The sequence below is a fragment of the Theropithecus gelada genome, chromosome 4 (assembly GCF_003255815.1).
Source record: "Theropithecus gelada isolate Dixy chromosome 4, Tgel_1.0, whole genome shotgun sequence".
In the NCBI taxonomy this organism is placed as follows: Eukaryota; Metazoa; Chordata; class Mammalia; order Primates; family Cercopithecidae; genus Theropithecus; species Theropithecus gelada.
The window spans coordinates 44419600-44488092 of NC_037671.1; the positions used below are offsets into that span (position 1 = coordinate 44419600).

Genomic DNA, 68493 nt, shown 5'->3' on the forward strand with positions numbered 1-68493 from the left:
TGGTGGGTCCTCCTGTAGGTTTCTCTGGACGGTCTTTCCCATCGTGGTCATCTGGGGTTCAGGGTTGGAAAGGGCCCCGCGCCAGCTGCTTTACCCAGTGAGTTCTTGATGTTCTTCAGAGGCTCTTACATGGATGGTCAGGGCATAGCCATAAAAAATATTAGAATCATGTGCTTTACAGCAACATGGATGGAACTAGAGGCCATAATCCTAAGCGAATTAACACAGGAACCCAGAAAACCAAATACTGCATGTTCTGTCACTTGTAAGTGGGAGCTAAACACTGAGCACCCATGGACATAAACATGGAAACAGTAGACGCTGCAGACCACGAGAGGGGGGAGGGAGGGAGGGTCCTCGGTCGAAAACCTACCTACTGGGTACTATGCTCACTACCTGGGTGCAATATGCCCATGTAGCCAACCTGTACATGTATCCCCCATATCTAAAATAAAAGTTGAAAAAAGCAAGATTTATATACAAAGATGTGCATCATAGCTTTATTTATAATAGCAAAAGACTGGAAATTAGCTAAATGTCCCGCAGTGGAGAATTCTTTTGTTTGTTTTTTGAGACAGAGCCTCGCTCTGTTACCCAGGCTGGAATGCAGTGCGACAATCTCAGCTCACTGCAACCTCCATCTCCTGGATTCAAGCAATTCTCCTGCATTAGCCTCCCGAGTAGCTGGGATTACAGGCGCCCGCCACACACCCGGTAAATTTTTGTAGTTTTAGAAGAGCCTTGTTAGCCAGGCTGGTTTCGAACTCCTGACCTCAAGTGATCTGCTGGCCTTGGCCTCCCAAAGTGCTGGGATTACAGGCGTGAGCCACCGCGCCCAGCCCCCAACAATGGAGAATTATTAATAAATGATTACATATCCGTAAGTTTCAATAATGTGGAAACATTAAACATTATGTTTTGGAAGAGTACTTAATGAAATGGAAAAATGTCAATTATATATTAAATGAAAATATCAAGATGTAAAAATAATGTGTATACTATGATTAAAATTATATATTGTACATAAATTCATATACTAAATCAATAATAAATAGATGGACAGGGGCTTCAGAGGCTCTTACAAACAGCTTTGTGGGTACAAGAAGAACCCCCTGAGCCTTGTCAGTTTTTGCCATAATGAAAGAGTCCTGGGGCCACACATTCTATTTCTTTTGAACTTTGTTGTGCATTCATTTATGAGTTTTCCTCAGCTGTTGATAGTGGGTTTCTCATTCTTCTGTTTTACTTAGGCGCATACTGAAAAAAGTTCTTAATTCTGCGAACATCAACTTCCCATGCCCAGGTGCAAGTGTGGGGGCAGCTGGCCCAGGGTAGAGCTTTGCCATGGACTCTGGCGCTTCTGGAAAAAACATTAAGGTATTTTTCCTCCTCTTGGAGCTTGTGGCCTACCTCATCTCCATTTGATTAGTAGTTTTTCTTTTTCTTCTTTGTTAAAAAGTTGTTTAATTTTGAATAGATAATATATGTATGCAGTATAAAATTTAAAAGACAGAAAAAGATATAAGTGATAACAAAATATCTTCCTCCTCCCCTGTTTCCCAGAGGCTCAGACCTCATCCCTGGCAGCTGCTATTATGTTACTGTTAATATGACCTTATGTATTCTTCCAGAAATATTCTGTGCATCAAATGCAAATACTTATATTTTCTACTTCTCAGTATTTTTTGGTGACGTTCCGTGTCAGTAATAAAGAGCTTCTCTGGTTCGTGGCTGCATGGCCTTTGTATAATTCTACCGTAACTTATTTTCCAGTCCCCAACTGATGGGCGTTTAGGTGGTTTCCAGCCCTCTGTTCTTTCAAGCATTGATGCAACGAGCAGCTTTCTGCCTGTGCCATTTTGTTATGGGTGTCCACTGAGTGTGGACAGATGTCGCCCAGGTCTCAGAATGTGTACCAGTTGACTCTCCTGCACGAGTCCCTGCCTCTTTGTCACTTCAGTGTAGAACTCCCTGAACTTTGCTACTCTGATAGATAGAAAGTTGTGTCTTATTGCAGTTTTATTTGAGTTGGAGTTGAAATTTTTTTCCCCCAATTCCTTCTATTATAACAAACAAGTGTGTGTGTATCAGCTGGAACCGGGAACATAATCACCATTCTGTGTGATGATGCCCCACAGAGGGGCACCCAGGGACTCTGCCATCACAGAGGAGAGAACACAAACTCTCGGCTGGGACTTCCGGAAGAGCGTCCCAGGGCTGGTGACATTTAAGCTGGACTTTGACCAAGACAAGCAAAGGAAGGAAGGACATTCTAGGCAGAGTGAACAGAGTACACAGGGTACAAGGGAGTGGCAAGGGTTGAGTGTTGCAGTGAAGGTTGAAGACAGACCCTGAGGGCCTCATTGGCCTCGCTGAGAAGTTTCCATGTTGATCCCATAGGGGTCAAAAGTGCAAAGGAGAAAACACGATGTATTTGGAACAAATTCATTTGCTGAGCACTTCTTATATGCCAGGCACTGTGCTAAGCACTTCACATAAATTAACTGTTCATCCTCATGCTATCCTAATGAGGTTGGGAAAATTATTATCCCCATTTACACATGTATCAACTTATTTATTTATTTATTTATTTATTTATTTTATTATTATTTTTTTTTTGAGATGGAATCTCCCCTGTCACCCAGGCTGGAGTGCAGTGGTGTGATCTCTGCTCACTGCAACCTCCGCCTCCTGGGTTCAAGTGATTCTCCTGCCTCAGCCTCCCGAGTAGCTAGGATTTACAGGCACATGCCACCACAGCTGGCTGATTTTTGTATTTTTAGTAGAGATAGGGTTTCACCATGTTGGCCAGGCTGGTCTCGAACTCCTGACCTCAGGTGATCCATCTGCCTCAGCCTCCCAAAGTGCTGGGATTACAGGCATGAGCTACTGCGCTTGGCCTCATTTATTAATAGTAGTATTATTTTTGCTGTTTAACAGAAGAGGAAACAGAGGCTTAGAGGTTAAGTACCTTGTGTTAGATCATCAAGCCACTACATGGCATGACTCTACCCTGCTGTCTCCTAACCACATGTCTACCCATGGCATCCAGAGAGCAGCAGAGTGGGCTCCTGTCTTGGATGAGTCAGGGGGTATTGCCTCTCTCCAGACTAAAGGAGATGGAGACTTCCATAAAGAGCAAAAGCTGTTCTGAGATTCCACGTCCCCTTGAAACATGCAACCGTTGATAGCATCCTCTAGAGGTATTCTGTGCATATCCAGCAAATACAGACACAGTTCCCCCTTTTTTTTTTACACATATGGTAGCATACTGCATAAGCTCTTCTGCACTTGCTTCTTTCCCCACTTACTATCTCTTGGAGGTCACTCCTGATAGGTAAAGAACTTCCTTATTTGTTTTTGTGGCTGCAGGGTGTTCCATTGTATGTCTTATCCTAATTTATGACCAGTTTTCTATTTAGAGAAATTGAGACTATTTCCAGCAAACAATGCTGCCCTGACATAATACTTGTTTGTTGGGATATCTGCAGGCCAATTTCCTAGAAGCAGAATTCCCAGCTTGTATTGGTAGCTACTATGGTCTAAATGTTTGTGTCCCCCCCACCACATTTACGTTAAAATCCCCCAGGTGATAATGTTAGGAGATGGGGCCTTTGAGGAGGTAATTAAGTCATGACAGTAGAGCCTTTGTGAATGGGATTAGTGCCTCTAGGCCAGGCACGGTGGCTGATGCCTGCAATCCCAGTGCTTTGGGAGGCTGAGGCAGGAGGATCACTTGAGCTTAGGAGTTTGAGACCAGCCTGGGCAACATGACGAGACCCCTATCTCCACAAAAATTAAAAAACAAAACAATTAATTAGTTTAAAAACCCCCAGAGAGGCCAGGCACAGTGGCTCAAGCCTGTAATCCCAGCACTTTGGGAAGCTGAGGTGGGTGGATCACTTGAGGTCAGGAGTTTGAGATCAGCCTGGCCAACATGGTGAAACCCCATCTCTACTAAAAATACAAAAATTAGCTGGGCATTGTGGTGGATGCCTGTAATCCCAGCTACTTGGGAGGCTGAGGCAGGAGAATTGCTCAAACCTGAGGCAGAGGTTGCAGTGAGCCAAGATCGCGCCACTGCCCTCCAGCCTGGTGACAGAGCGAGACTCCATCACAAAAAGAAAAAAGAGAGAGCTGCCTCGCCCCTTCCACCATGTGAGGACACAGTGAGAAGGCACCGTCTGTGAGCCAGAAAACAGGCCCTCTCCAGATGCCCAATCAGCCTTGATCTTGGGCTTCCTAGCGTCCAGCACTGTGAGAAATACATTTCTGTTGTTCATAAGCCACCTGGTTTCTAGTACTTTGTTGGAACAGCCTGAGCAGACTAGGACAGCAGCTATTGCCAAATGCTCTCCATAGAGGCCATGCCAATATCACCTTCCTCCAGAAAAACAGCCCATTTCCCTACATCCTAGCCAACGCCATGTGTTTTACACTTTTGCCAATCTGATAAGTGAAAAATGCTATTTCAGAATAGCCTTCGCTTGATTTTCTGTTACTATGATTGAGGTGCGCTTTTCCATATTGTGATTTTGAAATACAGTGTCCTCATCGCTAAGCGTGGCTGAGGAGAGAGCCAAGAAGTTCTGAACAGAACGTGGCTTTCTCTCCTGTGCCGGGAGCACCGTGGCCACCATGTGCTTTCACTTCAGGGATTGTTCTCCAGGGGTGCACATGTGTGAGGTGAGCAACTCCTTCAGGAACTCTGAGTTCTCCCGGGGAGAAACAAACCGTTTAAATCATCACAAGCCACTCCCCTGATCTGAGGCACCCCCTCTCCAGTGCCAGAAGCTGCCCCCTCTTCCACCAACCTCTCCTGACAATCCAAATAGAACGAGCAAAGTGGTTTTTTTCACCCTACATTCCTCAGGCCGGATACATTCTAGAGAATTGTGAGACTTTGTCCTAAGCTACCAAGTGCTCCCCAAGGACATTGGTCACCAGGGGAGCAGCCACAAAGGTCGAGAAAGACACACATGGAAGGAAACCCAAGCTCTGTGCTCCTTCCAGCCCTTGCTGGTGCAGGTGCTACCCCACAAGCTTGTCAGATCGCCCAGGTGACGGGCCAGGTGCAGCCATTGGGAAGGTCATTCAGCCAATCCGGAGGATGTAAATCCTGTCCTCAAGGAGCCCAGGGCGGGTTCTGCCATGCCCTCTGAAATAGTCTCTCTCCTCTCAGAGCCCTCCCTCGAGAGCCCGAGTGCGCCATGTCTCGTGGCCTCGCCTGAAGCCTTCCTCTGGCTTCCCAGAATGCTCTGGAACTCTGGGGTCTGGTCAGGGAGTGTGTCCTCAGCTTGTCTGAAGGAGGCCTGCATCCCTCCTGAGCTCTTGGAGGTGCCCAGGAACCCTGCCTCTCCTCACAGGGCCTGGCCACATAGCCAGTTCCAACTCAAAGCCCAGAACAGTGCCTCACCCACTCCCCTCTCCCTGTCTCTCCTCAAAAGAATTTTACATGATTTAAAAATAATAATAGCTTGTATCTACATAGTGCTTACATTTATATAGCACTTACTATGTGCCAGGTACTAATTTAAGTACTTTATATTAACTCATATAATAAATAGACACAGCACAAAACTCAAAAGCTACAAAAGAATAAATCAGTTACAAACTACACCTTCTTCCTTCTCATTCCATTTCTTCAGTCACCCCATGCCCCACTCCAGAAACAGCTACTATCACTGGTCTTATGTGCTCCTTCAAAGCTATTCTAGGAATACAGGTATCTATTCTTTTGTTATTACACAGGGGGTGGCTTATGAAATGCATGTTCTGTATCCTTGTTTAAGTTTTCCTGGTTTTCTTTTTCACTTCCCTGAGATTCTTACCCCCTTTCCCACCCTTAAACGCGGAGCACAGTGACAGGGAGGAAAGATGCCTGGCAGGTCTGTGGCCAGCCCCTACCTGACAGCTCAGTCAGCTGCAAGTGACCAAATTGCTCTGAGTCTCACCTTCCTCATCGATAGAGCAGGCTCATAATGCCTCGGAGGTATCATGGAGAGATGTGGTATTACAGATGACAAGTGTGGGCCGGGCACAGTGGCTCACGCCTGTAATCCCAGCACTTTGGGAGGCTGAGGCAGGCAGATCACAAGATCAAGAGATCGAGACCATCCTGGCCAACATGGTGAAACCCCTTCTCTAATAAAAATACAAAAATTAGCTGGGTGTGGTGGCTTGTACCTGTAGTCCCAGTTACAGTTACTCAAGAGGCCAAGGCAGGAGAATCGCTTGAACTCAGGAAGCAGAAGTTGCAGTGAACCAAGATCGCGCCACTGCACTCCAGTCTGGCGACAGAGCAAGGCTCCATCTCAGGAAAAAAAAAAAAAAAAAAATGACAAGCGTGATCCTTGTGGAAGAATTGACATTCTTCCCAGGTGAGCTGCCTCTCTCCTCAGAGATGTGGTCACCTGATGGGTGGGCAGGGGCTAGGCTATGGACCAAGCATACCTCTGGAGAGTGCTAGTGACACGCAGGAATGGGAAGTGTTGCACTGTGGTTCATAGGTGCCTCAGTGGCGAGGGAGAGGAGAGGGTGATGTAGGAGAGCTGCGTTCTTGGCCTGTGATTCAGATGTTGGCACTGATGAGTTGGTAGCTCTGCCCTCTTTTGGAAGATTGGATGGGCACCCTCCTCACCTCCAGGAAAGCCCAGCTCCAGAAATAGCCTGGGCCCTCCAGCCCCCTTCACTGCAGAGCTTTCTATGGCACAGAAGACAGCCAAGCCCGAGCAGGCCCCAGCTCAGGGTCCTCCCAGGAGCACCAACCCCCTGAAGCCTCCCTGCCTCAGCCCATGCCCTGCCAGGGCATCCGCCAGCCACCCAATGCAATCGCCAGCTGTCCAGCCCCAGTCCCGCTCTCACCACCATCCTCTTTCTTTTTCTTTTTTGTTTTTTTTTTTGAGACTGAGTTGTGCTCTTGTTGTTGCCCAGGCTGGAGTACAGCAGCGAGATCTTGGCTCACTGCAACCTCCGCCTCCCGGGTTCAAGCGATTCTCCTGCCTCAGCCGCCTGAGTAGCTGGGATTACAGGCGTGTGCCACCACGAACAGTTATTTTGTATTTTTAGTAGAGATGGGGTTTCTCCATGTTGGTCAGGCTGGTCTCGAACTCCCAACCTCAGGTGATCCGCCCACCTCGGCCTCCCAAAGTGCTGGGATTACAGACGTGAGCCACCGCGCCCGGACACCATCTTCTTTCTTCTTCCATCTGATCATGTTCAGAAGTGTAAGGCCTATGGTTACATTCAGCCTGGTGGAAACTAAGCTTAAAAACCCAAACCCAGCCAGGGACGGTGGCTCATGCCTGTAATCCCAGCATTTTGGGAGGCTGAGGTGCACGGATTACCTGAGGTCAGGCGTTTGAGACCAGCCTGGCCAACATAGTAAAACTCCATCTCTACTAAAAATACAAAAGTTAGCCGGGGGTGGTGGCGGGTGCCTGTAATCCCATCTGCTCGGGAGGTTCAGGCAGGAGAATCGCCTGAACCCAGGAGGCAGAAGTTGCAGTGAGCCGAGATGGCACCACTGCACTCCAGCCTGGGAGACAGAGTGAGACTCTGTCTCGACAAACAAACAAACAAAACCTCAAATCTTTTAGGAAACTCAGGCCAAATTACAATGGAGGGACCTGCCCAAGGTTACTGAGCTACTGTAGTAGGTGTCAGAGCTGGAACTAGAACTCAAGACTCTGGCGAGGCCCTATCTAGCTCCAGCCAATTCACTTCCCCAATGGAAGGGATATTTCCAGTCCCTCCTCGCCAACTCCCAACCATGGGTGAAGGTCCCTGGGGCGAGGGTGGACAGGGACCCCCAGGACCCCACATCAGTAGCGTTTTACATGGAGCAGTTATTGGTGGGGTTATTTTTACTGGAAAACTTTGAGGAGAAGTTTTATAATTGAATACATGTAAATACATTAGGAAATATAGTGTAGAACGCCCATGAAAAGTAAAGTCTCAAGGACATTTTGCTTTTTTAGTGGCAGCTTCAGGCTTCTCTCCTAAAGCTCGAGGGGGTGGGCGGGCATGTCTATTTGCTCCTTTTGTTTGTTTGTTTGGCAATCTGGGAGGAAAAATATTAGAAGCACTGGTCTAATTAATGGTTCTGTCTTAAGCTGGGTGATAATGATCTGGTTCCTTTGTTATGTATCTTTTTATTCCATAATGGATTAGAAGCAGCTTATAACAAAAATAATAAATAACAACAATCTATGAAATTAAAAAGCAGGTGGGGCGCGGTGGCTCACGCCTGTAATCCTAGCACTTTAGGAGGCCAAGGGGGGTGGATCACGAGGTCAGGAGTTTGAGACCAGCCTGGCCAATATAGCGATACCCCGTCTCTACTAAGAAATACAAAAAAATTAGCCAAGCATGGTGATGCGTGTCTGTAGTCTCAGCTACTCAGGAGGCTGAGGCAGGAGAATCGCATGAACCCGGGAGGTGGAGGTTGCAGTGAGCTGAGATTGTGCCTCTGCACTCCAGCTTGGGCAACAGAGTGAGACTTCATCTGTGGAAAAAAAGAAAGAAATTAAAAAGCAGAACCAGTGGCAAATGGACTTTAAATGAGTCAGTTTGGGCATGAGGAGGAAGAGGGCCAGGAATAAACAAATAAACATATATAAGATGGCAATGAATGCTGAGGAAAAAAATTAAGCAGGGTAATGAGAATAGAGGGTGTAGAAGAGGAAGGGCATTGCCCTTTATTTATTTATTTAGAGACAGGGTCTCTCTGTGTCACCCAGGCTGGAGTGCAGTGGTGTGATCTCAGCTCACTCAATTGGCCCAGCTCAATCAATCTTCCCACCTCAGCCTCCCAAGTGGCTGGGACTATAGGTGCACGCCACCATGCCCTGCTATTTTTTTTTATTTTTAGTACAGACAGGGTTTCACCATGTTGCCCAGGTTGGTCTCAAACTCCTGGTCTCAAGCCATTCACCCACCTCAGCCTCCCAAAGTGCTGGGATTACAGGCATGAGCCACCATGCCCAGCCTGGGATATGGTCCTTTAATGGAGTGATTATGGAAGGCCTGTCCTCTCCAAGAGGGTGACATTTGAATTGAGACCAATGGAAAAGAGCATTGGGTGGCACAGGATAGCCACTGCAAAAGCCCTGAGGCAAGAGTGGGCTTAGCGTATTTAAGAAGTTCAGTGTGGCCAGCATGGAGTGGTAAGGGGCAGGAGTGAGAGAGGGTGGGAGCACGTGGGGTCTTGTGGGCATCCTAATGATAATAGTGTTTACTATGAAGGGGTGGGCCAAACAGAGGAGTAAGATTACCTGATTTAGGTTTAACAGGCTCATCCTGGACGCTGTGTTAAGAATTGACTTCCTGTAATCCCAGCACTTTGGGAGGCTGAGGTGGGTGGATCACGAGGTCAGGAGTTCGAGACCATCCTGACTAACATGGTGAAACCCCATCTTTACTAAAAAATACAAAACAAAAAAATTAGCCAGGCGCGGTGGCGGGCGCCTGTAGTCCCAGCCACTCGGGAGGCTGAGGCAGGAGAATGGCGTGAACCCGGGAGGTGGAGCTTGCAGTGAGCCGAGATCGCGCCACTGCACTCTGGGCCACAGAGCCACACCCCGTCTCCAAAAAAATAAATAAATAAAAGAAAGAAAGAAATGGTAGGTTTATCTTAAAGTTAAACTGACAAGATTTGCCAAGGGATTGGAAGTGGTGTGTGAAGAGTTGTCAGGGAAGAATGCGGCTCCACACCCTGAGGTGGAGAAGGCTCTGGGTGTGGGAGGCCAGGCGGGACTCAGGTGTTCAGCTGTGCACCTGTTAAGTGTGAGATGCCATTAGGCAGCCAAGTGGAAACACTGAGTTGGTAGCTGGCTCCATGAGTGGTATTCGGGGGAGGGCTGGAGGTCATCAGGGTGGGTGAGAGTTGAGGATGTCATGTCTATTATCCCAGGCTTACCTCTCGATAGATCCAAGGAAAAAACCCATCTAGAATAATTGAAAGGATTGTTGGACTGCAGTTCCCTGCCTTCCTGAACAGCTTCATCCCATCTGGTGGTTGTGTTCTTTTTGGTTTTGTCAATATTGTTTCCTTTTTTTTTTTGAGACGGAGTCTTGCCCTAGGACCCAGGCTGGAGTGCAATGGCACTGATCTCGGCTCACTGCAACCTCCACCTCCTGGATTCAGACGATTCTCCTGCCTCAGGCTCCTGAGTAGCTGGGATTACAGGTGCCCACCACCACGCCCAGCCAATTTTTGTATTTTTAGTAGAGAGGGGTTTCACCATGTTGGCCAGGCTAGTCTTGAACTCCTGACCTCAAATGATCTACCCGCCTCAACTTCCCAAAGTGCTGGGATAACAGGCGTGAGCCACCATACCTGGCCGAGATTCTTTTCCCCCTCAAATCAATCAGAATACATCTTCACTGTTTGTTTTGTCGAATTTCCTCAAGCTAGACTATAGGAATGTTCTGGAAGACAGCGTTGTAACATTTCAGAGCCCCAGAGCCCAACTCCCTGCATAACAACCCTGGCTCTCTGGCTTGCTAGCTCAGTGACCTTGGACAAGTTACAGAGCCTTTGGTAACAAAAGTGCCTGCCTCTTGGGGTTGTTGGGAGGATCGTATGAAATCATATGCGTAAAGTGCTTAGAATCGTGCCTGGTACCTAATAAGTTGTTGCAGGACAGGCTCCCCAGGAGACTGAGGTTTGCGTGCAGCAAGATTGCTGGGAGTGCCCTCAGGACGCACACCCGTGTGGGAGAGGGAGAAGTGGGCACAGAGCAAAGCTGGGCTGCCTGCACTTGCAATGGAGGGGCGCCCTGGTCTGCAAGGACCTTCAGAGTTGTTCTGCATTGAGGGGAGGGACTTAGTGAATGTGAGCTGCCTCTAGGAAATGGGCATGACCTTGGGTGAGGTGACTCTCCCCTGGAAGGACAATTCCTGGGGAGGGACTGCCAGCTGCTGGCTGGGGTGTGAAAGCTTTAGTCCTAGAAAGGGAGAGGGTCAGGGAGACAGTGTAGCATCCATTGTGAGTGCTTGCTGACCACTATCATGAGGCTTGATTGAAACAGAAGCAAGCCTGGGCAACACAGCAACACCTCATCTTTTTTTTTTTTTTTTTTTGAGACAGATTCTCACTCTGTCGCCAGGCTGGAGTGCAGTGGTGCAATCTCGGCTTACTGCAACCTCCGCCTCCTGGGTTCAAGTGATTCTCCTGCCTCAGCCTCCCGAGTAGCTGAGACTACAGGTGCGCGCAACCACGCCCAGCTAATTTTTGTTTTTTGTTTGTTTTTTTTTTGAGATAGAGTCTCGCTCTGTCGCCCAGGCTGGAGTGCAGTGGCGCAATCTCCACTCACTGCAAGCTCCGCCTCCCGGGTTCACGCCATTCTCCTGCCTCAGCCTTCCGTGTAGCTGGGACTACAGGTGCCCACCACCGCGCTCAGCTAATTTTTTGTATCTTTAGTAGAGAGGGGTTTCACCATGTTGGCCAGGATGGTCTCGATCTCTTGACCTCATGATCCGCCCACCTCAACCTCTCAAAGTGCAGGGATTACAGGTGTGAGCCACCATGCCCGGTCGACACCCCATCTTTTAAAAAAAAAAAAAAAACATGTTTTTAATTAGTCAGGCATGGTGGCGCGCACCTGTAGTCCCAGCTACTCAGGAGGCTGAGGTGGGAGGATCACTTGAGCCCAGGAGTTCAAGGGTTCAGTGAGCCATGATCATGCCACTGCACACCAGCCTGGGCAACAGAGTAAGACCCTGTCTCTGAGAGAGAGAGAGAGAGATAGAGAGAGAGAGAGAGAGATGCAAAAGTATCTTATTTTTATTTTTAAATATTTTTTGAGATGAGGTCTCACTATGTTGCCTAGGCCAGTCTCAAACTCCTGGGCTCAAGCGAGCCTCTCAAGTAGCTAGGGCTATAGGCATACACCACTGCACCTTGCTGAAAGTGTCTTTAAAACATTATGGCCACCCAAGGAATGACTGTCAGCCTAACAGTGACTCTATGACCACCTCCCAGTACTGCTTACCCCAAGCCTGCCCTCTCTACTTACTGCCCTCTCTGGAACAAAAATTTGGAGAGTGCTGTCACAACCACCCCAACCCCATTGCCCTGGGGGCAAAAGGCAGTGCAGCAGGTGCTGTCTGACTCCCTAGCACCCTCCAGCTGTGTGGCCTTGGCAAGGTCAGTTGGCCTGCAGAGGCTGTGGTTTCTTCTTTGGTAAGCTGGGCATGGCACTATCTGCCCCAAGGGAGATGAGGTGATGACACATGACACTGCACAGCAGGGGTTCTCGAAGTGCCGCTGCACAGCAGGGGTTCTCGAAGTGCCGTCCCTGTACCATCAAGACTTGCAGCCTCACCTGGTAACTTGTTAGAAATGTGAATTCCCGGCCAGGCATGGTGACTCACGCCTGTAATCCCAGCACTGTGGGAGGCCAAGGCAGGTGAATCACCTGAGGTCAGGAGTTCGAGACCAGCCTGGCCAAGATTGTGAAACCCCATTTCTATTAAAAATACAAAAATTAGCTGGGCATGGTGGTGGGTGCCTGTAATCCCAGCTACTTGGGAAGCTGAGGCAGGAGAATTGCTGTTGCACTGAGCCGAGATTGCGCCACTGCACTCCAGCCTGGTAGACAGAGGCTCCATCTCAGAAAACAAAAACCAAAAAAAAAAGAAAGACATATGAATTCCCCAGCCGCACCCCAAACCCACTGAATCAGGAGCTTTGGAACAAGTCCCAGAAACCTGTGTTTTGACAAGTGCTTCTGATGCACTTCTGAGTTTGAGAATGACTGGTGTGCCGGATAGCACTTAGCTTTGTGCCTGGATCCTAGCAGGAGCCATGTCAACCTCAGATGGATCTCAATCTGAACCTGAACCCCACCAGCCACACGAACTTCAGGCACTTGTGAGCAAAGTGCCACCAGTTGGCTAATGCCCACTCCACATGCACACACGGGGATGCCAGACTAAGACCGTGGTGCTGGACACCAGGGTAAATTACACAGGTGCCTTCTGCTCACTCCCCTCCCCTCTCCCTGGAGAATCCAGTTAAAGTGAATGTCAAGAGCAGCTTTAAATGGCCAAGAGAGGTCACCGAAAGACAGCTCGCTCTGTAGGAAAAATAAGCACACAAAGGGCATCGCTCATTCCTCTGCCCAGTTCATGCACGTGCTCCCACAAGGGTCACAGGCCAGCAAGAGAGAGCAACCACAAGGACAGCCCACCAGTGCCCCATGTGGTCCCATGCTCTCTTGGGCCACCAGTCTCTCCTGGGTGGGAGAGCTTGGCATTCTCCTGCTCCATAGTCCAGTTATTTGTGTGTATGTCTGTCTTCCACACTCAATTGTGAGCCTCTTGCGAGGTTCCTTGGCTTGTAGTGAGTAGCGCCCCCTCACAGTGTTGAATTGCATTGGTGGAATTCCATGCTGCCCTTAGCTATTAGAACACATGCTGGAAAGTTGTGAACCAAAAGGCAGGAAGATGACAGATGGGGTAGCCCAGAGAGAGAGAGAGAAAGCAGGAGCCTACCAAACTCTCTTGAATGACTCAGAAAATAAACTAAGGCAACAATGAAAAGTGGCAGGAGATGCTCCTTTGCAGTGAGGAAGGTTGAAAGGAGTCAGAAGGCTCAGTCTGCAGTAGACAAGATTGAAGACATTCCACTTTCAAGAATGAGAAGGGAGTATGAGTGCGGTGGCTCTTGCCCGTAATCCCAGCACTTTGGGAGGCTGAGGCAGAAGGATTGTTTGAGCCCAAGAGTTCAAGACCAGCCTGGACAACATAATGAGACTGTGTCTCTATAAAAAAATAAAAACAGGCCGGGCGCGGTGGCTCAAGCCTGTAATCCCAGCACTTTGGGAGGCCAAGACGGGCGGATCACGAGGTCAGGAGATCGAGACCATCCTGGCTAACACGGTGAAACCCCGTCTCTACTAAAAATACAAAAAAACTAGCCGGGCGAGGTGGCGGGCGCCTGTAGTCCCAGCTACTTGGGAGGCTGAGGCAGGAGAATGGCGGGAACCCGGGAGGCGGAGCTTGCAGTGAGCCGAGATCGGGCCACTGCACTCCAGCCTGGGCGGCAGAGCGAGACTCCGTCTCAAAAAAAATAAATAAATAAATAAATAAATAATAAATAAAAAAAAAATAAATAAAAACAAAAATTAGGCAGAGGCCGGGCACGGTGGCTCAAGCCTGTAATCCCAGCACTTTGGGAGGCCGAGACAGGCGGATCACGAGGTCGGGAGATTGAGACCATCCTGGCTAACACGGTGAAACCCCGTCTCTACTAAAAAAATACAAAAAACTAGCTGGGTGAGGTGGCGGGCGCCTGTAGTCCCAGCTACTCGGGAGGCTGAGGCAGGAGAATGGCGTAAACCCGGGAGGCGGAGCTTGCAGTGAGCTGAGATCCGGCCACTGCACTCCAGCCTGGGTGACAGAGCAAGACTCCGTCTCAAAAAAAAAAAAAAAATTAGGCAGAGCACAGTGGCTCACACCTGTAATCCCAGCACTTTGGGAGGCCGAGGCGGGTGGATCACGAGGTCGGGAGTTCAAGACCAGCCTGGTGAAACCCTGTCTCTATTAAAAATACAAAAAGTAGCCGGGCGTGGTGGCAGGTGCCTGTAATCCCAGCTACTCAGGAGGCTGAGGCAGGAGAATCGCTTGAACCCAGAGGGCAGAGGTTGCAGTGAGCCGAGATCACACCACTGCACTCCAGCCTGGCGACAAAGCAAGACTCCATCTCAAAAAAGAAAAAAAAAAAAAAAAAAAAATGAGCCAGGCCTGGTGGTGCATGCCTGTAGTCCCAGCTACTTGGAAGGCTGAGGTGGATCACTTGGGCTCCGGAGGCTGTGACCTATGAGGGCACTACTGCACTCCAGCCTGGGCGACAGAGCAAGACCCTGCCTCAGGAAAAAAAAAAAAAAAGAGAAGCAAGTATCCCATTTCTGGGAGTAGCATTAGGGCTAATGATCCTATACTGAGGTGGAAGAGATTCAAAACAGCAAGTCTATTGGGTCCCCACTCTGTGCTTAGACCCCTGCTAGGCCCTGAGAACCTCGTGCAGGGAGCCCGTTCCTTAATAAAAACCAAACCTAGAACCATACGGCTTTCCTCTTGAAGGTGGGCTCTGCAGGTGGGGAGGGCTGGTGAACAGGTCGGGTCTGGCTGGCTTCTGCCGCCCTGGCCCCTTCTCAGTTCTCTGGCCCACATGTGACAGAAAGTTTACCCTTGGTCCACAGCTGAGATGGGCTGTGGCACCAAGTAAGTTTGCTGAAGACCAAAGGAGCTCAAAAGGGAAAAAGGAACAGAGTGCAAATCACTTGGATTACTGGAGCTAGCCGCCCTGTGGCTGGCTCACTGGTGGGGTGCAGAGGGCTGCCTGAGATCCCCACGCCTTAGCCCTTTCTGAGGACCAGAACTCCCTCACCTGGTGCCATCACATCCCAGCTCATGTCTCTACTTAGAGGATGCAGTATCTCAGCCCACCAGGCAGGAGCCACTCCAAGGCATCTGGACACCTTTATGATGAGACCTTAGAAACTCATCCCTAAAACTAAACCTTCTCGCAGCCTGATAACCTCAGCATTAGATGAAGTTCCACAACTTAGAAAGGATAAGTTTAGGTATTCATGAGTCCACTGGAGACATGGCCTTTGCCCTTGAGGAACGTTTTTTTTTTTTTGTTTTTTTGTTTTTTTTTTTGAGATGGAGTCTCGCTCTGTCACCCAGGCTGGAGTGCAGTGGTGTGATCTTGGCTCACTGCAAGCTCCGCCTCCCAGGTTCAAGCGATTCTCCTGTCTCAGCCTCCTAAGTAGCTGGGATTACAGGCGCGTACCACCACGCCCAGCTAATTTTTTGTATTTTTAGTAGAGATGGGGTTTAACCATGTTGGTAAGGCTGGTCTTGAACTCCTGACCTGGTGATCCACCCCTCTCGGCCTCCCAAAGTGCTGGGTTTACAGGCGTGAGCCACTGCGCCCAGCCAAGGAACTTACACAGTGCTTGATGATATCTGATTCAGTACTAACTTGTATTCATCAATAAACTCAATATACTGAGTACCTGCTAGTGCCAGGAGCAGCACTGGATGCTGGGGATACCGTGATGAGTGAGGCAGTCCTTACATTGTGGAGCTTATACGTTACTGGGAGAGAGATGTAGACCAAGTAACACTAGTTGGGGGAAGGAAACCAGCAGGGGCTGTGGGAAGCTTCGGCAGGAGCTGCTGTGGCCTCGTAGGTGAGGGATGTCTGAGCTGAAGCCTGAGGATAAAGAAGAGGCTGCCACAGAAGTGGGAGAGGTAGGTATGGAGGAGGAAGAGGTCTCCGAGCAGAGCAGGGCTGGGGAAGGCTTCCTGTAGGAGCTCTAATCCAAGCTGGGCCTTGAGTGTAAGCTGGCCTAGGGGAAGCCAAGGGAGCCCAAGCAGTGAGGCGGGGATGAGTATTTGGGGGTAGTTTGGAGCCATTGGTCTGGCTGCTGTGGCCACACAATTGTGTGAGAAGTAGGGGAGAATCACTTTTTAGAGAGGTTGGATTTGAGTGGATGGCCAGGCACCCACGTGGACATATCCAGGAGGCACTTCCAAAGTTAGAAATATGGACCCCTGGTTACAGGTGAGCGTGAGGGGTGACACTGTCTCCTAAGGAAGAAACTAGAGAAGGAGTGGAGAGCCGAGGACAGGGTGGACAGGGAGACACCTGGAGGGAGGAAAGAAGGCAGCGTGCAAGACAGAGAATCGGAGCACCTTGTTCCGCACAGGCTCAGAGAACGGTTCTCAAGAAGGGGAAGGAGGGAGGAGTGGCTCATCTGTGCTAAATGTGAGTGAAGTTTCCAGAGGTGTGGGAACTGGGCAGAGGAGCACAGGATTATCCATGCAATGAGGGAGTATTCATAATAAATTGCCTTGGTCTCTTCCCCTCTGCCAGAAGAGCACCTTTTCTCACATCGCTGGCAAAAAGCATCCCAGAGGCCCCAACAGCAGGGCTCAGAATCTGGCCATCCCTGGGGCTTCGGAGGGAGGAGGCCCGGGCTCTCTGACGGGTGCCAGTGCCCATCCCGCCCGTACAGCTGACTGATGATGGCCTTTGAGCTGCAGAAATGGAAGCGGCCACAGGCTGCCGGGGTAGGCAGGTGGGTGAGCAGGTGGGGGCAGGCCTGCCTGACAGCTCAGCAGTGAGGTGGCCTCTCCCTCACCCCTCCAGGTTCTGGAGCCACCTCTGTCCTACAGCTTTGCACAGAAGGGCTCACCTGGAGTGAGAGGAAGCCTCTCTCCTTCAACAAGCCTGGCCGTGACAAAAGCTGAGCTTGACCTTTTCCAGGACAGGCCCCTTTACATATTGCTGACGCCAGGCCCCAGGCTTCCAGCTCAGCTTTTCCAGGGACCTGTCCTAGCTGTTGCTTTGGGCCAGGCTGGGCTTCACAAGAGAGGTGGGGTGGGGTTCTGGCCCAGGGAATAGTGAAAAGGCTTCAGAAACCAAGGTGTGGCCAATCTGATCCAGGAACATCTGCCCCACCCATGCCCATTCATCTTGTTTTGGCACCAGGGTAGCTCTAGCCCACTCAGCCTCTCCTCCACCGCCACTCTAAAAGAGGTAAAGTTTGGGGGGTACGACTGGGAGAGGATAAGTGGGTGGGGAGAGTGGTTACAGCTATAAGGGAGGCAGCTGTGATGAGTCACGTAGAAAGAACAGGGTTTCCAGTCAGACGGGTCATTCTGAGCAACTCACATGTCTTCCCGGGGGCCTTCGTTTCCTCATCAGCAAAATGGAATTAGGAGTATTACATGGCCGGCACATTTTAGAGGATAGTCACAGGTAAATGAGAGAGAGAAGGAACTTTGCAAACTGTCAAGGTTAAATAAGTGTTGGCGGGTACCTTGACCACTGTCACTTAAGGAGTTTTCTTTTTTTTTTTTTTTTTTTTGAGACGGAGTCTCGCGCTGTGTCACCCAGGCTGGAGTGCAGTGGCGCGATCTCGGCTCACTGCAAGCTCCGCCTCCCAGGTTCACGCCATTCTCCTGCCTCAGCCTCCGAGTAGCTGGGACTACAGGCGCCCGCCACCACGCCCGGCTAGTTTTTTGTATTTTTAGTAGAGACGGGGTTTCACCATGTTAGCCAGGATGGTCTCGATCTCCTGACCTCGTGATCCACCCGCCTCGGCCTCCCAAAGTGCTGGGATTACAGGCTTGAGCCACCGCGCCCGGCCACTTAAGGAGTTTTCAACGTGAAGCCTGTGGAGCCTGAATCTGGGGGAATCTGTGGAGTGCCTGAAATAGTGTATAAAATGCACTTGTGGCCTCTTGAGAAGCGTGCATCAGTTTCTCAAAGAGGTCAGGGACCAAACAAAGTTTAATATCCAGACAAGGCCCAAGTCCACCCTCCCCATTTCTCCGATGAGTCAGCTGACACCCCGGTCACACAGCTTGTCAGAGGCAGAGCCAGGATGTGAGGCCCTTGTTCTCTGCCCTCCCTCCTAGGTTAACCATTGCCCCTCCCATGTCAGATGAGGGAGAAAATGTTAGAAGGGAGCAAGGCGGGGAGAAAAGCCAGATGAAGGGCCCGAGCCACTATCCCGACTCGGGGTTTCCAGAATGAGGACATCATGGTATATGTTGGGGGACAGTGAGAGACAGGAGAACGAGGAGGCACCAAGGATGGGAGAGGCCCTTCCTGGAAGCCCAAATTTCAGAGTAAGTGAGTCATCTTCCTTTTCCCATAAAGTCCCCACAAAACACTCGGAGGAGGAAACACAACGCTTTCTCTAACACTGTCTCAAGATGACTTTTCTGGTTTTCTTTTCTGGAAAAAAAATAAATTGGGGGCCGGGTGCTGTGGCTCACGCCTGCAATCCCAGCACTTTGGGAGGCCGAAGCAAGTGGATCACAAGGTCAGGAGTTCAAGAACAGCCTGGCCAACATAGTGAAACCTCGTTGCCACTAAAAAATACAAAAATTAGCTGGACGTGGTGGCACATGCCTGTAGTCCCAGCTACTCGGGAGGCTGAAGCAGGAGAATCGCTTGAACCTGGAAGGTGGAGGTTGCAGTGAGCCAGGATGGTGCCACTGCACTCCAGCCTAGGTGACAGAGCAAGACTCCGTCTACAATAATAATAATAAAATAAAATATTCTAAAAGTATGACGTCAAGATGGCCTTAAAATAAAAAAAGCTTTATGGAAAATTGTGATGGGCCACATACGAATGTGAGGTAGCCATCACCCAAAGATGCCATTTGTTGATCTACTAAGCGCTAGGCACGTGCTGGATGCTTTGCCTAAATCAGTATGTCACCACCACAAGAGGCCTTCCCTGACCACCCTGTTAAAGTAAATCCATTCTTCTCCCCACATCTAGCTATTCTCTCATGTTCCCTGTTCCTTTCCTTCTTACTACTTGTAATTTTTGATGTTTTTGTGTGCTCTTTTTCAGTCCTCTCCTCCACTAGACAGACTATTAGCTTGCCATGAACAGGAGTCATGTGGGTGAGCTGATGGCAGTCTATCCATGCTAAGCATAGTGGCTTGTATCCAATAGTTACCCAAATCCTTGTTAGACAAACACAGCCACGGAGCTGGAGGCCAGTCCAAACTGGCCGTTTATTTTCCAAGTCAAGTGAGACTCAGTCTTCTCTGCCCACCCCAGAGCAATATACAGTTGAGAGTCTAGACATCACTCCTCAGGCCTTAGCACAGCAGATAAATTAGTGATCTCTTTTATAAAACATTGTACAGGGAAAATACATACATATAGAGAGAGCTAGTGCTGGCGCTGGGGTGGGATTCGCTTCTTGAACACAGATAACCAGGCCCTACCCCATCATGGTGGCTGGCCTTGGTCATCTGGGCACCCACCCACCCCTGCACTTTCATCCCTAAAGTGGCTCACCTGCTGTCCTGACAACACAGTGCCTAGGCTGGTTACCACAAGTAATAAATGTCCAACATCTTCCCCAAAAGGGAACTACTTTCTGGCTGGCCCCCACCAGCCTGCTCCTCTGAAATGGGCCACTCTTCAGTCCTTCCTTCTTACTGAGGCAGGCCACCTTGGTCTGGTCCCAAGAATTTGGCCCACCAAGACCTGAAGATAGGGAAGCAAGACCCAGGAATATTGCTTCCTGGTATGTTTGGTGATTATAGCATCTAAACCAGGACTTTTTTGCGAAGTGGAAGGGGGTCTAATTCACTGGAAAACAAGCATAAACCTAGACTGCCTAGGCAAAGGACACGTGGTCACCATACTAATAGGTCTCCCCTGCTCTTTGTTTTTTTTTTTTTTTTTGACACGGAGTCTTGCTGTGTCACCAGGCTGGAGTGCAGTGGCGCGATCTCGGCTCACTGCAACCTCTGCCTCCCGGGTTCGAGCGATTCTCCTGCCTCAGCCTCCCAAGTAGCTGGGACTACAGGCACACACCACCATGCCCAGTTCATTTTTGTATTTTTAGTAGAGACGGGGTTTCACCATGTAGGCCAAGATGGTCTCAATCTCTTGACCTTGTGATCCACCCACTTCAGCCTCCCAAAGGGCTAAGATTACAGGCGTAAGCCACCGTGCCCGGCCAGGTCTCCCCTGCTCTTAACTGGCCCAATCCTAGCACCCTTTTTTCCCCCCATATTTTTAGTAGAGATAGGGTTTCACCATTTTGGCAAGGTGGTCTCGAACTTCTGACCTCAAGTGATCCACCAGCCTCAGCCTCCCAAAGTACTGGGATTACAGGTGTGAGTCACTGCACCCGGCCAACCAATCCTACCACTCTTGACTTTCCCAAACACACTCCCCTTCAGCGGCAAGCTTCTTCAGACCTCCATTCCCATCTCTGCTGCCTCCACTCTCCAAGGCTTTCTAGCATCTTAAGGCATCAGTAGTATTGGTGACTTGTAGTATCAGTGTTAGGAAAAATGCCCTCTCCAAATCCCATATGAGACCTGGCCATGTAAAGCCCCTAGTGTCAAGCCAAAGACTCACGGCTCCTTGGGCCCAATCCCCAAAATCAGGGCTGCACAGGTCTGAATAGCACAGCCAGGCTTAACCCTGCTTCCCATCCTAAACTTGCCAAGTGTCCTCTCTCTAGGCTTCCCCGTAGCTAAGGGCCAGAGCCAAGGAGAAATGAACCGTCAATCTCCCACCTCTGCCCTTGGCCAATGCAAAGGGCTTCCATTCCACATGTGGGAGCTTCTCTCCCCACCCTACACATGGTCCTTCTCCATGTGTTATACATACACATTCCTGGTCCCACCTCAACGCGCCTAGGAACCCCAGGTGTCCACTCTTGCTTGGGATGGCAGGTGATGGAGGCTAAAGCTCTCCCTTCGGTGCCCTGCACACCCACCAGGATAGAGCTGGGAACCAGCCCTTTGCAAGGGCCTGAGAGACAATCACAGCTATCTCGATGGGTTCCAGTTCAGAGTCAGTGACCCACCCCTTGTTTTCAGAACCTGCTCAGTAGGCCGTGCTTGTAAAACTGTTTTAAATAACTCTTGCTAAAGCAGATAGTACCAGAGAGCAGAAACTCAGCGCCCAGGTCCTTAATGGTTCCTCCTCTCTAACCTCCTTCCCCTCCCACCCCTGATATGTACAGTCCACAGCCACACCAGGCTTTGGGAAACAGAAGCCCACTCTTGATCTTCCTGGGCCGCTGCTTCTCATCGTTGGTCTTTGGGGATCAAAGACTCCTCTGTGTCTGAGTCAGGTCGCCTAACAGCTGCTGTGTACCTCCCACCCCCCACAAGAAACAAGTGCCCAGATCCTTAAGGACACAGTTTGTTGGAATAGAGCTAAGAGAACCCCTGGCTCAGGAGGTGGCTTTCCAATGGGCCCCTGAGCAGGCATAGGAGATGGGATGGCGGGTCCCAGGCCTCACGGTGAACGTGTTGATGGGGCTTCCATAGCGGGTGGTGGTGTGGGGAGACCTGGGGGAGAGCAAGAGATGTGAGGTTAATATCTGCAGCTGGTTAGCCAACACGCCTCCCATCTCCCCCAGGGACCGAGAGGAAAAGATGCTGCTCATACTTCTGTATTTGCCCCCACAAGCCCTGGGCTTATCGACCCCAGGGAGGGACTGCAGACCATCACAGACAGGGCTCCCATTCCGGTCTGGGCCCTGCTGGCCAGAGAACATGCCTAATATCCTCTCTCTCAGAAATCTTTCACTCCTAGCCTGTGTCTGGATCCAACTCTGTGTTGGGAAATCCCTCCACCGAAGGACCACTCAGATCTCTGCCCGCCCCACACTTAGCCTGACCGCTGGGATCTAGCGGGTGGGAGAGAGACAAGAGGAGATGATGGGGAAAGACAACAAGGGAAGTCAGGAAGCAGGTCAGGAAGGCGCCAACAGCGCCCTCTCCCGGTAAGTGGGCCTCCCTCCCCGTTCTACCTGCAAGGCCGAGGGGAGAAAACCAAATGTTTTCTCTTGACTGATGGCCGGGCCTCCTTGGCCCTCGCCTGGCTTTTCACCCCTCCCGGCTTCCCGCACCAGGCGGGTCCGCAGCTCACCTGCCAGCAGCTGGGGCGCTGCCAGGCGCTTTGTGCTTGGTCTCCGCGGCGCCCCGGGCGGCGCCCTCCAGGGACAGCCTCCTTGCATGCAGGCCTCCGGGGGGCGCGCGACCCGCCGAGTTCACGCGCCGCATCTCGGGGCCTCCGGGTTGCGGCCGGAAGCAGTTGGGAGGGCTCAGGCTGCGGCCTGTGCCACCGCGGGGCATCCCTGGGCCGCGGTGCGGCTCCCCGACGTACAGGCGCTTCTTTATGAGCGAGCGGCCCCCTCCTGAGAAGCGCTCCAGGCCCCCAGCCCCGGCGTAGCGCGCGCCCACGGGAAAGCGCGAGAAGCCGAGAGCCGGGGGCGCCCCGGGGCCAGCATTCGGGGGCTGCCCCAAGTCTGAGTAGTTGTTCCGGGGAGGGGAGCTCCGGCGGCCCAGATACTGGAGGGCCGGGGCCGGGGGCTCAGGGTCATTGCTGAACTCTGGCGGCGGTGGGATGACCTCGAAGTTGAACTCCTCCTCCTCCTCCTCTCTCTTGTACGAAGGAGAAGGTGGAGAGGAGAAGGACTTGGGCAGCGGGTGGCCCTGGGGAAGGTTGGAGGTAGCAGCTCTTTCCCAGGCCACAGGGGCCTGGGGCTCCGGCTTTGTCCAGTTGTGCCTGCGGCTCGGCTCTGTGCCCTCTGCGTCTCTTCCCGGCCGCGGCCCCCACTTATTGGGTATTTCGGTCGTCAGCGGGGAGTCCTTCTCAGCTTCCTTGGGTAACTTGGGCACCACAGTGAAGGAGTTGGGCCTGCCTTGGCTGTGGAAGATGCTGTCAGAGCTGACCTCGGCTTGGTGGCTGTGGTCACGGAGACTTCCTGGCAGAGAGGACCGACCCAGGGCAGCCCCTCCAGGTCTCCCCTTCTGTGCCCTCTGCCTGGCCGCCAGGAGCAGGGCCATCGGTGAGCCCCGCTCCACCACCTCCCCAGTCACCGGGTGCCTGAGGAGTTCATCAGTGGGCTGGGCTGAGGCAGAGGGCTTGGCTGGCAGCCCTGGGGGCTCCTTCACCTCTACGGGCTCCCCTGGCCCTGCAGCCCCTCCTCTGGCCAGGGTGGGCATCACCACAGCAACCTCACGGCTGAGGCTGCTCTGGTGGCAGTGGGGCTTGTAGAGACATGGCACCTCTCCTCCACCAGGAGATGTCTTTGGTGGGAGGGCTGGAGATGAGTGGGCTCCCTGTGTGGGCAGCCTAGTGGCCTCTGAGGGGGACCCCTCTCCCCTTGGCTGGGAGGGAGTGGAAACTTCTTGAGATGCTGGCTTCGCTGGCTGCCCACCTGGCCCTGAGTCTTTCTCTGCCATCAGTTGGGATGTGGTGGTGGGCAGAGTTGTGGCTGTAGATGATATGGCCAGGCCAGATGTGGCCTTGGGTGGTGTGGCTGGCCCAGCTGTGGCCTTGAGTGGTGTGGTTGGCCCAGGTGTGGCCTTGAGTGGTGTGGCTGGCCCAGCTGTGGCCTTGAGTGGTGTGGCTGACCCAGATGTGGCCTTGAGTGGTGTGGTTGGCCCAGGTGTGGCCTGGGGTGGTGTGGCTGACCCAGATGTGGCCTTGGGTGGTGTGGCTGGTCCCAACATGGCCTTGGGCTGGAGTGGTGTGGTTGGCAGCAGGGTGGTAGATTGAGGTGGCAGATTCTTGGCCACAGGCTTGGAGAGTTTGTCATTATCAGCCCCATTTTCAAAAATTCTTCCCCCTTCTAGCCGAGGCTTAGGGGGTAGAGATCCTATGCTGGGCTTAGCCTCCTTCTCTGCTGATGAGGAGAGCCGGGCCTCCAGCTCATTCCGGATCTGCCGCACACTGGGAGTTGGAGAGTCTTGGGGAATGTAGTCCACAGGGGGCAGGGCCAGGCTGGGGGTAGCCTCTGTCTCTGTCAGGCTGCTGCCGCCAAGACTCTTTTCAGGAACACCTGGGGGAGTGTCCTTTGCTGGCGGGCTCGGGGGAGTCTCTTTCTTGAGCATGCTGGGGCCCTTCTTGCCCTCCTTGCTCTGAGGGGCCACTGTTGGGCCTGGCCTGTGACTGAGGAATCGGTCCTCTCTCCTGGAGCCACAGAGATAGGCCGCCAGCTCGTTCCGCAGCTTTTCCATCTGGCTGGGGTCCCTCCAGTCCACAGGTGCTGAAGAGGCTGTGTCCGCTGGGCTGGGGGGGTTGGGTTTGGGTTTGAGAGCAGGAGAGCTGGATTTAGGGGGTTTTGTAAATCCAGCAGGTGGATGGGCTGCCTTCTGAGCACAGGGCAAAGGAGGTGCAGCTGGGGGAAGTGGGGGTGGTGGGGGAGGGAGGGGGGCTGCAGGAGGGGGCAGGGGAGGGGCTGGAGGCGGAGTCCCCGGAGTCCCAACTCTTGGGGGCTCATCTGCTTGGGACTGGGACTGGCCAAGCCTTGAGCTGGCTGGTGCTGCGGCCCTGAGCTCCCCAGGGCAGTCTGGCTTGGGGGTCCTGTCTGGGTAGACCTGGGAGGCGGGGCGGATGTGGAAGCTGGGAGGCAGTGGGAGTCGGCTGGGAGCCTTGTTGGTGGCCCCCTCTTCCTTTTGAGGAGCCTCTTGTGCTTCCTGAACTGGGATGGACGAAGTCCTGACTGGGGTTGGGGGAGGCACTTTGAAAGAACGGGGGAAGGTGAGATGGGGCTCTGGGTTAGGTCCCAGGGCACTCCCCTTTGGCTCAGCAGGGCTTCTCGGGGGGCTGAATCTGGTGGCCTCTGCCTGCCTGCCATTCAGTGCTACATCTGATTTCCACTTGGTGACACCCCCAGGGGGAAAGAGACGAGTCCCCACTGTGTGAGGAGATGCTGGAGCTGGGGGTGCTGGGGCTGGCATAGGAGGTGGGGGGGGGGCTAAAAAGGCCAAGGGTGGGGCAGGGGGAATGAAGTCAGGAGGGGTGGGTGTGGATGGGGAGGAAAGAGTGTGTGGTGGGGACAGGGCCTCCAATACTGGGGGTGGAGGTGGGGCCATGCTGGGCGGGGGTGGGGGTTCCAGCAGCAGGGGAGGCGGTGGGGGTGCTGTGGAAGGTGGAGATGGCAGTGGCAACTCCCCTGGAGGTTGTGAAATGTCCTGGGGGGGCCCCGGGGCTGGGCCTGGGGGAGGTGGGGGGATGAGTAGATCCTGGCCATACTGCCCAGGCCTCAGGTCACCCACAGAGCTGTACAGTCGGAGGTTGCCATTGACTAGTGAGCTGGTACCTGAAAGAAGAAGAGACAAAGATGGGGGGCGGAAACAAGGCAGACCAACCCTGCCAATTTCTGTTTACCCAGCGCAGGGGCAGGGGTGGGCGCCCAAGAGAATGACTGGATCATTTTCTCCTGAACACCAAGAGAGGGAGCAGCCCCGTGTCCAGTCTCCTGAGCTGTCCTGGGAGTGTCCCCCTTCTTTCTAGGGAGGGTCCCCTGCCTGTCCCTGGCACAGCCTTTGAAGCCTGTAAGGAATAACCTCCATTTGCCTCCCCAGAGTCACGCTCTAACCTGCGCCGGGACTCCCTTGCCCTCTGAGATGGGGGGTGGGGACAAGAGGGCCAGGGCTCTGGTTCCTCTGGCTGCCTCCTGGCTGCGTCACAGGTTGGCAGCAGCTGCCTTTCCTGCCCCGCAGACACAGGTCCTGTCGGGATGTCCCTCTCCCACTGTGTTCAGTCCCTGGGTGTCACTGTTCCCAGGAGACAGGAGTCGCCTAACCAAGCTCACACTCTGGTACACCGTCCCTTTACTCAGCTCTCTTCAGTTATCCCCTTTGAGTGCGCCATCTGTTTTTTACTGCGACCTTGATCTTGGCCAAGCCAGAAAGTCCAGGGTTCACATCCCAGCTTTACCACTTATTAGATGAGCGACCTTGAACACACTAATTAACCTTGCTGAGCCTCAGTTTCCTCATCTATCAAAGGAGCATGTTGTCCATGCTCGCTTCTTACAGCCGTTGTGAGGATTAAATGAGAGAATCCATGCAAATACACAGAAAGGGCTTGTCATGGTGCCAGGCCTCTAGTAGGCAGTTAATAGAACGGAACCACTTTGACTGCTACTATCTGTGCTGACCTTCTCAGACTGTGTGAGACAGGGAAAGTGGGAAAGAGATAGGAAGTCATGGGGCAGGGGCGAGAGAGCTCCTCAGTGAGGAAGGCTGGGTGACAGACCTGCAGGAGGGAGCAGTTTGCACAAACAACTCTTGCTTTCTAAAGACCCTGAAGCTACTAAGAACCCAGCTGTCCACTTCATAGAGAACGGAGGCAGATTCTGGTCTGCATGATGGAACGGGGGTGTGCAGAAGGAACGTGGCCTGGACAGTCTGGGTACTAAAGAGATGCTGAGAGTCCCTGGTCCCAGCAGCTCACATCCCTCTGTTGTCCTCAGACCAGGTCCCCAGCCCCCCTCCCAGAGTCTACTTCCTTCTTAGTGGCACCCATCCTTTGCTTCCCTCCTCTCAGTCCCTAACAGTGTGGCGAACCTGGGGAGTGTGCAGCTCTGAAGGGCTCCTCCCAGCTGCCTGACTTCAAACTGAAGAAACCAAGAGCAGGGAAAGGGAAGACTAACGTTCACTGAGCACCCAACTGTCAGGCAGGAGTTAGGAGCTGGGGGACAGCAGCAAAAAACCAACAAAACAAAAAACGGACAAACACTGGCCCTCCTAGGGAGCTTATGCTTGAATGGGACAATGAACATAACGTGTGAGTACATTATCACATTAGAGGATGAGTGCGATGGGAAAAATACCAGCAAGGGAGGGGTGCAGCGGGTGCAATTTAAATAGGGCAGTCCAGCTGGGTGCGGTGGCACACACCTGTAATCCCAGCACTTTGGGAGGCCGAGGCAGGCGGATCACAGGGTCAAGAGATAGAGACCATCCTGGCCAACATGGTGAAACCCTGTCTCTACTAAAAATACAAAAATTAACTGGGCGTGGTGGCGTGCGCCTGTAATCCCAGCTACTCAGGAGGCCGAGGTTGCAGTGAGCTGAGATCATGCCACTGCCCTCCAGCCTGGCGACAGAGCAAGACTCCATCTTAAATAAATAAATAAATAAAGTAGTCTGAGAAGGCCTCGCAGAGAAGGTGACATTTGAGCAAAGAAGGAAGGAGTGAGGGAGACGGCCACACAGATGCCTTACAGAAGAGCATTCTAACCTGAGAGGTCTGTAGTGCAAAGACCCCAAGGTGGAAATGTGCCTGGGGTATTTCAGGAGCAACAGGAGACACTTTGGCCGGGGTAGTGTGGGAGGAGAAAGCAAGCAAGGAAAGTGGCCAGACTCAGGTTAGACTCCAGCAGTCCTTGCAAGAACCTTTTCTCTGAGTGATAAGGGAAGCCATTAGCGAGTTTGAAGCACCTCTGAGAGGTGTGACAGACATGACTTATATCCCATCCACCACTTCATTTACTCCTCCAAACTGAACTGTTGTTCCCATTGTTCATTGGAAGATACAGAGGTAGGAGGGGTGAAGCGTCTTGCCCAAGGGAGCAAAGCGAATATGTGGGGAGGTGGGATTCAAAGCCAGGCCCTTCTCCCACTTTATGCTGCACTTGTTCCTGCTCTGGCCTTGTCGCCTCACCATCCTTCCCCCGCCAGAAGGGGGCCTTTGCTGACCCTGGCTCTCCTCAACTCCCAGCCCCGCTGCCCGGGCCCACTGCAGCCAGTAATCAAGAGGACTGAGGATAGCGAGAGTGGCTGTGCCTGGGGACTCTGTCTTTGTCACCAGCTGTGAAGATGGTCAGAAAGATGCTTGGCTTTTGAACTCAGGGCCCTAGGAGGACAGAAAGAAAGATGGACAAGCCTCAAGCCCAGGGTTCACTTACCTGTCACTTCTTTGTCTGCGAAGTCTTCTGGAACTGAGGGGGTGGGGACAGCCAGCCCATGGTTTTCCTGGGCATTCTGAAAGAGACCAGAAAGAAATCAGGGGACAGGGAAAGATGGACAGATAATTCTTAAACTGCTGCTCATTGAGGCCATGTTACTGCTTGAAAATCTGCAGTGACACTCATGGCTGCATAACCTTGTGCATATACCAAAACATAAAAGTCTGATTTTGAAAAAAAAGGAATCATGTGGTACAGTCAACCAATCCTCACCATTTGTCATAGTTATGTTCTATAAAGTTGCAGTGAACATGGTATTCGTAAATACTGACCCGTTTCTCCTAGGGGAAATACAGGGTTAGGTTCCTGTGACCCCTGGTCACAAGATTTTTGTCAACTGATCAATACATAACCATAACCTTGTTTTAGCTGTGTTTCTGCTTAAAGACACTTTAATATATTTTGTTGGTTGGTTAACATTGAACTCATGGCCGATAGCACTATAACACGTGACACTAAACAGAAAAAGACATTTATGTATGACAGCTAAAACAAGAAGACAAAGGATCCTATTGTTTAGCTGGGAACTTGTGCATTGAACAACTCAAAATTTTCACTGCTCTGTGCATGTCTGTAAATGACCACAGAAGCAATACAAACATTGATTCTGGGGTTACAAATAAATTTTAGCCACTAAGCAAAATTTGCAAATACAGAATCCACAAATAGGGAGGATTGACTGTATATGAATTCCATCTCGATGAAAAAGCAAAACAAACCGATAGAATTTGCAACGACTCCCCATGGAGGTCCACAGGTGAAAAGCCAAACTCCTCAGCCTGGCCTCCTGTGTGTTCTTAGTAGTCATTAGGTGTTTACAGAAAAATAAAAAGTGATGAACTTGAATTTTTTTTTTTTAATTGAGACAGGGTTTTATTCTGTCACCTAAGTTGGAGTGCAGTGGTACAATCATGGCTCACTGCAGCCTTGATCTCCCTGGCTCAAGCAATCTTCCCATCTGTAGCTGGAACTACAGATGTGTGCCCACCATTCCTGGCTTTTTTTTCTTTTTTTGAGATGGAGTCTTACTCTGTCACCCAGGCTGGAGTGCAGTGGCATGATCCCCGCTCACCACAACCTCTGCCTCCTGGGTTCAAGCGATTCTTCTGCCTCAGCCTCCTGAGTAGCTGGGATTATAGGGGCGTGCACCACCATGCCCAGCTAATTTTTTGTATTTTTAGTAGAGATGGGGTTTCACCATGTTGGCCAGGCTGGTCTTGAACTCCTGACCTCGTGATCCGCCCACCTCTGCCTTCCAAAGTGCTGGGATTACAGGCGTGAGCCACTGTGCCCAGCCCTAGCTAATTTTTTGTATATGTTTTAGAGAATGTGGTTTTGGCATGTCTCCCAAGCTGGTCTGGAACTCCTGGGCTCAAGTAATCCGCCCACCTTGGCCTCCCAAAGTGTGAGGATTACAGGTATGAGCCACTGTTCCCAGCCTGAACTTGAATATTTATAGCTCTGCAGATGCCCTTCTGATCGCTAAGCTTAACAGGCTATAATATGTTTACACAGCTGTCAGTCTGTACATACTATTTTGCATTCTATTTTTTTTTTCCAGACATACATTTCCATATGTCAACAAAGTCCACACACCTGCTGTTTTGAAGAGCTGTAGAGCATTTTAGTTAGTTTTCAAGGTCCTCAATGACCTGGCCTCATGCTTCCCAGCCAACTGTTATTTCACACTCACCTATTACAACCATCCCACACTGTAACTTCACGGACTCCCTCCCTGCCACCTGTTCAACCACCACATATAGTCCATGTTCATCCATGATGCTGGGCATTGGTCAGCTGTACCTGTCTTTCCCACTCTCCGTTTATAACAATAATCATCATCATAAAACTCCTTGCACTGTGCTCTAACTAAACGCATTATCTCAGTCACACCACTCTGTATAAAAGAGGATGTTATCATTTACCAGATGAAGAAATTGAGGCTCAAAGTTGTCTAAAGTCACACAACCAGTACTACCAAACCCAGGTCTGTGGAGCTCCCACTCCTTAGTATTTTGCCTCCCTAAAATCCCTCATCCTTCAAGGATTAGCTGAGCCCCTCTAGGATGGAACAGGGGTAGGGGCTAAGAGCATTGACTCTGGCTTTCCGGCCTGCCTGGATTTGAATCTCAGCTCTGCTACCTATTAGGTGTATGACTGTGCAAGTTACTTAACCTCCCTGTGTCTCAATTTCCCCGTCTGTGAAATGGTGATAACAACAGAATTACCCATTGTAGGGAAGTTGTGAAGACTAAATGATGCAATGCACAAAAAGCACTTGGGAGCCATCCCCTGTCCGCACCACACTGACCCACTGCTGCCCAGAGCAACCCACAGCCAAGCTTCCAAAAGAGGGGGGACTCTTGTTTGCACTCCAGATTGTCCTCTAGTTCCTTCAGTGAGATCTGGGAGCTCCTCGGAGTCCAGGGACCATGTCTTATGGTATCCCCCAAAGCTGGATGCATAGTAAGCCCAGTTGTTACTCAGCGATGGGCTGATGGTACTAACTCTCTGGACTTAATATACAAGAAGGGCACTCAAGGTCAATGTTACAGAAATATCTGTGAGAACCTGGGTTACCAAGGGCCATCTCAGAATTACTCTGGTCACAGGGGATCAGCAAACCACTCATCTTGTTCTTGAAGAATTCTGAAGCTGGAATGGCCTTGAGCCATCAACTTGTCTTTTTTTTTTTCTGCCTTTGTTGATTTGCATGGCCAACAACATTCCTGTTCTCAACATTTCTCAAACCCAGTGACTGGGAACCAGGGGCAGGTACAGGGACCCAGCCCATCAGAGGTGTGTTTCCCATGACATCCTGAGATGTGCCACATACACATGCAAACCACTGATGGTCTAATAACCTCCATCAAGTACGCACACTCCGATTTTGATGAGATGGAGGTCCGGCCTTCAAAAGCCAGGGTTGAGATCTCTGATTAATTTCAACATAATTGGAAAGTGGAAAGGCTGGGGACTTAGCATCAAAAGTCTTCGGTTCCATTCATGCTCAGGCTTGCCAGCGGTGTGGCCTTAGATGAGCAGTGGAGATGTGGGATGGGGACAGTGATGTTGAGCCATTGTCCAGGCTCCTCCTATGTGATAGCCCTATACTAAGAGTGTGACCAGTGTCACCTCAAATCCCTTCACAGAACCAGGGTGCAAACCTAGGCTTTCCACCTTACCTTTTCTATAGATCACTGAGACCCATTTTCTTCACTTAGAAAATTGAGGCAGCCAGGCATGGTGGCTCATGCCTATAATCCCAGCACTTTGGGAGGCCAAGGTGGGAGGATAACCTGAGGTCAGGAGTTCAAGACCAGCCTGGCCAACATGGCGAAACCCCGTCGCTACTAAAAATACAAAACTTAGCCAGGCATGGTGGCAGGTGCCTGTAATCCCAGCTATTCGGGAGGCTAAGGCAGGGAGAATTGCTTGAACTGGGGAGGCAGAGGTTGCAGTGAGCTGAGATCACGCCACTACACTCCAGCCTGGGCGATAGAGCAAGACTGTCTCAAAAAAAGAAAAAAAAAAGAAAAGAAAATAAAATTGAGTCAATAGTTCCTACTTTGCAGGGCTATTATGAGGATCAAATGAGATAATATCCCTAATCCAGGAAACCAATAATAGTTGAAGGATTATATCTTATAATCCTCTTTTCCAGAAAAGTGAAAAAATTGTGAACAATCAAAGCTAAGCTCCCTGGAAGTCTAGTAGCACCTTCTGGGTTACCCTGAATGCTTAATGGTGTGTGTGGGAGGAAGATGGACGGACTTTATGGGCCTAAGGTAATATTACTCACTATACCCTTTGATCTTAAAGCACTTGGAAAACGCATTAGACTCCCAAAACCACAGGGGGAAAATCCATCTCTGGAGCGGCTTGTAACAACAGCTCAGTCCAAGCCCTGGCTTCTTAGGTCCCTTTCCCGACACAAGGGGGTCCCACAACACGTCCACCACCTCACCACAGTGCTTGCGGTGCTGTGACACACCACAGTCTGGCCCTGGGGCAAGTCCCAAAGGCCAACCTCATCCCTTCAGAAGCTTCAGTATTGAACTGAACATAGTCTCTCTGGCTCTCCAAGCCCCTGTCTGGGCCTTTTCTTTCCCAGTTGGGCCCACATGGGCTCCTGTGGCTTACTTAGCTTTCCCTTTCACTGATGTTTATTCAGGGAAGGCAAATGCAAACTCATTTTAATCTTAGTCCCAGAAAAACAGACTCGGGAGGTAAACTGCTTCCCGTCCAGGCAGCTGGCATCAAGTGCACTGGCGTGGATGGTGACATAGTTCAGTGTGCAAATGCACAGGTGTGGACAGCATCTATCTCTATGGGTGCTGAATTTCCTAACCTGCCTCTCTTCATGTCATAGAACAAAGGAAAAGCCTCCTTAAGAAGAGGGCTTGAGGCAGGGTGCATGGCTCACGCTTGTAATCCCAGCACTTTGGGAGGCTGAGACAGGCAGATCACTTGAGGTCAGGAGTTCGAGACCAGCCTGTCCAATGTGATGAAACCCTGTCTCTACTGAAAATACAAAAATTAGCCAGGTATGGTGGCGGGCACCTGTAATCCCAGCTACTCAGGAGGCTGAGGCAGGGGAATCACTTAAACCTGGGAGACGGAGGTTGCAGTGAGCCAAGATCGCACCATTGCACTCCAGCCTGGGTGACAGAGCGAGACTCTGTCTCAATAAAAAAACAAACAAACAAAAAAAGAAAAAGTTTATGTACTTAATGCCACTGAATTGTACCCTTTAAAATTGTTAAAATTGTAAATTTTATCTTATGTATACCTTATAATAAAAAAAGTTAAAACAGAAGACAAGAAATCAAAAGAAAAAGTGTTGGGGGCAACTTAGAATGTGTATATCCTCTAGATATCACCTTTCTCCCATCCACTAAACTCCCAGTCTTAACAGTAGGATCAACAGCTGCTACTTGGCCAGCACTTATTCTGTACCAGGTACTCTTTCAGCACTTTCTTTTTTTTTTTTTTTTTGAGACAGAGTCTCGCTGTGTCTCCCAGGCTGGAGTGCAGTGGTAAGATCTCGGCTCACTGCAAGCTCCGACTCCTGGGTTCCAGCGATTCTCCTGATTCAGCCTCCCAAGTAGCTGGGATTACAGGCACCCGCCACCACGCCCGGCTAATTTTTGTATTTTTGGTGGAGACAGGGTTTCACTGTGGTGGCCAGGCTGGTCTTGAACTCCTGACCTCATGATCCTCCCACCTTGGCCTCCCAAAGTGCTGTGATTACAGGCGTGAGCCACCACGCCCAGCCTCTTTCAGCACTTTCTGTCACTTAACTCATTTGCTTTTCACAACAGCCCAGTGAGACAGGTGCTGTCATTGCTACCGCCATTTTCCAGATGAGAAAACAGAGGCTCAGAGAGATTCAGTGACATGCCCAAGGTTCCACAGTGAGTTATGGATCACTGTCTTTTCGGGCACCTTGCAAACCCAGCTTGTCATCCAGTTCTGCCTGTCACTTCCTGAATCCTTCCTCCTGCTGCCCCTCCACCTCAGCCCATTCTCAGTCCTTTCTCAGTCCTCACCACTGCCTTTGACTCCAGACACTTTCCCAGTCTCTGCCTCACTCCATTCTCCAAAGCTGCCACAGGGATATTCTTTCTCAAAAGTATCTCAGAGCAGGTTACTTTCTGGCTCAGAATACTTCCATTGGTCCAGAGGAAGACATTCAAACACCTTCACATGGCCTGTGAGAACTTTCATAAGGTGGACCCCCTGCAGCTCCTGCCATCTTCTCCCCACCTACTCCACAAACCCTGGGCTCCCACTGGTGGTTCTTGTCTTTTTCCCACCCCACTGTAGCTGGGGGAACCTGACCTACTCATGAACAAGTAGCACCGAGGACCCCCTGCAGCAGGGGTCCTTGGTGGGGCAGAGAAACCACCCCATGGGGAAAATGTGCAGAGGTTTCAGAGGTCCTGGGGGCAGATGGGTAGCTTGAAAAGCCCTCTAGATGATCCAGCTACATCTGCCTCTCCCAACCCCCAAAAATCACTGCCCCTACTTGCGATCCATTTCCACATCTTCTCAGGCTTCCACAGCCTTGTTCTTGCTCTTACTCTGCCTAGGATTCTCTTCCTTTTCTGGCAAACTCCTAGGTATCCTTTAAGCCCCAGATTAAATGCCTTTCCTCTGTGAAGTTCTTCTTGGCAACCCCAGCCAGAGTTAATTCTCTTCCCTGTGTGATCCTCAGGCTCTATGTGCATTATTATTGCAGCTGACATTTATGAGGCACCTACAAGGTGCAAGGCACTGTTCTGAGTACTTCACATATACCAACCCAGTTTTACTGTTAGTCTTCACAGTAACCCTAAGAGACAAGTTATTATTTTTATTTTATAGATGAGAAAACTGAAGCACAGAGAGGCTAAGTACATTGCCCAAGGTCAAAGAGCTAGTAAGTGCCAGAGCCAATATTGGGACCTGACAGCCTCCTTCCTTTGCCAGTATAGTGTTTGCTCTCATACTTTCCCTCTAACACAACTCTATGTCTATTGTTGATGACTGCAGTCCCTGCTGCCCAGCCCACTCTACTTGAGGGCTCGGTGATGGCTGCTTCTTTGTATGTGCCTGACACAGACGGGGCAGTTTAACAAGTATTTGTTGAATGAATACATCCCTGGATGAGTTTAATGAGTGGCAGCAAGAATATGGGACAAGTGCCAGGTGCGGTGGCTCACGCCTGTAATCCCAGCATTTTGGGAGCCCTAGGCAGGTGGATCATCTGAGGTCAGGAGTTTGAGACCAGCTTGACCAACACGGTGAAACCCCATTTCTACTAACAATACAAAAAAATTAGCCAGGCGTGGTGGCGGGCACCTGTAATCCCAGCTACTCGGGAGGCTGACGCAGGAGAATCACTTGAACCCAGGAGGCGGAGATTGCAGTGAGCCGAGATTGTGCCACTGCACTCCAGCCTGGGTGACAGAGCAAAACCCTGTCTCAAAAAAAAAAAAAAAAAAAAAAAAAAGAGTATGGGACAAAGAGGTGGAAAACCTGTGTTATGGCTCCAGCTCGGCTACCAATTAACTTGGAGCAAAGTAACTTCTCACTCTGGTCTGGTTCTGCCCCTTCTGTAAATACTCTCCAAGGATCACTTTGGCTACGGCGTTCTGTGAGTCCAGGCCCACAAAGTGTCCCTTGTGTGAATCAGCTCACCTGCGTCATGTGGGCAGTGGCCTGGACACTCAGGGTCACCCCTCGATGACAGGGTGTTGGGACAGATAACTGAATTGCCTCCAGGTTGTCCTCTGACTCCAGAGACGTCAAAGGGGCAGCAGGATAGAGGCGGGGGGAGCTGGGAGGGAGAGTTCTCAAAATTCTTTTCCAGGAGCCCCAGACCAGGCAGGCAGGGCTGGGCTTGAGGTCACTGCTGGCCTCAGACACGGGGCTCTGACTGCTGCAGTCAGCTGGGGAGCCTGCTGTGTCCCAGCCTTACACTGCTCCACCCTTGGCACCAGGAAATGACAGACTCAGGAGCCCAGGGTGCCGCCGGCAGGGGTTGCCATGTGCCTCAAACATTCTCAGGGGAGTGGAGTGCGTGGCCCTCCGAGTGTGGCAGCCCACGTCAAAAGGGGCAGACCAACCTGTGTGCAGTGAAGCAAAGAACACGCAAATGAGCATCTGAGCATGCCCCTGGTGGGCCGGGCTGCAGCACCTCCCTCTTTGGGCCAGCCTGGGGAGTGGCCACAGCCACTCCCTGCACTGTGGCTGCCTGGGGCAGAGTCCAGCCCTGGCTCTGCCAGCTTGGGAACTCCACAAAACTGGGCCTCAGCACTTCCTCGTCCTCACACCCAGACAACACCCAGAAGCTAAGACCATCGGTCACCTCACTCACTTCACAGGTGTACAAGCGAGCAGCTCAGTTCAGCTGAAGCAGCCCTTTAATTTTTGTTTTTGTTTTTGTTTTTTTTGGAGATAGGATCTCACTGTCACCCAAGCTGCAATGCAGTGGCTCACCGCAGCCTCAAATTCCTGAGCTCCTGTAACTCCAGCACTTTGAGAGGCCAAGGCAGGTGGATCTTAAGTCAGGAGTTTGAGATCAGCCTGGCCAACATGGTGAAACCCTGTCTCTACAAAAAAAAAAAAAAAAAATTAGGTGGGTGTGGGGCAGACGCCTGTAATCCCAGCTACTTGGGAGGCTGAGGCAGGAGAATTGCTATCACTTGAACCCAGGGGGCAGAAGTTGCAGTGAGCTGAGATTGTGCCACTTCACTCCAACCTGGGCAAAAGAGCGAGACTCTGTCTCAAAAATAAAAAAAAAAAAAGGAGAATTCCTGCAAAAATTGCTGGCCTCCCAAAGTCTGGGACTACAGGTGCAAGTCACCATGCCCAGCTTTCCAGCGTGGTTTTTTTTTTGTTTTTTTGTTTTTTTGTTTTTAGACGAAGTCTTGCTCTGTCGCCCAGGCTGGAGTGCAATGGCGCGATCTCCGCTCACTGCAAGCTCCGTCGCCTCCCGGGTTCACACCATTCTCCTGCCTCAGCCTCCCGAGAAGCTGGGACTACAGGCGCCTGCCACTACGCCCGGCTAATGTTGTTTTTTGTATTTTTAGTAGAGACGGGGTTTCACCGTGTTTGCCAGGATGGTCTCGATCTCCTGACCTCTTGATCCGCCCACCTCGGCCTCCCAAAGTGCTGAGATTACAGGCATGAGCCACCGCGCCCGGCCTTTTTTTTTGAGAGAGAGTCTCACTCTGTTGCCCAGGCTGGAGTTCAGTGGTGCAATTTCGGCTCACTGCAAACTCCACCTCCCGCATTCAAGCAATTCTTCTGCCTCAGCCTCCCAAGTAGCTGGGACCACAGGTGCACGCCACCACACCTGGCTAATTTTCTTGTATTTTTAATACAGATGGGTTTTTGCTATGTTGGCTAGGCTGGTCTCGAACTCCTGGCCTCCAGTGATCCACCTGCCTCAGCCTCCCAAAGTGCTGAGATTACAGGCGTGAGCCACTGCACCCAACCTGCCCAGCTTGTTTTTATATTTTTTGTAGGGACGGGGTCTCGCTATGTTGGCCAGGCTGGTCTCCAACTCTGAGGCTCAAGTGATCCTCCTCAGCCTCCCAAAGTGCTGGGATTACAGATGTGAGCCACCTCACCTGGCCAAAGCAGCCCTTTAAAAACCATCACAGCAGCCAGGACGGTGGCTCACACCTGTAATCCCAGCACTTTGGGAGGCTGAGGTAGGCGGATCACCTGAAGTCAGGAGTTCAAGACCAGCCTGACCAACATGGAGAAAACTGTCTCTACTAAAGATACAAAATTAGCTGGTCATGGTGGCGCATGCCTGTAATCCCAGCTACTCAGGAGGCTAAGGCAGGAGAATCGCTTGAACCCGGGAGGCAGAGGTTGCGGTGAGCCAAGATTGCGCCATTGCACTCCAGCCTGGGCAACAAGAATGAAACTCCATATAAAAACAAACAAACAAACAAACAAAAAAACCCCATCATCACAGCCTATTATAGTGGAAAGTTCCCAGCAATGATTAGTTGGGAGGAAGCATGGATGGAGAGAACTACCATTCCAAGAATATTTATATGTATTTCCTTCCTTATACTTGTCTCTATTGGGAGGTTCTTAACAATGAACTTTTGTTTCCTTTATAATTAAAAAAAAATAGCTAGGCCGGGCGCGGTGGCTCAAGCCTGTAATCCCAGCACTTTGGGAGGCCGAGATGGGCGGATCACGAGGTCAGGAGATCGAGACCATCCTGGCTAACACAGTGAAACCCCATCTCTACTAAAAAAATACAAAAAACTAGCCGGGCGGCGTGGCGGACGCCTGTAGTCCCAGCTACTCGGGAGGCTGAGGCAGGAGAATGGCGTAAACCCGGGAGGCGGAGCTTGCAGTGAGCTGAGATCTGGCCACTGCACTCCAGCCTGGGCGACAGAGCCAGACTCTGTCTCAAAAAAAAAAAAAAAAAAATAGCCAATACAATAATAGTATGTTGTTTGTTTGTTTGTTTGTTTGTTTTTGTTTCTTGAGACAGAGTCTCACTCTGTCACCTAGGCTGGAGCACACGATCTCAGCTCACTGCAACCTCCGCCTCCTGGGTTCAAGCGATTCTCCTGTCTCAGCTTCCTGAATAGCTGGGACTACAGGTGCGTGCCACCATGCCCACTAATTTTTTGTATTTTTAGTAGAGACAGGGTTTCCTCATATTGGCCAGGCTGATCTCAAACTCCTGACCTTGTGATCCTCCTGCCTCAGGCTCCCAAAGTGCTGTGATTATAGGCGTGAGCCACCACGCCTGGCCTAGTTTTTTTTTTTTTTTTTTTTTTTAATTATTGTGATTGAGTGGAAAAAACATCAACTTGGGAGTCAGGCAGACCAGATTTGCAATCTTAACTGACTCGTCTAAAAGGATTCAGAGATAGTATCTGACATAGAGATGGTGCTCAAGAAGTTATGCCCCTTTCTTGCCTTCTGAAGCTCAGTTTTCTCATCTGTAAAATAGGAATAATCCCACCTCCCTGAGGTTGGCTGTGATACCAGAGGCCACTGCACACCTTAAGAGGTCCTGCAGCGTAGTTCTCAAGAAAGTTTATTTCCCCTGGGTTCTAATCAAGGACTTGGGCCACTGCTCCAGGCACAGCCTCCAGGGTGTGTCTCTCTGGTTGCATCTGAGGAATGAGTGCTTCCCCATGGTCAGGGACAGGTCACCAGGAATCCTCTAGTGCCCTCTTGACTGCTAACATTTCAGAGTTGAGAAGGAGGAAGAAAGGGAGGGAAGAAGGTGGGGAAGAAAACACTCATTATTCAAGGATGAGGCTAGTTTCCCTTTGAAGTTTTGGGGGGGCTGGGGCCCACTGTTCACCTGTGGCACCCCTGAGAGTTCAGGAGGGCAGGGCTCACCCACTCATGGCTTCAGTCCACCCCACTGGCCTCCTCATGGCCGGGACACACACATCCTCATGCCTGTGATTCCTCAGGGCTCAGCCAGGTCTCAAGGGTGGGTCACCAGGGGCTGGGCCAGTGGGCAATGCATGGTTGACCCTGGGTGGCAGCCAGCTCGGAGTCTTAGCTACACATCGTGGAATGCAAACTTCCTTGCCAGACTCCTCCTGGAGCCTGATCTGGGGCACCGGCCCTGTGGGGTGGGGTGTGGAGTTGCAGAGTGGGAGGGAGATGGCCCTGAGCCTGAGTTAGAGGCAGGCCTGGTTGGGGACACCACTGCAGGCTGGGAGAAAAGGAAGCTGGGGGCCGGGCACGATGGCTCAAGCCTGTAATCCCAGCACTTTGGGAGGCCGAGACGGGCGGATCACGAGGTCAGGAGATCGAGACCATCCTGGCTAACATGGTGAAACCCCATCTCTACTAAAAAATACAAAAAACTAGCCGGGTGAAGTGGCGGGCGCCTGTGGTCCCAGCTACTCGGGAGGCTGAGGCAGGAGAATGGCGTAAACCCGGGAGGCGGAGCTTGCAGTGAGCTGAGATCCGGCCACTGCACTCCAGTCTGGGCGACAGAGCGAGACTCCGTCTCAAAAAAAAAAAAAAAAAAAAAAAAAAGAAAAGGAAGCTGGGAGCCCCCACCTCTGCCTCAGATCAAGAACTACACAGAAACCCCTCTAGGCACCCAACATACCCAACTAGATGAAGCCCAGCCAGTTGTTTTCCTGGCTTAGGGGTGCAGTGTGGGGGTGCTGGCCTGGTGGAGGTGGTAGAAGATCGAGACGGGCTGTGTGTATCCTGCAGAGCAGCTGTGAAGTTGGGAGCCAGTGAGCAGTTTATAAAGGAGACGGATTATTTCCCCAACACAGCCCGACACTCTGCCACAGCTCAGACCCCTCCTGGGGGCCAGAAAAGAGTGTTCACCCATGAACCATCTTCCTCTGGACCTATCTACCATCTGAGAACCACCCTTAGACCCAGGTTACCATGGCTTCTGCCCTCCACCGGGTACTATGGAGGGCCCTGGTCTGCCCTCTCTCTGGGGCAAGAAGTCAGTAGGATGAGGGGGACATGCCCCCAGAGGGCACACTACGTCCCTCGAGACCCTGCCTAAATGGCCCTGAGCCCGCTTCAAGGGCTTCTTCCCTGGCCAGTCCTCCTGAGGGGGGCACACATCTGTGAGTCCATGGGGACAAAGGGGCGGCTGTTTATGGGCCAGGATGAAGGATGGAGGTTTATGGGCCTGGATGGAACTTTGGAGGTTCAGGCTGAGGTCCTTAATGAGAGGGAAGGAGCCAGGTGGGTAGAGAAGGGGGTGTGGAGCTCCGTTTGCACTCTTGTGGCAGGCCTAACACCCCACACCCCACAACCCTTTGGCCTAACATCATCCGCACAAACCAGCCAAAAGCCAATCATGGCTGCCTTGCCTGACTCACCCTACAGAGCTCAGATTCTGCCCCTAAAAGGTGCCTGGGCCTTGAGTTTAGAGAAGAGTTCCTCAGCAGCGGGCTGGGTGGAAAGGAGAGATGGGGCTGACTCCAGTTGCCTCTCCAGCAGCAAGGACTAAGGGAAGGGTGCAGGGCAGGCGAGGCCTCCTGCCTGAGCCTAGGGATTCCTCTTCTGGCAGAGCCAGGCCTGTCTGACTCAGAGGGTGGGGTGACCCAGGCAGCTCTCACCGCCCAGGGCACCCCTGGGGACCTGTTGGGCCAGTTTTCCCGTATTTGCCACACTGACATTTAATTTTTAATTCCTCATATGCATCACCCTGGAGATGGCTTGATTCAGACTGGGGAGGGCAAGAGAGAGAACCCCAGAAAATACAACCCTGCTGCCACCCAATGTTCTATGGACCCAGCTCTCAGAAGCAGAGGGACAGGCCAGGTGCGGTGGTGCACACCTGTAATCCCAGCACTTCGGGAGGCCGAGGTGGGTGGATCATGAGGTCAGGTGATAGAGAGACCATCCTGGCTAATACAGTGAAACCCTATCTCTACTAAAAATACAAAAAATTAGCCCGGCGTGGTGGTGGGCGCCTGTAGTCCCAGCTACTCAGGAGGCTGAGGCAGGAGAGTGGCGTGAACCCGGGAGGCGGAGCTTGCAGTGAGCCAAGATTGTGCCACTGCACTCCAGCCTGGGTGACAGAGCAAGACTCCGTCTCAAAAAAAAAAAAGAAAAAGAAAAAAAAGAAGAACAAGAAACAGAGGGACAGGCTCCAGCTTGCTCTCTGAGCCCAGTCTCCCTGAAAAGGAGGGAGAAAGGATCACCCTTCACTCAGCCAGACCTCCGGTGGTGTACACAGGGCACAGGGCCAGCCTGGGGAGAAGGCCTGGCTCCTGTCCCTGCTTCTATCGAGCCCAGTGGCCTGGGCAGGGCCCTCCCCTCCCCAGGCCTCAGTGTTCTCACGTTGATCTTGACAACTGCTGTAGTCCTCCCACCTCTGAAGTTTGGTGGCTCAAATTCAGCTCCTCAGGGATCCCCAAGCAGGAAGGTGGGGTTGCCCCAGTAGCTGGAAAACCTCCCTTTCCAGAGGTGGAAACAGAGCTCAAGGAGGGTTCCATGTGTCGTTAGGGCCTGACTTCTCCAGTGGCCCTCCAGGGAGCCGACCACACCGTCTACCCTTCCGTTAGGAAGTCATTTTAACACAGATAGTCGTGGCTGGGGAGACCCTTGAGGACCATGCAGTATGACCCCCACTGTTGGGCGAGAAGCCAGAGGCCCAGGGAGAGGAAGGGGCTGGCCTGCAGCCACCCCGAATCCCAGCAGCAGAGCTGGGACTGGTACCAGCTGCTGGAGTCTCAGCCCCTGGTCCCATCCCAGCCACTGAGGGATCCCGAGGTCCTTTTTTTAGCTGGCCTTTGGCTGCCGGATGCCTGAGAAACACTTCGTAATTCCCAGCACCCTCAGCACACAGAGCGAGGGAGCTCTGGGGAAGGGGGCAGGAGTGTGCCTGTCGCTGCCCTGTCCCCTTCTCTCTAGCCCTGTCCCCTGGCAGGCTCCTGTAGGGCACTGACAGGGAGGGTGGGCTCAGAGGATGGCCCAGGCCTGGAGAGAGCTCACAGGCCCTCGTGGGGCCTGTCACCTGACTTCTTGGGCACTGCTACCCCGTACCTCCCCTTCGCACTGGGCAGCCTGGCCTGAGAGGTGCCTCTGAATGTGGGAAGGGAGGACAGGGAGGGATGGAGGCCCGGCCGGCTAGGACAGTGTCAGGCAGGGCTAGGCACTGTCCCAGCTCCCCACCCACCCTGACTTGGCGGGGCTGGGGGACGGGGTGTGTGCGTGTGCATGTGTGTGTGAGCCCACACCCACACAGAGCTCGCCTCTTTTGGCACACAGACGCTTTTGAGCCAATCCTCCCCATCCTCCCAGCCTTCTGTCCCTGCTGAAAGAAAGCAAAGGACCTGGCTAGGGCCTGCAGGAGAGGAGTCAGAAGGTCAGACAAGAGAGAATTAAGCTGCCAGCCAGATTCCCCTCCACCCGGGAGCAGGCAACAAACGGCATGGAAGCTGCCCTATCTTGTGACCTGAGTGAGGAGCACAGAACAGTCCCTGTGATGCGGGCCACTGGGCCAAGGGTTCCTAATCTGAAGGCACATCATGGGAGGGCTTTAGTCCCCTGCTGAAATTGTAAGCAAAACTAGGTGTATGTGACTCACAGCCTCATCATAGGTCAAAAGCATCTATGAGCCGAAAGAGGCAAGAGGCCTGGTGCCCGGCAGGCCCAGACTGCTGGACAGGGATTCAGAGAGGCAGGCAAGGGAGGTGGAAGTGGTTTTGCCGCCTGGCCCTGGAAGGAGAAGAAAAAAGCTTCTATGTAGTGAGTGGAGGGAGAGTAGAACGGCCTGAATAGAACTTGGATCCTGGAGCCTGGCTTCAGGGATTCCAGTCACGGCTCTATCACTTAGCCGCATGACCTTAAGCAAGTTACTCCCCTCTGTGCCTCAGTTTCTCTGCCTGTAACATGGGGATTAATGACAGCACCTTGCTCGAAGGGTGGCTTTGTTAACACACGTGGTCCACGTGGCATGGTGCCTGGCGCACAGTGAGCGCTCAGCATGTGGTGGCCGAGATCACAGGCCGTGCCACTGGATGGGGTCGGCAAGTCGCTCTGCCTGCCTTTGCCCAGTTAGCCAGCACTGAGGGAACGGGTAAACTTCCCCTTCCTGGTTCAGTTCCTGCCTCTGTAAAATGAGGCCCCTTTCAGCCGTCGGTTCACCAGGTGTCCATTCTCTTACCCTCACCAGTGAGGGGGCGTGAGTTTTTAGGGAGAAGCCCCCATTTCCTGGGACTGGTTCTGAGGCTTGCACAAAAGAACTGCTCCCAGGAAGCACTTCCCCAGGACAAGCTGGAACTCAGGCCTGCCCAGCTAGCCCAGCCCACTCCAGGGGCCCCGGAGCCTTTGGCCAGGCCTGCCTGGGGTCTGTGCAGCCCCTGAGTCATGTTCTGCCCAGACCAGATTCAAACCAGAGCCTGGGAGGGCCTGGCAGGCGAGGATTTGCCCTGGTCCTTGAGGGGCCCGCAGCAGATAGGTGGGGGGAGATAAGGATGCCGACCAATCAGAATGAACTCAGCTGGGACCACATTAACTCTTTAGTTGCTGCTTTTGGGGGTGGTCCAGATCTAGGGGAGGGGCAGGACAGCAGGAACCACTCCAGGGGCAACAGCCATTTCTACTCTGTAGAGAAGTATTTCCATCGTGTTTTTTTGTTTGTTTGTTTGTTTTTAAGACAGAGTCTTGCTCTCTCGTCCAGGCTGGAGTACAGTGGTGCCATCTCAGCTCACTGCAACCTCCGCCTCCAGGTTCAAGCAATTCTCCTACCTCAGCCTCCTGAGTACCTGGGATTACAGGTGCGTGCCACCATACCTGGCTAATTTTTGTATTTTTAGTACAGACGGGGTTTCACCACGTTGGCCGAGCTGGTCTCGAACTCCTGATCTCATGATCCGCTCACTTCGGCCCCCCAAAGTGCTGGGATTACAGGAGTGAGCCACCACGCCTGGCCGTATTTCAGTAATTTTTTTTTATTCCCATTTTACAGATGAATGTTTTAGTATTTTACCGACTGGTAGAGGTATGTCAACTCTGGGCCCACACTGCTATGAATCTGGGTATGTGTGTTGAGGGTAAGTGACAGGAGAGAATCTAATTAACCTCCCAATATAGAATATTTCAGGCTGGGCACAGTGGTTCAGCCTGTAATCTCAGCACTTTGGAAACTGAAGTGGGTGGATCACCTGAGGTCAGGAGACCAGGTGAGACCAGCCTGGCCAACATGATGAAACCCAGTCTCTACTAAAAATACAAAAAAAAAATGCTGGGAATGGTGGTGGGCGCCTGTAATCACAGCTACTTGGGAGGTTGAGGCAGGAGAATCGCTTAAACCTGGGAGGTGGAGGTTGCAGGGAGCCGAGATTGCACCATTGCACCACTCCAGCCTGGGTGACAAGAGCAAAACTCAGTCTGGAAAAAAAAAAAAAGGAATATTTCAAACTGATTTTATCTGCATTTATGGGTGCAATCACTTCTGTCAGAGTTTTATGCATTCTCTGGAAACAAAGTTAGGGGCTGACTCATTTTTTTTTTCTTTGTTTTTAAGACAGGGTCTCACTCTGTCACCCAGGCTGAAATGCAGTAGTGCAGTCATAGCTCACTGCAGCCTCAACCTCCTGAGCTCAAGCCATCCTCCTGCCTCAGCCTCCCAAGTAGCTGGGACTATAGGCACACACCACCACAACTGACTAATTTTTAAAGTTTTTGTAGAGATAGGGTTGGGCTATATTGCCCAGGCTAGTCTTGAACTCCTGGCCTCAAGTGATCCTCCCACCTTGGCCTTCCAAAGTGCTAGGATTCCAAGCTGACTTATTTGATTTATACCTTGTTGGTGGTGTTTTCTATATTGGTGCCTCTTTCTATATTTATCTATATTGTCCACAAATTGCTTTTATAAGCAGAAAATAAATTATTTAAAGTTGTATTCCCAGAGATCTGTGTGCTCAGCCCTCCACAGAGAGGCCTTAGAAATGCAGCAAGGAGAATGTAAGACTGCCTCTGTCCCATCTAGAATCTTAGGTCTGATTGTTGAGGTTGGACATAGCAGAAAAAATTGGTGATGGGGAGAGGAAGGTGGTTGTGCCAGGCAGTGCTAGGCAGGAGGTATGGGGACCCAGGATGAATGTGTGGGGTGCCATGAAGTCTAACAGACTCCTGAGAGCTCAGACCAGGGCAAGGGGCCTTTCAGTCCAGGCAGGACTAAACCCTCATGGAGGCAAGAGGATGCCGTGACCCCGGTGACAGCATTGTGCCACCCATGACCCAGGTCCGACAGACAGGAGTGAGCCTCAAATCTAGGAGCCTGGTGTTTAGACTGGCTCTGGCCTGGGCTGTCTAGTAAGCAGCCACTGGCCACAAGCAGCCATTGAGCACTTAACATGTCTCAGTCAGAAGCGGGATGTGCTATATAAGTAGTACACCAGATTTTTTTTTTTTTTTGAGACAGAGTCTTGCTCTGTCTCCCAGGCTGGCGTGCAGTGGCCTAATCTCGGCTCACTACAACCTCCGCCTCCTGGGTTCAAGCGATTCTCCTGCCTTAGCCTCCCGAGTAGCTGGGACTACAGGCATCCATCACCATGCCTGGTTAATTTTTTTTTTTTTTTTTTTTTTTGTATTTTTAGTAGAGATGGGGTTTCACCATATTGACCAGGCTGGTCTCAAACTCCTGACCTTGTGATCCGCCCGCCTCAGCCTCCCAAAGTGCTGGGATTACAGGCGTGAGCCACCGCACCCGGCCCAGATTTTAAAGACTTAGTATGAAAAAAAGAATGTAAAATAGCCCATTAGTATTTTTTATATTGATTGAATGTTGTAATGACACTCTTTTTTTTTTTTTGAGATAGAGTCTTGCTGTGTCACCCAGGCTGGAGTGCAGTGGTGCGATCTTGGCTCACAAGCTCCGCCTCCCGGCTCCACGCCATTCTCCTGCCTCAGCCTCCCGAATAGCTGGGACTACAGGTGCTTGCCACCACACCCGACTATTTTTTTTTTTTTGTATATTTAGTAGAGACAGGGTTTCACCATATTAGCTAGGATGGTCTCAATCTCCTGACCTCGTGATCCACCCATCTTGGCCTCCCAAAGTGCTGGGATTACAGGCGTGAGCCAGCACGCCTTCCGCAATGACACTCTTTTGAATATACTGGGTTAAGCAAAATATATTTGTCTCCTGCAGTGGGCAGGGAGCTCCTTGAGAACAGCAACGCTGGCCCAGTCATCTCTGTATCCAGCCCTAATGCAGGGCCTGGCACAAAGCAGACAGTCATCAGTGACTGTGGAAAATGAACCCTGCTTGGCTGAGGGTACCCACTGCTATATCACTCCTGCACACAAGTTCTCCATAACTTCTCCTTGGGCTTGGCCCTGAACGAGCTGGCATCCCTAATCCTAAACTTCCTGCTGTGAGCCTCGGCCATGCCTCCTTCCAGTAGCCCCCCTTCCCACCGGGTCAGCATCAGGAAGGAAGGGGTGGGTGGAGGGTGCAGCTGATGTCCACTCAGGCTGGGGCAGGCCTGGTGTCCCCACCCAGAGCAGACCCTCCAACCTCAGAGCAGAATCGTACTCACCAGCGGAAGGAAGGTCAGCAGGGGCCGGACTCTTGGCCGAGCTTTCAGCGTGGCTGTTCCTGACTCGCTCACTGTGTTAAACCGATTGTCTCCATAATAGATGCCATCTAGAGAACACAAGTGAGGGGACACTATAAGCTGGAGATCCAAGGCATCCGGTCACCCAAGTTTAATCTGCCCTTCAGCTCCCAGTGAGGAAAGCCAGGGCCCGCGTGTCCCCCAGTGTTGGACTCAGCTAAGCGCCTCTGACATAATCAGATCTTATGGATGAGATGTGCGCTAATGGGGCCAGCTGAGGTGGCGCTGGGTGAGGGACTCGATGTTCCTGGGGCTTTCAGCCCCCTGCAGCCATCTCTCTCCCAATCCACAACCACCACCCTGCATTGATCCTGAGCCTTCTCTCCCACAGCAATGGTCCCTTGTTTTCGGAGCCCAGGGAGCCCGGCTAAGGGCCCAGCCGAAGCTTATCTCTGAGAGAGGGGGGAAAACAAGCCAGCTTTTCCCTCGAGTGTTTAAATTTCTAATCTGAAACATGCAGAGCAGATGAAGCCACCTGCTGCCCCCAGGGGCCAATATTCCATCATCTGGACTCCTTAACTCAAGATTTCCCTGACTACCAAACCACAGATGCTTGTGTACATGGCTTTCTTTAACGCACCCTGGAGGGCAGAGCAGAAAAAACGGGACAGTAGGGTCAGTGTGACCTGGTTAAAACATCCCAGCTCTGCCGCTGACTGCTCACGTGGCTTAACCTCTCTGGGTCTCAGTTTTCCCATCTGTACAGTGGGAGTGATGACAGTGCCGTAGAGCACTGTCATGAGGAGTGAGTGTGGCCAGGGCAGAGTAAGTGCTCAGCAAACATGCTTGTTTCCCCTGTAGGAAAATGATATGAAGGACCTTCCTCTTCCTCCAGTTACTGAGCCTGTGCTCCGTGCTGCTCTATGGCAGTGGGAGGGTGCGAGGGGCCACTCACATCACATCACATCCCTTTCTCAACTCCCTCATGACCCTTGATACACACTGACAAGAAATTCACACTCCCTTGGCAGGGATCGCTGTGGCCCTCCTGCTATGTGGCTTGTGAGCAAAGAGGGCTTTCGTCCATTTAACGAGGTGTGGAGGACTTTCCCCGATAGCCAGAGAGGAGATAAGAAAGGTCAGAATCCCAGTTAGCCAGAAGTCTAACTGGGACATTGAGTTGATCATGATTACTTTTCTCCTTGTACGTGACTTTAGGAGAAAATTGCAAGAAAGCCAAATGATTTATTCGAAAGAGACTGGGCTTGTCAGGAAGATCCTGGGATCAGACTACATCCATCCCAAATCCCAGCACCCCATGTGAGCATCTGGGCTTTGGATGTGACAGGGAGACTCCTGGGAGGGCTCCAGCAGCTGGAGGTGGTGTCCTCGATGTGCAGCCCTCCCAAGGCAGGAAGCTGGCTGGGACACTCAAGCTTCTCCACCTCTCAAATGGAGCCCGAATGTTGGGTTCTCTGTGTGCTCTGCGCGTCCCTGGAAATTCCAGTTCCCAGCACTGCCCTGCCCCGTGCACTCTGGGCAAATATGATTTTCCAGTCCCAGTTGCCAGGCTCCATGACTGAGGCTTCAGACCAAGATCGGACGGGGCATCGGGGAGGGAGCTGTAAGATCTGACCCCATGGGACACAACAAAAGTAGCTCACACCCAACAGCCACCACGAGAGCCCCCGATTCCCTCACTTCCGAGAGTCTGCATGTTGACACCGGAATCTCCTGGGGCATTCTCTAGAGAGTGCTGTGTGGATGCCAAGGCCCTAGACTTGACGTGATGTGGCTACCTGGACCCTTAACAGGACTGGGGGTGGGTGAGGATTGCCACAGGGACTGCATGAGAGCCACGCTCCTAGGCAGGGCTCTAATCATTTCATTTCCTCTCTGCACCGATGTTGGGATCTAGGGAGCCTCCTTCCTACAGTCGAGTTATTGTCATACTAATGGCTACTCTTGTTGGGTGCCTACGCGCTTTAGAAGTGTTATATCTGAGCAACTTGGCAAGGATGATAACTGTAATACTAATAATAATGAAGGGTAAAAACTTACTGAGCACCTTTTTTTTTTTTAATTTTTATTTTTTTTGAGATGGAGTCTTTTTTTTTTTGGTTATAAAGATGAGAGGTTTCTACGTTGCCCAGGCTGGCCTTGAAAGCCTAGTCTCGCCTCCTTATGCGCCGGGACAACAGGCCTGAGCCACTGCAGATCCCCTTGCTCTGTCACTCAGGCTGGAGTGCAGTGGCATGATCTCGGCTCATTGCAACCTGTGCCTCCCTGGTTTAAGCAATTCTCCTGCCTCAGCCTCCCAACTAGTTAGGATTACAGGTGTGCGCCAGTGCCACCATGCCCAGCTAATTTTTGTATTTTTAGTAGAGACAGGGTTTCACCATGTTGGCCAGGCTGGTCTCAAACTCCTGAATTCAGGTGATCCACCCGCCTCGGCCTCCCAAAGTGCTGGGATTACTGGTGTGAGCCACACGCCCGGCCTACTGAGCACCTGTAATGATCCGGACACTGTTCCAAGCACCTGACACATTATTCATTCATTTAATTCTCAAAACGGCCCCATGCAAATTGGTACGGTCATTATCCCTGTTTTACAGATGAGGAAACCGAGGCACAAGGAGGTCAAATAACTTGCCCAAAGCCTCAGAGTAAGTGTTGAAGCCAGGGTCTCCCTAAAGGGCCTGACTTCTAAACCACCATACACACACCCCCAAAGGGAAGAGTCATAACCCCACCGTGTACAGGGCTGAGGAAGGCTTGGCTTGGCTCTGGCCAGCGAGCAGCTCTGGGAAGCAGCGGGAGGTGACGCAGCTTGTTTGAAGCCTGCTGGTCAGGAAGGAGTCGGATCTGAACTGTGGCCGTCTGACCCTCAAGCAGGCGCTCTAACCGCCTCACAGATCCCATGACTCAGCCGTGACTCTGAGCCACTGTTGTTTTGCTTCCTTTGTGGTTGTTTCAAGCAGTGAAATCCTTTCTAAGAATATAACTGTTCTCTGTAAAACATATAGAAAGGTAGTGGCTGTGGTTGGGGCCGGGCTGAAAGGCCCAGGTGGCTCTTCTCCCCACCAGGCACCTCTGGAAAATCAGATTTGATTTCCCAGTCTGAAGAGGAGTGGGTAGGAGTCAGAGAAGGAAACATGTTACGGAAGCAGAGGTGGGGTGATGCGCTGTGAGAGGGGCTCGGCCGCCACGGCTGGCTTTGAAGATGGAAGGCAGCTACTGGCCGAGGACTATGGGCTGCCTCTAGCAGCCAGAACAGGCAAGGAAACAGACTCTCCTGGAGCATCCAGGGAGAAACAAAGTCTTGCCAACACCTTAATTGAGCCCACTGAGACCTGTGTCAGAGTTATGACCTGCAGAATTGTAAGATAGTAAATTTGTTATCAAAATAAGAAAAGGGGCTGGGCGCGGTGGCTCACATCTGTAATCCCAGCACTTTGGGAGGCCGAGGTGGGTGGATCACGAGGTCAGGAGATCGAGACCATCCTGGCTAACACAGTGAAACCTCATGTCTACTAAAAATACAAAAAATTAGCCTGGTGTGGTGGCACGCACCTGTAGTCCCAGCTACTCGGGAGGCTGAGGCTGGAGAATCACTTGAACCAGGGAGGCGGAAGTTGCAGTGAGCCAAGATCACCGCTGCACTCCAGTCTGAGCGACAGAGTGAGACTCTGTCTCAATAATAATAATAATAATAAAATAAAATAAGAAAAGGAGGTGTGGGGCTGGGCGTGGCGGCTCACGCCTATAATCCCAGCACTTTGGGAGGCCGAGGTGGGTGGATCATGAAGTTAGGAGTTCAAGACCAGCCTGGCCACTATGGTGAAACTCTGTCTCTACTAAAAATACAAACATTAGCCGGGTGTGGTGGTGGGCGCCTGTAATCCCAGCTACTCAGGATACTCAGGAGGCTGAGGCAGGAGAATCGCTTGAACTGGGAAGCAGAGGTTGTAGTGAGCTGAGATTGTGCCAGTGCACTCCAGCCTGGGTGACAGAGCGAGACTGTGTCTCAAAAATAAAATGAAAAAAAAAAGAAAAGCAGATGTGGCTGGAATCAGGCCAACTCTTAGGGCCCCTCAGTCCTGGCCCAGCTCCTGCTGGATGGGGGCACAGTATGAGGTGAGGTGCGTGGGTCCCTCTCCATCAGCTAGATCCTCAAAGCATTCAAGGTCAGGACTGGGGTCTTCCCAGCCTTAAGGTCAAGGCCCAAAACTTGACAGACAACAGAGCTCAACCTTGGGAATTTCTTATTGGAAGTGACGAACATTGCTCAGATCGTAGGTCAGGGATGCTGAGGCTTTCCTGAGAAGCAGCTCCCTCCTCAGTCGAGGAGCTAAAGGAGGGCTAGGAACATCCTGGTGTCCCTTGAGGAAGGAGGGACGAGGAGGAGGTGAAGTGGGTGCCTGGAGAGGAAGCTGGATGATTTGCTCTCAGAACAAGCTGCAATGAGAAAGAGGGGCACAGCCCCATGTCTCATCCACTCTGAAACTTGCAAACTCCCTAGATGTCTGGCTTTTTCTGGAAAGGTTGTTAGGGATCTCAGAGGTTTTATGCTTGCCACATGCACGGACCAGAGAGGCAGCACTGGAACATCCAGGTGGGATTCAGAAAGCTGGAAAAGGAAGGCAGATGCCCCTGGACCCAGGAGCTTCCAGAGAAAGAGAGTCCCAGGGCAATTCCAGCAGCCGGGAAGCCTCGTGAGACCCCAGCAGCAGGTTCTGAGCAAGGCCGGAGCCCCAGATGGACCACAGTCCTGTCAAGATACAAACTGAAGCTTCTGACAAACTCACATGCAAATAATGCAGTGATAAAATAGGGGTAAATCCAGGTCTGCCTCAATTGACCCAAACCTGATCTTTAAATGAACCCAATTTCCCCGCAAATGGAATCCTATTTATGACAAGATTATGCATAGGATTATGTTAGATTTTCTCCCTAACAACTTCTCCTTCATAGAAGGGTGGGAAATGAAGGTAGGGCTTTGCTTTCATTTACACTCCCTCAAGGATTTGAGTTGACATAAATATTAATACCATCTAACATCCAAAAACCTGTTCCAAAAACAATTCCTGGTACCAAGCAGGAGACTTCACCCCAGATTTCAACCTGGGTACAGGCAGCTCCCCTCCTGCCCCTTCTCCCTCAGGAGAACCTGGCTCTGCCATGGGCCTGAGGGCAGCAGAGTTGTGGCTGAGGCTGCCTGGGTGTGAGGAGACCATGGCTGAGGTTCTGTCCTGGCTGGAAACACCCAGCAGTCAGACAGTTCCTGGCTGGGACCAGAGGCAGGACCTTGTGGGGTCAAGGCTACGGGTTTAGAGCCCAGCTGAACGTGGGTTCCGGTTCCGGCTCCATCACTTAACTGTGGGATCCTGGCAGTCTCACTAGGTCTCTCTGAGGCTGTCTCTTTATCTTTGTACATGTGAACAGTGGTCTCTGCTGGGCAGGCTGATGTGAGGCTGAGTGAGAGAAAGCATGCAAAAGTCATCAGCACAGTGCCTAGCAGATATTTGTGCTTGATAATTGGGAGGGTTGACTGGGTGTGGTGGCTCACACCTGTAATCTCAGCACTTTGGGAGGCCAAGGCAGGTGGATTACTTGAGGTCAGGAGTTCAAGATCAGCCTGGTGGCCAGACACAGTAGCTCATGCCTGTAATCCCAGCACTTTGGGAGGCCAAGGAGGGTGGATCACCTGAGGTCAGGAGTTGGAGACCAGCCTGGCCAACATGGTGAAACCCCGTCTCCACTAAAAATACAAAAATTAGCTGGGTGTGGTGGTGGGCACCTGTAACCCCAGCTACTTAGGAGTCTGAGGCAGGAGAATTGCTTGAACTGGGGAAGCGGAGGTTGCAGTGAGCCGAGATTGCGCCATTGCACTCCAGCCCGGGTGACAAGAGCGAAAGTCCACCTCAAAAAAAAAAAAAAAAAAAAAAGACCAGCCTGGCTAATGTGGTGAAACCCCATCTTCTCTACTAAAAATACAAAAATTAGCTGGGGCGTGGTGGCGGGCACCTGTAATCCCAGCTACTCAGGATAGGCTGAGGCAGGAGAATCACTTGAACTGGGGAGGCAGAGGTTGTAGTGAGCTGAGATTGTGCCACTGCACTCCAGCCTGGGCAACAGAGTGCGACTCCGTCTCAAAAAAAATAATAATAATAATTGGGAGGGCTAGTTATTGTTATCGTCATCATCATCATTCTCTCTCTGCTCCACCTTACTTCCCTCCACCAAGAGTTTGGGCTGTGAGCTTGAGCTGGGCTGTGTCACTCACAAATCTTGGTGACACCTGTCCCCATGAGGGCAGGCAGGCGGGCCTTTGCTTTCTTGTTAGGGTCCACTCTGAGTCCTGATGCCTGGGACTGTTCTCAATAACCCTCTTTGCAGCAGCCCAGAGTGGGAGGGGCTGGACCAAGGTCACCAAGCAGGGGTTAAACAGGGCCCCTGACTTGCAGTGCCTTACATATGGCACGTGGCTCCCTGCCTCTCCCCAACAGGCAGACCTGGCTCTCTCAGCCTGGGCTGGGGTATGTGTTAAATGTGGCAGGTGGGCCAGCTCCAGGCGAGCTGAGAGCTAGGTACACGCTGCTGCAGGAGGCCCAGCCCTTCTTTTCTCCCTTGCTCCCCGAGGAGAGGAGCCTCACTGAGTCTTCTGCATTTCTTTGCTCACAGAGTTCAGGGTTGGAAGAAATGTTCTACCTCCTTCAGCCCCGAAACTGCTCATGGATCTCCATGGAGGCTGAGGTCAGAAAGATTCTGGGACAGTTATTTAGCTCTTTCCCCAAATTCTAGCTAGGTCCAAACTAGCGAGAAAATTAATTTGATTAATTAAATATTTAAATGTCTAACATCTATTAAGCCCTCACCACCCCATGGGGGTAGTACCCTTATTATTCCCAATTTGCAGGTGAGGAAACTGAGGCTCAGAGAGGTTAAGTCCCTTGCCTAAGGTCCCACAGCTGGTGAGTCAAAGGGGCCGGGATTCCAGCCCAGGCAACCTGACTCCAGACTGATTCCCTCAGGTCATAGCCAGCATGGCAGGGAGGGAATGCAGGGATTCAGCGTCTCTCCCCCCCATCTCTTGTTTTTCCTGAATGAGACTTGAAAGTTGGTAAGGCCTGGAGGGGAGGAAATGGGCCTAGGAATCATATCTGGATTCACATCCATATAACACCTGAGGACATTGAGCACTTTGTCAGGCTTAGTTTCCCCACCTGTAAAATGAGGATGATACTTTTCCAGAAGCCTCCCAAAATCAGGAGAGGGAAGGAAGCTAGCTGGAGTGGGAGGAGGGCTGGGGCCCCAAATTGCCAGGAGCCCCTAAATGACCTCAGGAGCACTGGCTACAGGTCTGATTGGATTCCTGGGGCTTAGGAGGATTCCGGCCTTAGCTTGGGGAGTTTTTGCCTTGACTAAGAGTAACCCAGAATCCCAAAACAGACCTCTTTCTACTTCTACCTCACTGCAGATATAGAATGGGGGTGCTGGACAGTGAAGTATGAAGTGTGGCATCCAATTATCGGCCACTAGGGGAGCCCCTGCCTTTCAGGGAAGCAGCGGGGGCGGCCCTATGTGAATGTAACTCACAAATGGCGTTAATGAGGCCTTTTCTTGCTAATTAGCAAGTCCACATGACAGGAGCCTAAAAAGGCCAGTCTTTCCCAGCAAGTCCCAGCAGGCCTGACCTGAGGACCAGAGAGAGGCATTTGTCCAAGGCAGAGCGGACGCTGAAGGTTGGGCTGGGGTGGAGGGGAGGAGGGGCAGGGAGCCACAGAGTAGAGGAGGAGGGAACAGAAAAGGAGTCTTGGACGCCGCCCCCCACAACCCAGCATGTGGGACTAAGAGGGAGGAGCAGAGTGAACAGGGCCCTCTTCTTCCAAGCTAGGACTTGCCACTCAGTGTGCAGACCCCAGAACTTGTGAGAAATGCTGACTCTCCCTTCATCCCGAAACTACCGAAACAAATTTAATCTTAACAAGATTCCAGATGACTGGATGCACTTTGATGTTTGAGCTACACCGGACTGGAATGACTGAGTCATTTCACCTATCTAAGCCTTCCTTCTGAGTCTGTTTCCTCAACTGAGAAGACATACAAAGCTTTTACTCCAGAGTCTGGTGATAATAATTGCATTACTGTCATTACTCTATTGGCTAGGAGAGAAGGGGCACCTTGTAGCTGGTCTGTAGGGGTCAAAGGCAGGCCTGGCTTTCTGAAGTTGAACTAGAGTGACAAGAGAAGCTTATATAATGGGGCAGACGAGGGTGTATATGTGTGCACTGGACTGCTGGCAAACCACAGCACACCTCCAGGGGACAGGAGTAAGCAAAAGTTGGTAGGCTGGTGCCAGCCTGGCCCTGGGGGGAAATAAGTGCTCAGCGCCTGGCTCCAGGGGTAAGAGGTGGGAGTTTCCCACCCTTTAGCAGGACCTGAAGCACAGAGCCAGGAGACCCAGGGAACAGGAACACCAGAAACTGCAGCCACACCAGAGGGCACCAGGGTCCTCCTGATAAGGAGCTGGCCACATTCTTTCCATATTTATGTAGAACCTACCATGTGGCCTGCAGGGAGTCCTAAAGGGAAAGAGAATAGCCTTGCTTCATGTGGGGAAGGAAATACCAGGATTCTCATATCTTCCTGCACAAAACAATTCCCCTGAAGCTGGCTAAAAACCCAGAGCCTAAAGGCTGGGCGCGGTGGCTCACGCCTGTAAATCCTAGCACTCTGGGGGGCCCAGGTGGGCAGATCAAGAGGTCAAGAGACCATCCTGGCCAACATGGTGAAACCTCGTCTCTACTAAAAATACAAAGATAGCCATGTGTGGTGGCGTGGGCGGGGGAGGCTGAGGCAGGAGAATCGCTTGAACCCGGGAGGCAGAAGGTTGCAGTGAGCCGAGATTGTGCCACTGCGCTCCAGCCTGGCAACAGAGTGAGACTCCGTCTCAAAAATCCCCCAGAGCCCAGACCCTAGCCCAGAGATTCTGACTTCCTGTGCCTGAGGTGGGACCCTAGGAATCTGAAATTAATTAATTATTTTTGAAGTGGGGAGGACAGGATCTCGCTCTGTCACCCAGGCTGTAGTGCAGTGACGCCATCATAGCTCACTGCAGCCTCTATCTTCCAGGCTCAAGCAATCCTCCTGCCTTGGCCTCCCACAGTGCTGGGGTTGTTTTGGTTTTTGTTTTTTGTTTTGAAGCAGGGTCTCACTCTGCCACCAAGGCTGGAGTGCAGTGGCGCGATCTTGGCTTACTGCAACCTCTGCCTCCTGAACTCGAGCAGTCCTCCCGCCTCAGCCTCCTGAGTAGCTGCAGCTACAGGCACATGCCACCAAGCCTGGCTAATTTTTGTATTTTTAATAGAGATGAAAGGGTCTTGCCATGTTGCCCAGGCTGGTCTCAAACTCCTGAGCTCACGTGATCCACCTGCCTCAGCCTCCCAAAGTGCTGGGATTACAGGCGTGGGATTACAGGCTGCGCCTGGCCCAGAATCTGCATTTCAAATAAATGTCTGCGGTAGCTGTGAGCCGTCCCATTTAGAGGAACAGGGCAGGAAAGACAGTCCTCTAGCAAACAAGGGTGTCCCATTGCTGGTGGCGGGTGCAGTGGTGGTAGATAAAGAATCTCGGCTCAGTTAATCCAAGACGCAAGGGAGGAGTCCTGAGTGACTGGCAGCTTTGTCTCCAGTAGCAGCCCAGTCCCTTATCTTGGGATTTGCAAAGATCCACATCTCTGCTTTCTCATGCATTTAAAAAAACCACACACACAATCGTGTGGCCTTGCTTGGGCTGGGAGAGGGCAGAAGACTTCGTTAGGATTGCAAATGTATTCAGTGAAGGCCTCCTAATTGCTGGAATACATATTAGAGAAATTCTGTAAAGAAAAATTTGCTCGTCACCACCCTCACATGACTGTTTGCATTTACCCTCTGTACCCAGCCTACCCTTGTGCAAACAGATTTTTACATGGCTGCAACCACAGAGCAAACGGTTGATTACTGCTTCATTCCCTTACACATCCCTACATTGATTTTTCTCCCTTCCATTCCACCACCTGTTCTCCAAGGGCTGGATATCGCCAGCATCTCACCCCAGGCTCAAGGGGAATGTCACAGACTCAGGGGCCCTATGGAACTCTAATCCCACTCTCTGTGAGACATTTGAAATAGCCTTGTCATGGCTCAGTTTCCTCTAGTCTACAGTGTTAGGAAGAGGAGCTGAAGCAGGCAGGGGCAGGAAGTGCTCCATGCTGGGAATGATCTCACAGTAATAAATCACGCCTTGGAGCAGGGGCCAGTAAACTTTTTCTGTGCAGGGCCAAATAGTAAATATTTTAGCCTTTGCAGGCCATAAGGTCTCTTTTGTAGCTACTCAACTCTAGCCATAGACCATATGTAAATGAAGGGCATAGTTGGCTATGTTCTAACAAAACTTTATTCCCCAAACCAGGCCATGGGCCAGAATGGAGCCAGGACTGTAGTGTGCCAATCCTTGCTTTAGAGCAAGCTTGTCCAACTGGTGGCCCAACACAAATTTGTGAACTTTCTTAAAATATTATGAGGCTTTTTTTTTTTTTTTTGCATTTTTTTGTTTTGTTTTTTTAGCTCATCAGCTATCATTAGTGTCAGTGTATTTTGTGTGGCCCAAGACAATTCTTCTTCCAGTGTGACCCAGGAAAGCCAAAAGATTGGACACTCTGCTTTAGAGTTTTTCGTTTTAATGCTTTTCAAAGCACTGCCATAAATACCCCTTCAGGCAGTTACCCTGCAGGCAGCCTGGACACTATCCCCTTTAACAGAAGAAAAAACTGAGGCCCAGAGAGTGCTCAGCCCCACGTATTGACAGAGACAGGATGCCAAGTCAGGGCTGCACCTGCATCCCATCACAGAATCCCCAACACTGGTCCCTCCTCTCCCTAACTCCAAGCAGAGCAGGGAGGAGGACTTCTGCCACGCCCAGTGGCACCCCAGGGAACACCCCGGAAACACTGGGGCGCTGTTCTGCTGGACGCATGATGTTTTCCACCACTCCCTGTGCAGGCAAGACCAAGCTGAGTCAGCTGGAGGCCCAGCCCTGCCTTGAGGAACGGGAGGAGCTGTCCTTTGGGCTCCAGCTCTGCCCAGGCTGATGACGGCAGCAGCTGGCTGGAGGTGACAGGGGACCAGGCCCTCTTCCCTCACCAGAGGTGCTGATGCCCACTAGCAGCCTGCACAGCCTAGGCAAAATGCAGAAGTGGCTGAGAGGCATGGCTGAGGTCTCCCCTTGAGGGAGGAAGGGGGTGTGTGTGTGGTATTTTCCACATAGATGCCCCTCAAGTAAAATTCACCATTGGATCGCCTTCCTCTGCAGAGTTAATTCAGCAAACCCGCTAAGAGTGTGATCTCTGGAGCCTGACTGCCTGGGTTCAAATATTGGTTCTGCCTCATAAGGGAGATTTTGGAGGTCATGGAAATGCTCTAAAACCAGATGGTGGTGATAGTTGCACAACTCTGTGTAAACAGTCTGCTAAAAATCATTAAATTGTGGACTTAGAAAAATGCTGCCTCCAGCATTGAAAGCTGTGTGATCTTGGGCATATTATTTAACCTCCCCGTGCCTCAGTCTCCTCATCTGTCAAACAGGAATGATAATAATAGTGCCAGACTCCAGATGAGATTTCAATGAATCTGTAACACAAAGATTTTAGAATGGCATCTTGCACCTAAGAAGGGAATGATAAATGCTCTTTCCATGGTGCCTCCGTTGAGAGGGAAAGAAGTGTCCTGGCTCACAGGCACTTCCCCGCACACCTGTGTCTGGGAGTGCCTACACCATGCCTCCACTTGCCCTGCTCCTCCTGGTCTTTGCTTCTACTATTTGTTTTGCCAGGAATGCCCTTTCCTGTCAGCTCGAACGCTAGTTCCACTCAGAGGTCATCTCTCTCCTCTGCTTTTATGCTTAATAATCGTTTATAGCAAAGGCTCAGAAAGGACTAAATGGCATATGGTTAGTTCTGTTCACTCTGGATCTGAGATCCCTGTGCCAGGAAGAGGCGACACTTTGCCCTTCCTGCTCCTATCCACGGTGCCTTGTGTCCTGGCTGTATCCACAGTGCCTTGTGTCCTGGCTGTGGCAACCTGGGTGCTGAACTGAGTCCAACAGCAGGCACCAAGGCTATGACATCCACTGTGGGTCCCAGCACAGTAGCTATAAAGATCAGTGAAGATAATATGGTGAGAATGAAGGCAGGCAAGCTTAAGCAGTGATGGGTGTCCTTCCTTGGGCCTAGAAGCCACCCCCCCCCCCACAACCTGGGGGTTCCAGAGTCACATGTCATACACAAGAAATGGATTTCTGTCTCTAGCCGCTGGTTTCCCCTAGTTATAGAGAATACAAATTGCAAAATGAGGCAGTGATAAGATGACCCACAGCCAGAGCCTGGGGATAAGCCAGGGCGGTGTTTTTAGAGGCCTGCAGAGACACACCAGTCTGATTCCGGGGTCAGCGGCAGCTGGCAGTCAGGGAGAGGGTTCCTTGGCCTCCACTGTCCCATTTCTGGCTCCTCGGTGTTAGCCCAGAGACAGCCCAGGTCCCAGGTTGACCTGGCAGGAGCCTGTGGCCCCAATAAGTGACTTGGTGTCACAAACAGGCTGGTAACCTGGTAGCAGCTGCGCCTGTTGTTTTTTCCTGGGCCTCACCTAGCCAGAGCCAAGTTTGTGAGCACCCAGAGAGCAGCCCCCTCTCTGCCACGTGGGCTGGGGAAACAGGGAGTGCAAAGGGTGAGGGAGGAGAACGCTCCTTAGCCCCCATTCTCCAGGAAAACTTTTGCTTCAGCCAGAATGGGGGTGTTGTAGCGGTGGGGGTCGGGGGAGATACCGCAAACCTCCGGAAGCCGTCCCGCTAACAGTAACACAAGCATCGGATTCGCCAAGTGGGGAATTAAACACCTCCAAGGAGGGCCTGGGGTCAGAGGTAGGGGCGGCAAAGTTCTCCCACCTACCCGTGGTGGCGGGGTCCCCTCTTTTCCCGCACCTCTCTCACCGCACGTCCCTTCCCAGACACCCCGGTGCTACGCCTCCTCTCTCCTGCCCGGCGGCTGCTCTTGGCCAGTCCGCAGGTTCCAACGTGTCCCTCCCCTCCGCGCCTCCAGGAGACAGCGCCGCCGGCCCTGCCCTAGCGCCCTTCGTCTCCGGAGCACTCACCGAAGCCCCTGGTCCCCTCCTCCGGGGCCTCCTGGGTGAAGATCCAGGGCGGGTTGGTGGCGTAGAGGGAGGTGCTGGGGCTGGTGGTGTGCTTCTTCCCGAAGAGTTTGCTGAAGGTGCCCTGCACGGTCTGGTTCTTTTTCATGCTGCCGCAGCCCGCGCGGGCGCCAGGGAAGGACCTTCCCTCCCTTGCCCTGCCCTGCCCCGGACTGAACTCCGCACGGTCTCCCCAGGGGACTCTACCAGGCCATGTCCCCCGCCGTCCTCCCCGCCCGCGCACCGGGCGACAGGTGCTGCGGGCGCCGCCGCTTGCCGGGAACTGCGAGCTACCTGGCCAGGTAAGGGGCAGCCGCTCAACCGGGCCCCGCCCCGCCGCCGCCCAACTCCCCAGGCCGCATTCCTTCCCGCCTCCTTCTACAACAGGCCATTGTTGGCCCGGCCCGGTGGGCTGGGGACCTCGCCCGGCCCACGCCCAGCCTGGGAGACGGGCCACCCCTCCCCCAGGTTCCCTCCCGGCACGCCTCCTTCACCCCACTTCCCCCTAGTCCGGGGAAGGAGGCGGGTGAGTTCCCAGCCTCTCAAGGCGATTCGTGACCAGGTCAGTATGGGTACATGTGGACAGCTCTAGTGTCCAACACGAGGGACATGGATGGCCAAAGCGAGCACGCCACGGCATCCTATAGCCCCTCAAAAATGTGGGGACGTGAGACTTCGGGGAACATCAGGAAGTGCCCATAAGAGAAAAGTAAGCTGGGAAAAGCAAGAAAATGACAAACTAATATACCAATCTGATGACGAGGGTGGAAAAACATCCTCATTGACAGGGATGTGGAATGATGAAATCTTGGCATTCTGTGCTTGTACGTCACATTCTTTTTCTTTTTCTTTTCTTTTTTTTTTTCCTTTCGACGGAGTCTTACTCCATTGCCCAGGCTGGAGTGCAGTGGCGCGATCTCGGCTCACCGCAACCTCCCGGTCCCGGATTCAAGCGATTCTCCTGCCTCAGCCTCCCGAGTAGCTGGGATTACAGGCATGCACCACCACGCCCGGCTAATTTTTGTATTTTTAGTAGAGACAGGTTTTCACCATATTGGCCAGGCGGGTCTGGAACTCCTGACCTCGTGATCCGCCGGCTTCGGCCTCCCAAAGTGCTGAGATTACAGGCATGAACCACCGCGCCTGGTCCACATTCTTTTTTTTCTGTGAAGTTAAGTGAATATAATTTTTAAAAACCTGAAGTGGGTAGAGCCCACTTAGGGTTGGGTTCACTCTCCAGGGAGACAAGCAGTGGTACTTTAAGGCACTTGAGGTACCATCCTAACCAAGCCAGAGGGGGCTATCCATGGGGGAAGTTTCCTCTGATGAGGATGGGGAGAGCCTGCCTGAAGATGCTGACAGCAGAGGTGCAGGCCAAGTGGGTGGAGTTTGATGTTTTCCGGGCAGGAGGGGCCACAGGCTGGTGCAAGTTGCTATTTCTCCTGAGCTTCCTGGGGACTGGGCCCACTGCCACATTTCCCTTCAATTTCCCCCAGATCTTACACGAAAGGCGTTTTTCCTCAACTTTTCATTCTGAAACATTTCAAACCTTCAGAGAACTTAAAAGAATTGTACAATGACCACATGTATACCCTTCTCCCTGGATTCACCAATTGTTTTCTCTCTCTCTCTCTCTCTCTCTCTCGAATTCTTTTCCTTTTCATTTTGCTGAAGCTTGGAAGTTGTAGATACTGTGGCCCATTTCTTAGCCTCCCCCAGTACTTCAGCATCGATTGTCTAAGAGTAGGAACATTCTCCTACGTGGCCACAATACAACTGTCACACTCAGGAAATCTAACATTGCCAGGCACGGTGGCTCACGCCTGTAATCCTAGCATGTTGGGAGGCTAAGGCAGGTGGATCACCTGAGGTCAGGAGTTTGAGCCTGGCCTGACCAACATGGTGAAACTCCATCTCTACCCAAAATATAAAAAATTAGCTACGCATGGTGGCATGTCCCTATAATCCCAGCTACTAGGGAGGCTGAGGCAGGAGAATCGCTTGAACCTGGGAGGCAGAGGTTGCAGTGAGCAAAGATCACGCCATTGCACTCCAGCCTGGGCAACAAGAGTGAAACTCTGTCTCAAAAAAAAAAAAAAAAAAAAGAATTTCCCATTTATCCCCTCAATGTCACTTTAGTTCTTTGTTCCTTTTTTTTTTTTTTTTTTTCCAAGACGGAGTCTTGCTCTGTCACCCAGCTGGAGTACTGTGATGTAATATTAGCTCACTGCCACCTCCGCCTCCCAGGCTCAAGCGATTCTCCTGCCTCAGCCTCCCAAGTAGCTGGGACTACAGGTACCTGCCACAATGCCCAGCTAATTTTCATATTTTTAGTAGTGATGGGGTTTTGCCATGTTGGCCAGGCTGGTCTCGAACTCCTGACCTCAAGCAATCTACCCACCTTGGCCTCCCAAAATGCTGGAATTATAGGCGTGAGCCACCTTGCCAGCCAAGTGGTTCCATTTGTTTGCAACTTCTACTATATAACTATTGTTATTATTATTATTATTATTATTATTATTATTATTATTATTAGATGGAGTCTTGCTCTGTCACCCAGGCTGGAGTACAGTGGCGCAATCTCGGCTCACTGCAACCTCCACTTCCCAGGTTCAAGTAATTCTTCTGTCTCAGTCTCCCGAGTAGCTGGGATTACAGGTGCCCACCACCACGCCTGGCTAATGTTTGTATTTTTAGTAGAGACGGAGTTTCACCATGTTGGTCATTCTGGTCTTGAACTTCTGACCTCAGGTGATCCACTGGCCTTGGCATCCCAAAGTGCTGGGATTACAGGCATAAGCCACTGCACCCCGTCTATAACTAATATTCTTGAGAGCCACTGTGTGCCCCACGCTGGGCTGTGAAAGAGCCAGAAAAATTAAAGACATTGTTCTTGAGTCCAGGTTGCTGTAGTCTGTGGAGACAGGCAGCCACCTGTGGAGAGCTGGGCAGTGGAGAGGTAACTGAGGAGAAAGGAAATGAGAGGGGGAAGGTGCAGAGCAATCTGGGGGCTGCAGGATCTGGGGAGGGTAGGCAGGAGGCCTCTTCAGGGGCTGAGGATGGGGGAGCTGGGAATTACCCGGGAGGTCATGGCCAAGGTGTGGAAGGCTTAAAAAGGCCATCTGGGTGGCCAGGTGCAGTGGCTCACGCTTGTAATCCCAGCACTTTGGGAGGCCCAGGTGGGCAGATCACGAGGTCAGGAGTTCGAGACCAGCCTGGCCAACATAGTGAAACCCCATCTCTACTAAAAATACAAAAAAATTAGCCGTGTGTGGTGGTGGACACCTGTAATCCCAGCTACTTGGGAGGCTGAGGCAGGAGAATTGCCTGAACCTGGGAGGCGGAGGTTGCAGTGACCTGAGATCGCGCCACTACACTCCAGCCTGGACGACAGTGCGAGACTTTGTCTCAAAAAAAAAAAAAAAAAAAGAGTCAGGCGCAGTGGTTTATGCCTGTAATCCCAGCACTTTGGGAGTCCGAGGCAGGCAGATTACCTAAGGTCAGGAGTTCGAGACAAGCCTGGCCAACATGGTGAAACCCTGTCTCTACTAAGAACACAAAAATTGGCCGGGCGTGGTGGCAGGCACCTGTAATCCCAGCTACTCAGGATGCTGAGGCAGGAGAATCGCTTGAAAGCAGGAGGTAGAGGTTGCAGTGAGCTGAGATGGCGCCATTGCACTCTAGGCTGGGGGACAAGAGCGAGACTTTGTCTCAGAAAAAAAAAAGGAAAAAGAAAAAGCCAGCTGAGGCTGGGCACAGCGGCTCACACCTGTAATCCTAGTACTTTGGGAGGTTGAGGCGGATGGATCATGAGGCCAAGAGATCAAGACTATCCTGGCCAACATGGTGAAACCCTGTCTCTACTAAAATTACAAAAAGCTGGGCATGGTGGTATGTGCCCGTAGTCCCAGCTACTTGGGAGGCTGAGGCAGGAGGATTGCTTGAACCTGGGAAGTGGAGGTTGCAGTGAGCTGAGATCACACCACTGCACTCCAGCCTGGCGACAGAGTGAGACTCCGTCCAAAAGAAAAAAAAAAAGGCCAACTGGAAAAATGGGAATCAACCAAATGTCTACCAAGAGGTGAATGGTTAAATTGAAATAAACTATAGCCAGCTGGGTGCCATGGTGCATGCCTGTAATCCCAGCACTTCGGGAGGCCGAGATGGGCTAATCACTTTAGGCCAGGAGTTTGAGACCACCCTGGCCAACATGGCAAAATCCCATCTCTACCAAAAATAAAAAAAAATTAGACAGGCGTGGTAGCACATGCCTGTGGTCCCAGCTACTTGGGAGGTTAAGGTGGGAGAATCACTTAAGCCCAGGAGGCAGAGGTTGCAGTGAGCCTAGATCACGCCACTGCCCTCCAGCATGGGTGAGAACGAAACCCTGTGTCAAAAATAAATAAACAAACAAACAAACAATGCCACATCCTATCCACACAATGGAATAAAAATGCAACCCTGGCCAGGCGTGGTGACTCACGCCTGTAATCCTAGCACTTTGAGAGGCTGAGGCAGGTGGACTGCCTAAGCTCAGGGGTTCGAGACCAGCCTGGGCAACACGGTGAAACCCTGTGTCTACTAAAATACAAAAAATTAGCCGGCGTGGTGGTGTGTGCCTGTAGTCCCAGCTACTCGGGAGGCTGAGGCAGAAGAATTACTTAAACCTGGGAAGTGGAGGTTGCACACTGAGCTGAGATCACACCACTGCACTCCAGCCTGGGCGACAGAACGAGACTCCGGCTCCAAAAAAAAAAATTATCATAATGCAACCCTAAATACAAGTGAGTCAGCTAGCTGCTAGCTGTGTCCAGTTATCTCTAAGATAAACTGATAAACTTAGCCAAATTCTAAGTGATCTGCCCGCCTCAACCTCCCAAAGTGCTGAGATTACAGGTGTGAGCCAACACGCCAAACGGTATAGTGTGCTACCTTTTGTCAAGGGCAGGAGGTAGGGCAGAGTAAACATGATCTTATTTGTTTCTTTTGGCACAGAGAAACCTCAGAAAGTTACATTAAAAAACTAATAAAAGTAGTGGCTGGGCGTGGTGGGTCACACCTGTAATCCCAGCACTTTAGGATGCTGAGGAGGGTGGATCACCTGGGGTTAGGAGTTCCAGACCAGCCTGGCCAACATAGTAAAACCCTGGCTCTACTGAAAATACAAAAAAATAGCTGAGTGTGGTGACGGGCGCCTGTAGTCCCAGCTACTCGGGAGGCTGAAGCAGGAGAATGGCGTAAACCCGGGAGGCGGAGCTTGCAGTGAGCCGAGATCCAGCCACTGCACTCCAGCCTGGGCGACAGAGCGAGACTCCATCTCAAAAAAAAAAAAAAGTGTTTTACACCAGGTAAATGTGTTTCCTATTTAAAAATTAAAGGAAAAGTAACGAGGCAGGAGAGTTTGGTTTGATCCTAGCAACTCAATGTGGTCCATGAACCGACAACATCGGTACCTCCTAGGATCTTACTAGAAATGCAGAATCCTGGCAGGGTGCTGTGGCTCACGCCTGTAATGCCAGTACTTTGGGAGGCCAAGGCGGGTGGATCATTTGAGATTAGGAGAACGAGACCAGCCTGGTCAACGTTATGAAACCCTGTCTCCACTAAAAATACACAAATGAGCTGGGCATGATGGTGGGTGCCTGTAATCCCAGCTACTCGGGAGGCTGAGGCAGGAGAATAGCTTGAGCCGGGGAGGTGAAGATTGCAGTGAGCAGAGATTGCACCACTGCACTCCAGCCTTAGGGACAGAGCGAGACTCTGTCTCAAAAACAAACAAACAAAAAGAAATGCAGAATCTAGGGCCTCATCCCAGACCTTGGGCAACCTCTCTGAGCCTCAGTTTGTTCATCTGCAAAATGGGCTATTGAGGTCATTTTGAGATTCAGTGAGCAGATGAACTACCCAGCAGAAAATCTGTGTTTGAACAAGGTCCCCATAGGATTCAGGTGCATGATAACATTGGAGAAGCTCTGTCCTAAAGTCAGTGGCTATCAGAATGCTGTATGGGATTCTGAGCAGGCAAGGCTTCGTAGTAACAGCTATGTTTTAAGAATGTTCATCTAACAACTGGATGGATGATGTATGGGAAGGAGAGCGCACAGGCTGAGGGGCTAATTGATGGGTTAACTGGTTAGCTAGTTGGTTAATTGATAAAAGCAGGAGGGGACAGGGGCCAGGACGTGTGTGCTGGTGGTGAAAACAGAGCAGAGTTGTTAGTTTGTGGGACATTTCCTAGGAAGAAAGGAAGGGTGGCCGGGCACGGTGGCTCATGCCTGGAATCCCAGCGCTTTGGGAGGCCAAGGTGGGTGGATTACCTGAGGTCAAGAGTTTGAGACCAGCCTGGCCAACATGACGAAACTCTATTTCTACTAAAAATACAAAAACTAGCTGGGCATAGTGGAACATGCTTGTAATCCCAGCTACTCGGGAGGCTGAGGCATAATAATCACAGGAACCCAGGAGGCAGAAGTTGCAGGGAGCTGAGATCGCACCACTGCACTCCAGCCTCGGTGACCGAGTGAGACTCTGTCTCAAAAAAAAAAAAAAAAAAAAAAAAAAAAAGAGGCTGAGAGCGGTGGCTCATGCCTATAATCCCAACACTTTGGGAGGCCAAGGCGGGTGGATCACCTGAGGTCAGGAGTTGGAGACCAGTCTGGCCAACATGGTGAAACCGCATCTCTACTAAAAATACAAAAATTAGCCGGGTGTGATAGCACATGCTTGTAATCCCAGCTACTCTGGAGGCTGAGGCAGGAGAATCGCTTGAACCCAGGACAATAAGGTTGCAGTGAGCCGGGATCATGCCACTGCACTCCAGCCTGGGTGACAGAGTGAGACTCCATCTCAAAAAAAAAAAAAAAAAGAAAGAAAGAAAAAAAAAGGCTGGACGCGGTGGCTCACGCCTGTAATCACAGCACTTTGGAAGGCTGAGGCAGGCGGATCACCTAAGGTCAGGAGTTTGAGACCAACCTGACCAACATGGAGAAACCCCGTCTCTACTAAAAGTACAAAATTAGCCAGATGTGGTAGTGGGCGCCTGTAATCACAACTATTCAGGAGGCTGAGGTAGGAGACTAGCTTGAACTCAGGAGGCAGAGGTTGTGGTGAGTCAAGATCGTGCCATTGCACTCCAGCCTGGGCAACAAGAGGAAACTCTGTCTCAAAAAAAAAAAAAAAAGAAAGAAAGAAAAGGCTTGGCATATAGGGGGAGAGCTTCTGAGTCAGCTTCTTTATTTGTAGCATGAGAGCAATAACACTGTCCCCTCTTGGGCTTGTCCATAGGGGTGGGAGGAGGAGTCTCTAGAAGGTCCAGGTTCAGCAGTGCGCAGTTCCACCAAACCTGCCAGTTTCATCCCATCAGCCTGGCAGCTTTTGACGCTGAGCTCCCTGGGGCAGGGGCAGGGCCTCATCCTCTGTCCAGCTCAGCACTCTATACTGTTGATACTCAGCCTCCACTCCGTCATCTAATAACCACACCTCACACCTGTCCCCCAGGAACAGAAGCAGCTAAATCACAGGCTCCCCTCGAAACAGACAAAAGCCCAATGCTATCATTACATTTCTGCTCAGTGATTACTCAGTAACCTCCTGAGAGCCAACTTCACGGGGCAGCTCTGGAATGCAGGGTGGGATTGGGGGCCCGTAGTTGCAGTCTCCCCAGAGACCCAAACAGGTCTTTGTCAAGTCTTGTTTTTTTTTTTTTGAGACAGAGTTTCACTCTCGTTGCCCCCAGGCTGGAGTGCAATGGCTTGATCTGGGCTCACCACAACTTCTGCCTCCTGGGTTCAAGCGATTTTCCTGCCTCAGCCTCCCAAGTAGCTGGAACTACAGGCATGTGCCACCATGCCCAGCTAATTTTGTATTTTTAGTAGAGACGGGGTTTCTCCATGTTGGTCAGGCTGGTCTCACACTCCCAACCTCAGGTGATCTGCCCACCTCGGCCTCCCAAAGTGTTGGGATTACAGACGTGAACCACTGTGCCTGGCCAAGTCTGTGGTCTTTCCTCCCACAATGCCAAGGGGTCCAGGCTGGGAGAATGGATTCTTGAGTAGGAGAAGGACAGGCCAAAACATCCCGAGGGTCACCTTAGTCCCCATGCTGGGTCTCTGTGGCTAGCTCTTCAGAGGCTCAATCAGAATTTTCAAATCCCAGATAATGAGGGGATGCAGATCATCCTGCCAGGCCTTTTGTTTCTGGACAGAAGACACCTTATCACAGATCAGCTCCTGAGGCTGTTTCTTTTTTTTTTTTTGAGACGGAGTCTCGCTCTGTCGCCCAGGCTGGAGTGCAGTGGCCGGATCTCAGCTCACTGCAAGCTCCGCCTCCCGGGTTTACGCCATTCTCCTGCCTCAGCCTCCCGAGTAGCTGGGACTACAGGCGCCCACCACCTCGCCCGGCTAGTTTTTTTTTTTTTTTGTATTTTTTAGTAGAGA

At 51.5% G+C, this 68493-nt stretch overlaps 2 protein-coding genes across 3 annotated transcripts in view; one reads left to right on the forward strand and one right to left on the reverse strand.

Annotated features, from left to right (window-relative positions):
- The window catches only part of TAF8 (TATA-box binding protein associated factor 8), a 45831-nt gene extending 40220 nt beyond the window's left edge, over window positions 1-5611 (forward strand). The window contains exon 9 of the mRNA XM_025384407.1: window positions 4874-5611. Within this exon, the coding sequence (XP_025240192.1) occupies window positions 4874-4889 (16 nt within the window). The 3' untranslated portion in view covers window positions 4890-5611. The remainder of the gene's footprint in view (window positions 1-4873) is intronic.
- A 15801-nt stretch (window positions 5612-21412) lies between these two features.
- On the reverse strand, window positions 21413-60699 carry C4H6orf132 (chromosome 4 C6orf132 homolog). Of its 2 annotated transcripts, XM_025384488.1 has the most exons (6): window positions 60023-60699; window positions 46818-46924; window positions 28231-28306; window positions 24017-25635; window positions 22455-23956; window positions 21413-21871 (listed from the first exon to the last, which is right to left on the reverse strand). In XM_025384488.1, exons 1-6 carry the CDS (start codon window positions 60165-60167, stop codon window positions 21754-21756), a joined length of 3567 nt encoding a protein of 1188 aa, XP_025240273.1. In that variant the 5' UTR covers window positions 60168-60699; the 3' UTR covers window positions 21413-21753. The 2 variants fall into 2 exon arrangements, with proteins under 2 accessions (XP_025240273.1, XP_025240272.1); XM_025384487.1 differs by having other exon boundaries at window positions 22455-25635.
- Window positions 60700-68493: the final 7794 nt, after the last annotated feature.

What these genes read in the sequence shown, in the direction of transcription:
- C4H6orf132 (XM_025384487.1), bottom strand. Translation starts at nt 60,167, where the DNA reads ATGAAAAAGAACCAGACCGTGCAGGGCACCTTCAGCAAACTCTTCGGG. An exon ending in CGCAGACAAAGAAGTGACAG is followed by an intron (nt 25,636 to 28,230) that starts GTAAGTGAACCC and finishes TTCTTCTTTCAG; the next exon opens with GTACCAGCTCACTAGTCAAT. An exon ending in AGCGCCCCAGCTGCTGGCAG is followed by an intron (nt 21,872 to 22,454) that starts GTGAGCTGCGGA and finishes GCTCTCCCCCAG; the next exon opens with GTCTCCCCACACCACCACCC.